Raw genomic sequence first — 72,089 nt, forward strand, 5'->3', positions numbered from 1 at the left:
TAAACTCCACGGACGAAGCAGAGTTTACAGCCGAGGCGTAGTAGAATACAAAGTATAGTAATTTAACTTTTGTAGTACCTTAGTAAATATATTTAATACTCATAAACTTTTTAGAAAACACTGACAATCACTGGATCATGTCATTAGTGATGTCATTTTAGATGTCATCAGTGATGTCATGAGTGATTTCACTGACCATGATTGATGTAATATGTGAAGTCATAAGCAGTGCATTGTAAGGGTAAGTTACAGTTAGCTCAGGTAACTATAACTCCTGAATTTCACTGGTTTTGTATGAGTGAAATCTGAGCATAACTATACTGTCCCTGTTACCTTTGTTTTTTCCAGTGACTTTCTAAGGTTTTTTACATTCTATTTCCTAATGAAAATGTCCTTGAGTCCTTTGTTTATTTCAGTTAATTTCTAAAGTTTTTTAACGTTAAGTAAGCTGCACATCGCAATGCACAGTGAGGGGTTCTACTGAGCTTCCACTACCCCTCCCACTTGCCTAGCATGGTCAGATGGGTGTCGTATGCGTCCCTGCAACATCTACACTGCCTGTCCAAGTTCCATGACTCTATCCCCTCCTTCTTGTCCTGCATGGTCCATTTTTCTGCTGCTTCCTCCTGTTCTCCATGCTCTGTTGTGCTGCAACTGCTCCTCCTGCCTGTCCTACATGCTCTGTTGTGAAGCCATTTCTCTGCCCTATCTTGTCTGTGCTCAGCCCCTATCCCTCTTCTGTCCTCCATGGTCCTTTGTTCATGCCCCTCCCTCCTTCTTCTTGCCCACCATGGCCTTTGTGCTGCCACTAACCCCACCCCGCTTGCCATGCATGGCCTTCTGTGCTCCCACTGCTGCTTTCTCCTACCCTATGTAGACAGCTTGTTGCCCTGACCCCCCTTCTCTACCCTTCATTGTCCATGTCTATGCCATAATGGTCTCATTGTTGCCCTCCGTGGTGTGTTGTACTTCCAGTGTCCATCCTGCCTGCCCTCAATGGTCAGCTAGCTGCTACTACCCTGCCAACTTGCCCCCTGACCTCACTTTTCATTGTGCATGTCCCCTATCCTTTTCCTCCTGCCTTGTCAGGTTCATTGTTGTGCCCCTGCCCCGCCCTCCTTTCCATCATGGTCTGTTATGCTGCAACTGTCCCTCCTGTCTGTCTGGTATGGTCAGCTTGCTGCCCTTGCCTCTTTCCCTTCTGCTCTTGGTTGTTCATGTGCATGTCCCTGTCCCCTGCCTATTGCTTTCCATGGTCTGTTGTTCTGCACTGCCTTCCCGCTTGCCCTGTGTGGTGTATAGTGCTGCTACAGCCCCTGACACCTTTCCTGTAAGATCAGCTTGTTGTCCCTGAACATCGCCCTTTTGCCCTCTGTTATCCGAGTCCATGTCCCTACCCCATTCCTTCGCCCCTCCATGATCCAATGTACCTTATAGATCAACATTTTGAACTTGGTAAGAGGGAGATTTCGATTTTTCCCATTGACATACATTGAAAAAGAAGAGATTGTTGGCAGGAGACCGATAAAATAAAGTCCTGTTGGAATCTGGTCTGTTGGCATTTATGGTTTGTACTGCCACTGCCTCTTTCTTCTGCCCATAATGGATTTTTACATTGCCACAGCCTCTTTTACTTATCCTGCATGGTTGATGTGTTGCCCCTGCCCTCCTTCACCCCGCCCTCCATGGTCCATTATGCTGTCATTGCCCCTCCCACCTGCCCAGCATGGTCAACTTGTTGCCTCTGCACCCTCCTCCATGAAAGGTGCTTATTCCCATAGAAATTATAGTTAGTGGTCTAAAAAACTAAAATGAGGATATATTTTCTGAGTTCTCAAATAGGGACAAAGCACTTTTAAATAATTTGATATCTTTATGTTTTTTTTCCAGTTGATCATTTGGTTATATGTAAGGGAGAGGATGTGGCATTACAGCCAGAGCTGCAGACTTTGCAACTAGGGAACCAGATTTGAGTTATGGCATTAGCTTGACATCCTGTGATTCTGGGCAAATCACTTAGGGCCTGATTATGATGCCAGTTGGACTGACCGTCCGACCGCCATCTTTGCATGCCCTTTCTGACCACTGAGGCCAGGAAGTTTCCCCCGCCGTATTATGATGCAACCGCTTGTACTGCAGCGGTCGCATCTACAGTGGAGCACATTTCCCCGAGTACGGTGTATCCTTTACTGGCTCAGTGCCAAAAAGTAGTACGTAGTTGAAATGCATTTTTTAAACAAAACACTAATATAAGCAAGCATTGGCAAACACAATGATGGCTTGTTTTAAAATACGCTTCAGCCGCCATGCCGCATCTCTGTGCCCCCAAAGCAGAGCATGATGGGAGCATGTCTGCCCCTACAGTTTAACAAACAAGCCCAATCCCCCTTAAAAGGTAGCCCGAAACCTAAATTCCTACCACAAGAAGCCCAACTGACGGACGACATTACCATTTTGCAAAAAGATTATATAATAAGAATTGAAGGTACAGAGCAGAGGCGCAGGAGGCAGCACTAATACAACTGTGGTATTCAAAGGAGGTGGGACGGAGCAATGCAAATGTAAGCAGCTATGGCACTGGAGCTGAACACATGCAAAGAGTAAAAGAGCAGCTGACCAAGAAAAAAATATTCCCCCAAAGAACAGGTAAAGAACCATAGTGTAATGTGACAGTACTTAGTCCCAGCTTTGTGGAAGGAACGAAAGAGAAAAAGGAGGGACAAAGAGGCAGGACTGACCACTAACAAGCAAGGAATTTCAAAAGGACACTGACATTGGCAAGTGACAAACAAAGGCAAGTAATGGGCGGAGTTGGAACTCCAGAAAGCATCTACACAGGTTACTCAGCGACAGTAATTACGGATGCTATGTTTTTTTCCCTAGCCTTTTATGATGTATTCCTACAGTTGCTGAAAAGAGTTTGTTTGGGTAGGTAAACATTCTTATTACTAAAGGTAATCCCAACCAGTGCTTTAAACTAGTAGCGGCTGGCATTGCTCGTGGCTGTGGCGGCGGGTGTGAGGGGTTGCGGGAATGGCATTTGCGGGAGGGGGATCGTGGGGGATGTCGCAGGGAAAAATAAAAGAAACAAAATTAAACTAACCTTTCCACTGGGTCATGCGTCTTCTCTACTCCTGCTCTCCTGCTCTCCTGCTCCGACAGGAACAAGAAGCCAGCATTGTGATTGGTCAGGACGGTGCCCAGCCAGAGGCTAGTGGGGTGGGCATGTTCTCTATGCATAGAGAAGGGCAGAGTGCGCATGACTGGTTTGGGTGGCCCGTGAGAGCTGACCAAATAGTCTTTGCGCACTCAGAAGTGGGCTAACCACTCCTCCCCTGCTCAAAGAGTGGAGCAGCACCACCCACCCGCCCAGGGGCGTAGCTAGAGCTTGTGGCGCCCGGGGCTATCCCTCAGAGTTCCACCCCTGAGGGGGGGGGAAGGGGGTGGTGGGTAGTACCGCCGCTAATAGTTACCTCGATCATTCAAGTTACATGCACACATACATGACACAGTCCAGGGCTACACAGTTGTGAATACACCGGTGACCGGCAGTACAAAGGAGAACAGGGAATTTTATGGTAATGTTGATGAAGGCTGGCATACACCCAAACAAAAAAAGTTTTGCAAAAACCATGACAAAACAAGAATTACCATAAGGCTGGTGTTTAACGCCTGACCTATTGGCTTTGCAAATGCTTGTTTTTGTGTGATCCTTCAACAAGAGTGCATGTGTTTTCCAGCTTTCTCCCTTGTGTACTTGTCCCACGTCGGTGATCCTCTTTTTGGCTCTCCATCAGTTGCCGTTCTTGCTACGTTCCAAACCACCTTCACTTGCTGTTCTTGCTTCCCCACCACCCCTTGTGTATTTGATGCCCCAGCCCCACCCGTCCAACCTCAATTGTGTGTTTGGTTTCCTAGTAGCACTGCTGTACAGTATGACTAAATATCATTGCCACAGCTCTCATAGGTGAGACCTAGTGGCTTTGCCAATGCTTTTTTTAAATTCTTATTATTGCCAATGGCCCAGCAGATAATAGGGGAACCCTTTGTGCCATTTCGCTGGACAGAAAGATTTCGCTACCAGAGGTCAAAGTGCACTGAACTGGAACTGTCACAGGCAAGGTGGCAAGTAAGATAGGGTGGGTGGGTCTTTTTGGGAGGCTGAGGCATTTTGTCACCTCTCAGCTAATCCGTTGCACAACCAGTGGTCAAAGTGTATTAAAAAAAGTACGGAAAATGTGATGCTCTGCGCAATCAGAGGCGGGGTGAGTAAGCATGGGGGCGTGACCAAAGGCGTGGCTACAAAAACTATATATTCTGTAACATTTTTCGATCTTTCACCTTCAGGTCTCTACATATAAAATAGGGCACAGCTTAAATGAAAATTAAATGCAAGTTATGTTAATCAATGGATAATGCACTATTGGTACATTAGGAAACCTCTATTAGTTAATGCACTGCACCAGCGAGCCACCTAAACGAATCCTGGTTAGTGTAGTGGAGAATAGTGACTTGTGTATCTTTAGTGCTACAAGGTCCTTATCTGTGACAGAAAAGCACTGTGAACACATAAGTCATTATTTTAAACTTGCATTACCCACATTATAAGATAGGCTGCCGTAAAATTTGCAAAAAGTATTAAGATACAAAAGTGCTTCCAAAATATTGATTTTAGTAATACCCAGACAGTACAAAGTGCATCTTTTTTTTAATAATGGTCTGTTAAAAAAGCACACACTTGGCAGCTTAGCTGGGAACTCCCTTGCAATAACTCTCAAAAAGAATACATCTTTGTCATCGGAAACTTAAACTGATTCCATCAATTAAAGTCCAATACCAGCTTCCATACACCCTTTACATTTTCAGATTGGTCAGTTGCGCACATTTACAATTCTTTCAGGGAAGCAGGCACCCTGGCAGGAAGGCTTGTTTAGCTGTCTGTCCCTCCCTTAGTTTCACAGCACAGAAGTCTCCCTCCCTTACACTTCAGTTGAAGAAATTTCAACCGTAGGAATTGTCGTCTCCAGACGGCTGTCTTTTCACACAGACCTGTTTTTCTAAGAAGAAAAAAAGAAGTTTGGGCAAGTCGATCCTCCCCTCCCCTCCAAAAAAACAAACCACCCCGAGCTTCGACCACTGTGCACAACCATCGCGGTCACTGCCTCACCACCTCTCACCTTGACCACCTTGTAGACAGTGTCACGGGGATGATCACACCCGTGATTGAGTTTAAATTACCGTGCGGCGGTTCAAGCAGTGCCACGGCATTGCCGCAGCCTCTACCAAAATGTACGTCACATCCGGGGGCCCCAGTCTTCTCCACATGAGGGGGGAGTGTCCTCTTAGCAGGCGTCCCCACCACTCCTGATCTCCTGCTTTCGGTAACTGCAGCAGCAGGCAGGCACAGTGCAATGTGCATGCCGCCTGCAGTTACAGCTTTGCACAGAGCACCCTGACTGCACTTTTACGGTCTGGGCGGCGGCCGCGGCACTGGAGGCCCGTTGCGGCCGCGGCCACCTTCATAATTTATTTGGGGCACTGTGTTCAACCACAGACTTCCCCAAATAAATTATAAATGCCACCGCGGCCGCAATGTCCAGTGCCGCGCGGCCGCCTCAAAAATGGTGCCGCCTGGGGCGGACCGCCCCCCTCGCCCCCCCTAGCTACGCGGCTGCACCCGCTCACCCGCAATGTGCAAAGCAAACATCAAATGGTAATAACTAAATGTTATTACCACTTTATGTTTTGACTTTCTCGCACTGCAATAAAGCAGTGGACGACGCTCCTCCACCCTAGTGGATGACCCGCCCCTGTAATTAAATGCATGCAAGAGCGGGGCTATGGAGAGATGAGGGGTACTGTTGGAGGGTGGGAGTGAGGGAACCCATGGAGGAGATGGTCATTAGGGGGTGCCAAAAATGACTGTTGCACTAGGCGCCGCCAGTGCTAAAACTGGCCCTGATGGTTCATCAAATGGTGCCAGAATTATTAGTGAAACAAAAAAAAACTCCTCCTGTGGAAATTCTGATCTATGTCCACACAGTGGTGACCACCACTCAGACAAATATAGGTAATACATATTAATTTAACCAGAATTAACAATTTTTGAAAACATAAGGACTGCATTGAAATAAGGTTTGGACAGAGTTAGGAGATCTGTCTCAACCACTACAATTAAATATAAACCTTTATTAGCTTTGATGACAGATGCAATGACTTTGAGAAACTCTAACACAAATAATACTTCAGTCAGGACACGTGCAGGATTTATGGAAGAGGCCAGTGATCAGAGTTCAATTAAGAGATTAACATCAGCTGGCGTTTAAGCAGCAAATACGTTGAAAAGCATTTGCTTATGGTTCATAAACATGCAAAATGCATCTTGAACTTGTCAGAAAATCTTTGCCCAGGCTTCAACCTGTTTCTGTTCTATGCATTTTGAAGTCAGTAGCGGTATAGCGATCTTGCTAATATCAGAAAAGGGGAAAAAAGAGTGGGTGTGAACAGACTTCCTGCTGTGTTATCAACATTCAGGCTTAAAAATTGTATTATTGTAATTTGAAAAAAATACATTTTTCTCCTTTCGTTTGTTGTAAGTAAAACATGGATACAGACCATTTACAAGGTCGAGGCAACGTACCCTCGCAGCTATATGGACCAAAGTGTACATTATGTGAGGACATGGGTGAATTAATTGGAAATGGTCTCTTGAAAGTAGAATCGATGGACACGTAAAACATACAGGTATTTCTCCTACAAACAAACACCACTACACCAGAAAGTAGCACCAGAACATACATTCACACATGAAATAAAACCGATGCCTCAAATATAAGAAACTTCATGTCAACAAAGCAGATAAGGGAATATGCATCCAGCATTAAAAGTGTTAAAGCTGGAACTCTAAAATGGCTTCTTTGCAGTCATATTGTGCATGTACTCTAAGGACATTAAGTGCTAATTCAGCTTCTAAAGTAGCATTCATTTTTTCCATTCCAAAATGGAACATGTTACAAAGTTGCCATGGTTACCTACGCAATAGACTGTTGGGAGGCTTTATGTGCCCAAGTGTTTGAACAGGAAGAGCAGCCTCAAGCTGGTATGAGTACATTTCAACTAAACAAATAGCTTGCAGCTGAAATCTTCGTTTGGGACTTTGGATCATATTAAATGATCTTTCAAACAGTACTGCAAGCTGTGATTTATATAAAATGTAATATGTATATCACAATTCTGCTTTGCAACCACATTGGGATTTTGTCTCCCTGACCTACAGTAGGATCCACTGACATTAGGGTGCAGAGGGACTCAGTACAATCTGAGGTGAAACGACATAGCAAGGGTTGAATGACTATCACACTGTCTCTGTGGTAAACAAGCAGACTCTCAGTAAGACGTATACATTGTTCAACTATTTTTCTTTGTGTTACTAGGTTTAGGGACTACACGTTTTTGACGATGCACAATTTCAAACATCATATTCCATGACAAATTTGCTGATTAAAGACATGAAAAGCTGAAAGTGCACATTGCACACGTTAGACACAATGACACATGAGACTAAGGGCCAGATGTACGACCATTTTTGTAGTCGCAAAAGGGAAATCGGCACGTTTGCAACTGGAAAATTGGCCTGCCCCATGTAAAAACCCTATTTTGCGAGTGAGTAACCTATTACTGACTTGCAAAATAGTGTGTGAGATTCGCTATTAGAAAGGGTTGTGCCAAGGGCATCCCTTCCTAATAGTGAGTCGCACTTCAATGTACAACTCGCTGTTTAAAACCTACTTCAAGTAGGTGGTAAACCACTCCCAAATAAGAAGGGGTCCCCAGGGGACTCCTTCCCCTTTGTGAATGGATGCGAAAATATTTTTTAAGAGCAGGCAGTGGTCCCACTGACCAATGCCTACTCCTAAAAAATGAAACCGAAACGTTTCATTTTTCTTTTTTAAATTCATCCCGTTTTCATTTAAGGAAAACGGGCTGCATTTAAAAAGAAAACCTGCTTTATTTAAAAAGCAGTCACAGACATGGTGGTCTGCTGACCCCAGCCGGTCACTATCCCTGGGTGTGCTAGCCATTGCCAATGGGGTCGCAAATTGCACATGCCTCATGAATATTAATGAGGCATGCAATTTGCGACCCCATTAGGAATCGCTAACAGTGTCTGAGACACTGTTGGAAATTACAAATTGCGAGTCACAAATTGCAAGTCGCAAAATGACGCAAATTGTAAGGGTCATACATCTGGCCCTAAGGGCCATATAATGAATTTGGCTGTGGGGGCACTCCTGCACTGCCAAACACATTTTTGAACCGCCTGCCAGTGTATCTCCTGCCTGGTCGGCTGTTTTTTGGCGTTCCTATTGCAATGCCTATGGAATAGGCGCTGCAATGTGAACATCAAAATTAGTACCTGCACGCCATCAACTGCTGCATTCCATGCTGTACATGTACTGGTGTGCATGCACTCAGGGGGGCACATGTTGTGCCCTCCTGTGTGCATCCACATCAGGTGTGGCACCAGGGGGTCCTGCAGGACCCCCTTTGTTTCTTCACTGCCACAATTTTCATGGCGGTCACACCACGATGAAAAGTGTGGTGGTGAGAAAGCTTGCAGTATTGTCACCAAGCATATTGCGGCATCAAGACCTCCACACCACCAACAGGGATCTCTGACCCCTGGTGGTTGCGGTGGTCCCAAGGTGGACCGAACGCCCTTGTCATAATAGGGCAGTTGTAAGACTGCCACTGCCGCACCCCTGTGGGTCTGTTAGTCCATGAATGGGTAGACTCGTAATAAGGCCTTAAGGCAAGTGATGTAGAACCACTGTAAAAGAGTGCTTTAAAATACAAGATGAAGAACACATATACACAAAGTAATAGTGATACATATAATTGAGTTGCACTAATGAATTTCTTATGAATATGCTGTATATTAATGTTTACAGATGAAGCTTTGCTATTATAAAGCGACCTGATGTTTCTTTAGACTTTCGAGTTAAATATACCATTTAGGAAAGGCAGTGCAAAATTGTGTGGAGAATAGATAAAAGCTTGAGACAGGAGATTCTATCATTTTTAAAAATATGAAAAAAAATTCTGTAGTATGAATTTAGAAAAACATATACTTATACGAATATTGTGAACAAATTGTGGTAGTAGGGTATTCCTAACATTAGCTATTTTCATGTAATAATGGCTAGTGTAAGTTCTACATAATCTGTATGAATTGGTTTCATGTGCACTATATGTGCTATTGATTTAGAGTTTATATTTATTTAAACGTGCAATACTAAATTAAACGCTTTTCAAAAATACTTTATCGCTAATGCTTACCTTTCCCATGATTTAATACAATGGTACAATAACTGCTAGAGAAATATTGCTTATTTTTCCTGTACATGTGCAATTTCTGACATTATTAAATGTTTCTTTGATGTTCATAGTGAGATATTCCTGTGGGGACAGGATTTCAGCTGTCGTTATAAATTGTAACTTTGTATTTCTTTTCCACCAATGTTAGACTCATGTGGACTTTAGAATCTCTCATGTCTCATGACTAGCACAAGAAAGTATCTCAAATGTTTATGAATCTAAGGTGACATGACATTATTTTGACCATACAATGGTCTTTCGATGGTGGTGTGATGCTACATCACCAAGACTGTGATAGAGGCTTTATAAAAGAAGAAACCCCAGAGGAAGGGCAACGATCGCCATTCTGATTTTCCAACTGAGACCTGGATGCTATGCTGATCGATATTTTATACTTTTGGACTGTTTTGTTGATACTACAGTTTGCAGCTTATGAACTGAGATTTCTTTTCCAAAATATTTTTTTTTTCATTTTCTTATTTTATTTTTTATTTCCTTATTTCTTTGGCTCTGTGCTAATGGACTCACCCATTGCATTCTCTGCAATGTCAATCAGAGAGGAGGAGGTTCTGATGTGTTGTGAGAGGTTGTTCTAAGCTTCTGGAGTCAGGTATGAGAAGGCAAACCCTCTGCTCTACTTTTGTGTATGCATGTGGTGTATGCTAGTGAGATATTGGCAGAGCGGAGGTGTCTGGAAATTTGGTGGAAATGAATGCAACTGTTCAGATAAGCAGGGACTGTGTTATGGAGTGCTTTGTAGGTGTGAGTGAGGAGTTCTTAGTGTGTATGCGTGTGTATCAGGAGCCAGTGGAGTTCCCTAAGGTGTGATATGGGCTCAGCATGGAGGTCATGGACTAGTCTGGCTGCTGCATTTTGTGTGTTCTGCAGTCTTCTTGCGAGCTCATTGGTTATCCCTGTGTACAGGTTGTTCCTATAGTCTAGTCTGCTGGTGACGAGGGCTTGGGTGATTGTTTTTAATAAAAGGATGATACTGCCAAAGGTAGTGCTGCAATTTAACTGTTTATTTGCATTCACAGGAGGACACGGGGTAGCGACCTCCAGCATTCAGGGTCTCTTGTTCTTTGTATCCCCAGCGTTCCCAGTGATGGACCTAATATTCTCTTATGTGCATCACAGTTAAAGGGACAATACAAATCTTCCCTTCACAAAATAACCAGAAAAGATAGAAGGAAAAGAGAGCAGGAGGAGAAGGCAAGAAAGAACAGACAGAAAAATTAGTGGAACAATAGTTCATAAAAGGAACAACATAACTAGGAACATCCTACTACAGCAACAGATAATACGTAGGACAAAACACTATGCTAGGATAAGGTCAACAAATTGCAAAACATAAAGTTAAATAACATAATTGTGATACAATGGAGATTTCCTCCTCCTTTTTCCACAGGCTGATGCTCAATCACTGTGCTAGAATAAGATCAACAAATTGCAAAACATTAAGTTAAAATAAAGTCATTGAGATACAGTGGACATTTCCTCCATTTTCCCACAGGTAGACATTCGAAATCAGTCCCAACATGGATTGTGTCATGAATCACTAATTCCTTCTCTGGAACAAAAGGGTCACAAAACAAAACATCTTCACTAGAACCTCCCACCACACCATTGCATTTAGAAAGTCGAGACATACTCCAAACATCATCATCATCCAGCATTACCACATTCTTCTTGATTTTGATGATGCGTTTGGACCAAAACATTTTAAGTGCCCTTTAGGAGACCAAACTGCTTCCTTCACAAACACATGTCACCCACATTCCAAGGATTTTTCTTTGTCCCATTTTTAGCATCATACCTTTGCTTGTACAAGTTTTGATAGCACTTCACTCTCAGATTAGACTCATTGGAAGGCAAGTCCTTTTTTCCACGTAGTCATAAAGGTGTGAGCTGGGATCCTTCTAGTCAACCTCTGAGCTTTTTAAAAGAAGACCCACCAGAAATGCTGTTTGTCGTATTCCTGTTTGCCCACAATTTTCCCCTTAAACTGGAATTCAATGGCACATTTGTTTTCACAGCAGGATGAGCACAAGCTCTTACAAGTCTGTTCATGCTCTCAACAAGCCCATTTGCTTGCATAAAGAGCAGTGCAGTGATGAGTGATTGATAGGTATTTAAGAAATTCTTCCAACTCCAAAGAAGTAAACTGTACACCATTATCAGTAACTATTGCATCAGGAATGCCTTCACAAACAAAAACATCCGTAAGGAATTCAATAATATTCTTGGTAATCGCTGCATGCAACAGCAAACACCCACTTGGATGTGTAATCTACAAGAACAACCACACACCTTAAATTAGACACTAAAATATCAAAAGGAACTGCAATGCCCATAGCTATTTTAGTACAAGCCTGTTCAGGTAATTCAACAGGAGAAAGAGGAGTTGCTCTGATTTTCTTAGACTTGTCATTATTGGCACAAGAAATGCAATCTCTAACAACATCCTCCACTTGTTGGTCAAGTTCAGGCCACCAATTAGACTCTCGGACCCTGAATTTAGTTAAACTATGTCCAAGATGGCCTTCATGTGCATGATTGATTATTTTCTGACATAAACTGGTTGGAGGAACTATCCTCTTGCCTCTGTAAGGATTCTCTGGAACTATGCACAACTCATTCTGAACACTCCAGAAACCTTTTGCACATAGGGGAGCATTGGGGAAAGAGGCCAACCATTGACTACAAAGTCCATCACCACTTTTCTAGACTCATCATTAGAAACACCCAAATCCCACTCAGATTTGTTGAGGGCCAGTTCCTTGACCGATAAAACAGAATTCTCGTTGTTATCAGAGTTTAAATTGTCTAAAGGCATCCTGGAAAGAAAATATGCAGGAACATTCCTCAAACCAGGTAAATATAATGGAATGAAATTGCATTCCCACAAACCTTCAATCCACCTCTTTATCCTAGGTGTGGTGTTTTCTGTCTTCCTGCAGGCAAACATGCGGACCAAGGGTTTATGAACTCTCTAGGAAAGGCAAGTCCCAAAGGTAAAATCTGAAATGGTTAATGCCCCATCTGCATTCCAAGGCTTCACGTTCAATGACGGAGAAGCGCTCTTCAGCCCCCTTGAGTGAGCGTGAAGCGAAACCAATCACCTTCTCACTACCATCACTTATTTGAGGGAGTACAGCACCTAAACCATGTACATTTGTATCAGTGGTTAAGATCTTTTTAATGGTGACATCAAAATGTTCTAATGTTGGCATGCAGGGAATTTACTCTTTAACTTGTTTAGAAGCTGCCACACACTCATCAGACTGGAAAAAATCAGCACCCTTTTTAAGTAATAACCTCAATGGTTGTACAACACTTGCAAAGTTTCTAACACATTTCGAAGAGTATTCGGAAAGACCAAGGGATGATTTAACCTGGTCATTGTTCAAAGGTGTCGGAATCAGTGAGATTGCTTCTGCTAAATTAAATTTAGGACTGGTGCCCTTCACTGGAAATGGTATGACCAAGATATGATACAGAACTCACACTGAATTTGCAGTTTTCCTTTTTTTAAGGTTCAACCAAGCTCTTGAAGTCTTGACAGAACCTTGTCTAATATCATGTCATGACTAAGCTTGTCCTTTCCAAAGACAATAATATCATCTTGAAAAAACAAGGCTGAATCGATACCCGCTAAAACCTCCTTCATCACCCTCTGTAAGCAAGCAGCAGCCGAAGCTAACCCAAAGGGCATCCTAATGAATCTGGAAGCTCCTAGAGGAGTGACAAATGAGGTCAAAGCCCTCGATTCCTCATGTAACAGGACCTGGTGATAGGCTGACAATAGGTCCATCACACTAAAAACACAAACATTGTTCAGTTTGGCCAAAGCTTCATTGATATTAAGTAATGGTTGTCTATCAACCCATATGCAATTGAAAAGACTTCTTAAGTCAACACACATCATCATTTTCTTTCCATTGTCCTTGGGCACTAAAACGATTGGAGCCAACCATTCGGATGACTCTACCTCTTCAATGACCCCAGATTTATGTAATCTGTTGAGCTTCTCTTGCAACTTCTCTAACATTCAGTTGGGCACCTTTCTCACTTCATGGACTACTGGTTGTGCTTTTGATTTCAAAATTATTTTGTGTTTAAAACCTCTTATCAGACCCAAATTGTCACTAAAAACTGATGGGAATTTCTCAAACATGTTTATGTCTTCGCCTTGCTGCAAAACTAACATAACTTGCTCACGAGCATTAGGATTTAAGTTAATAACAAGGTCCCTTTGGTGGCACCATCCCAGCAGATTGTCACCTCTTTTAGCAAAGTAGACATTCCCTACAGTAGCTCTACCCTTAAAAGTGATGGTTTGGGTAAAAGAACCAACCAGATCAATGTTCTGGCCCCCGTAACCCACAGGGTTGATGTCTGGGGGCAGAAGAGTGAGACTGTCCTTGCCAAAAGTGCAATCCCAAATTTTATCATTGATTAGGGTGTATGGAGAACCTGAATCAGCTAAAATAGAGAAGGATTTGGCACCAATGAATATATCACACTTTCGCATAATCACTACATCAAGTCAATTCCTTTCACATCCTGGATGGCAAAACTGTGAGTTTCGGAAATATGATGAATGATTTGTTGAGGAAATGGTGTCTCATCACCAATAACATTTACCTTGGTATTTCTACACATGTTTGCATAATGCCCCCTCTTACCACAATTCCTGCAAATTACTCTTCTAGTAAAGCAGTTGGGGAAATTAGGACCATGACTCTGGCTTCCACACTTGGACCATATCAGTTTAGGATCTCTACTGGGATAAGCATTCCATTTAGATTTCTAATTTTTTCCTGAGGTTTTATCTTGTTTGCCAGTAGTCTTCTGGACTACAGCTACTTGCGAATTTGGAACTTAGCTTCCACAGTCACTGAGAAGCACTTAAGCTACAGAGTCATTGGATGTGATTGCATTACACATTTCTTTCACCCAGCACAAAGTGTTTTCAATGCTCTCCACGATGCTGATAGCCTCCTTAAGGTCTGGATTTTTTACAAGAAGCTTTTTTTGAATTCTAGTGTTATTTGTGCAACAGACCAGTAAATCTTGTATTAGAGTCAGCCAGTTGCTTAAATTCACAAGTGTGAGCCAACTATTTGAGTGCTGCCACATACTTCCCAATTCTCTCTCCTTTTTTTCTCTCATAAAGAATTTGTGTCTTTCCATTGCAACATTAATTCTATAACAAAGTGTATTTGAAATAACAAACAGACATCTTGTATACATATACAGGTTCATACAAGAGGAACAGTTCTCCCAGTATACTTTCAGGTCCAGAGGGGGGAGAAGAGAATAAACTCAAACAAAGGGATTACCTCTGACTAAACCTATATTACTTTATCACAGAAATTTATCATAAACATTATAGAAGAGGATGCTCTAAGGAGAACGAAAGCCTGTAGTTTCTTCAAAACATTATGTTATTATTTTTCTTTTCCATTTTTTGTTTTTCAATTTAACTGTTTATACATAAATATAAATTCATTTTGTGACACGAAAGAAATCTTAAATAACAAACTATCTGAACGAGTTATACATTTCATAAGGTTCAATTGAAGCAAAAAAACCCTAACAATTCATCTTATCCTATTGTCATTCACTCTAACATGCATACATCTACATACACTGCCATTCTAAAAAGACATTTATAAACATGATAACAAAACCTCACATAGAACTAACACAAAATGTACTGGATAGGCCTCTGTAGGTGTAAAGGAGAGAGGTCCTAGTGCTTGGTCATTTTCCGATCTATACATTATCAAAATTATGATACATGTCCAAGTCTTTGATGTGTACGGCCTACGTACGTTTCGGTGACAGTTGATAATTAGATCACCTTCATCAGGGCCATATCATAAAGAGAACAGTTAAGACAAAACATAAATACATCAAGTAAAACGGGGGGTTCTTCAATTTCTGAAAAATAAGAAGAAGCATTTATAAAAACTTGTATCATTGCTTATTATAATCAAAGAGTGTTACAGGGCAACTTTATAGTAGTGCATCCTTCTATCAAGATCGTCTAACTAGATCAATCTATGTATCTTGTAGGGTTATTATTGCATGCTATAGTGTGAGGTCTCATTTAAGACAGGTTCTGCAAAGTAGAAAATGGCAGAGAGGAAAGACTCCAAGAGTTAAGCATAAGGGACACCCAATGTGAAGTACTTGAAGTTAAGCTCAGTATGTGTGCTAAGTAAGAAATTTAGTGAAGTTATTCACCAGAAAGAGGTTTTAGATAGAAGCAGATAGTTGTAATCGCAGCTTAGGGCATGCAAGCATTATAGTGCAAGAATAGGATATTACCTATTTATATTAGCGGCAAAAGTCTGTGGTCTTCTGAAGGTGGACTATAAAAATATTATCAGCGTTATTAGATATCTCTTTTAAATTTAGCAGAAAGATACACTTACAGTCAAAATTCCAGGGGGATTACCTGGTAAGTGATGTCATATGATTTTATCTTAAATGCCAGGAATTAACGGTGAGCCAAGTCGTGCGCAGATTTTGTAACAAGGTATTTTTCAGGGGAAAATTCTTCAGCTGTTTCTGCATAAAAGGTTTATGATAACCAATATTAGAGGGCTCATCTATGCATGTAGGTAATCATTCTAAATAGATGTATGATGGTTTTTATATTTACCTGGTCGTAGTTATAATCCTGTTAAAGGTAGCAGGTTTAGGACGTATTGCCAGTCCCAGTTTGGGAGACCAGTTGAAAACAATATGTCATCTTATCATCTGGAAAGTATAAAAGAGTCACTAAGTTATCTATTCTTCATAAAAAATGTGATTGCAATGATATTGTATGAGTTCTAGCTTTACGCTGATGGCACCCTTATTTTATATGTTATAGTGACTGGTATGGCTCATTATGGCTTGCTGTTGTTTTAAGCTGTTGCTACTGGTTGAAGACGTACCCTACGTGTATGCGATGTATGTGCAGTATGTTGATACTGCTGATCCTATTGATAGGAACACCGAGTATCTAAAATCACTGAAATGAGGTTTACGAAGTATAATAATGTGTCAACTGGACACCGCTGAGAAGCAATATTGCTGTGCGGCCTGTCTAATCCTTTATGTTCGTGCAGATATGAGCGAGTGGTGAGATTCCTCCGCTCACAGCCGTTAATGGTTGTGACTAGCAGCAGAGAAACATTCATTAGTTGCGCGTATGAATGCTTTATTAGGTCAAGAAAACCTATTGAGGAAGATGTGTCTAGTTTCTGATATTTACGCAGTCATCATGGTTATAGTTAAACTGGCAAAATTACAGTGGTTATACCGCGTTTCGGAGTTTATAAAACGCGCGTTGTACATCGCTGGCGAGCTAAATATGGTGACAGCGCTGTGCTCTGAGATATCTTCTTACCGTTTTGTTCAGGGTGTATTCCGCTACTTGGGGTTCCTTGGTGTGGGCGCAGTTGCAGAGATGCTGACGTGAAGGCTCCTATTTATGTTCGAATTTTCCCGCGATATTCGTGCTGATGGGAGTCAGCTGAAGCTAGTTGATTCTGACTTGGTCAGAGAGAGAGGTAGGACTGCTGTTGTGCCGAGGCGCAGGAGAGATAGGTGTAGGACTATTAGGGATCATGTTCCTATCACCGTGACGGTTTTTGTAATGGGGAGAAAAACACTGATAGATCAGTGGGTTTCTTTATTGGAATTTTATTGCAGGGACGTGATTACTTAGTTGGATGGGATGTCTTGCATTTTTGCTTGGTAGAGGGTCAGAATTGTTAGGCAAAATTGCCCAACGTTGGAAAATCTGCAGTATAGGTAATGAGCATTTAATTGTGTATATAGTTCTGTCGAAGTTCTTATGGTGAGGTTTAAAGTTGATCACAAGATTATAACCTGAGTATGCAGAGAAATCATATTGTCTCTATCCATGATAGCTCTTCGTTGTGGCCATGCCGTACAGAGTCCAAGTGGTAAATCCAATAGGTTTCACGTTGTTTCCTGATGTTGGTTGTCTCTTTTCCTGGACTGGCATGGATACGTTCCAAAATCTGCCATCGCATATCTTTTTCAGTATGGCCATACTGTAAGAAATGTGGTACCATAGGGGCATTTGTTTTTCCTGTTCTCACCGCCGATTTGTGTTCTGAGAATCTCGTCCGAAATTCTCTTGATGTTTCTCCTATGTAGCCAATGTTGCAAGGGCACATGATCAGGTAGATTATATTGGACGTCTTGCAATTGGTCATTTCTTTCAGTTTTCCTGATTTCTGTCCATATGTCCATGTATCTCCTGGAATTATTTGATCACAAGCATGGCAGTTGCCACGCTTGTGATTTCCTTTCGGGAGTGGTTTCCCATCAATGGTGAGCTGCCGCATTGGGTCTTTATTTTTCCAACTGCTATGGACCAATTTATCTTTCAGGTTTTGGTTGCGTCTGAAAGCTAGTATTGGTCTGCTTAGTTCCCCTCCTTGTTCATTAATGTTTAGGATTGTCCAGTTCTTATTTATCACTTTTCTGATCTTGTTGTTCAGAGTTGAGTGATTTAGGATACACACTAGTTTCTGGTCCGTAGATTTTTCTGTAGGGTGGAGTAGGGCATCTCTGTTGTAGTATTTTGCCCTCTTCATGGAGTTACGAACCAGTCTTTTGGGGTACCCTCGTAGTAATAGGCGCTCTGTTAGATTACTGGCATGCGTCATAAAATCCTTCATGTTGGTACAGTTCCTTTTTATTCTTAGGAACTCCCCAAAGGGGATGGAGTCTTTTTGACTAGCTGGGTGAAAGCTTCCATGTTCAAGGATAGTGTTTTTGGCCGTAGGTTTTCTATATAGGTTGACGGTGAGTTCTCCCTCAGTGTGTTGTATCCAAATATCTAGGAACTCTACCTTGTCAGGTGAGAAGTTGCATGTAAACTTGAGATTTTTATCGGCCAAGTTTAGCCATTCAATGAATTCTTTCAGCATGTCTTCTGATCCTGTCCAGATGAAAAAGACATCATCTATAAATCTGTGCCATCTTGTTATATTTTCGAAGAAAGGGGCAAGTTCATTAAAGATGTTCTTTAGTTCAAATTCTCCCATATAGATGTTTGCGATGCTGGGGGCACAAGATGCCCCCATGCTTACTTCTTTGATCTGATGGTATAGATCTTCTTTGAATTCAAAGTAGTTGTTATGGAGAACTATTCTTAAGCATTCCAGTATGAACATGTCAGGCCTTTGTCCCGGTGTCCTCGCCAGGAGCGCTGCCACCGACTCCATGGCTTGGTCCTGGGGTATGTTTGTATACAATGATTCAATGTCACACGTGACAAGTAACTGTGTGACATTGTTGAAAGGTGTATGTTCTAAAACACCAATCATATGTCCTGTATCTTTGATGTAAGATTCATAGGTGGTAGTTAGCGGACATAGAAAAGTGTCAAGGTATTTAGACAGAGGTTCCGTATTAGAATTAATAGATGCCACTATGGGTCTTAGAGGAGGGTCAGTGGCGTTTTTGTGTGTCTTGGGGACACCATAGAGAGCAGGGACTACTGGGTTGGATTTTATGAGGTAGTCCATCTCTTTCTGACAGATATATCCTTCTCTAAAGGCATTGGTTACTGTTTCCTTTATTTCTTCTTTCAAGGCAGTGAGTGCATGTCTGTTGGTCTTTTATAGTGCTCTTCTATCTTTAGCATTTGATCAATTTTGTGTGAGTAGTGAGTGGTGTCCATAACTACGATCCCTCCTGCTTTGTCGCAGGGTTTTATCGTAATATCTGTGTTTTCTTGTAGTAGTTTGAGCGCCTGCCTTTCTTTTATTGCCAAATTAGTGTGGGGTTTCGGAATGTATTTTAGAATTCTGTCTAGTTCTTTCAGAACACTTTTTTCAAAAATGCTTACTTCAGGGCCTACCATATCCAAAGAGGGTGTAAATGTAGATGGTGGTTTACATCCTGACAAATTTTCTTCTTCTTCACGGTTTTCAATATTGTCAAAATACTTTTTCAGTCTGATTTTTCTGAAAAAGGAAAAGATGTCCTGATTTATTTTGAATTTATTGGCTCCAGTGCTTGGAACAAATGATAGCCCTTTGCTAAGGACTCAAATTTCTTCTGATGACAGAGTATGCTTGGACAGATTGAAGATAGGTATAGGGGTGTTGCCTTGCAGATTCACTGTTTCCAGTATTGTTGTCTTCTGGTTTGTACATAAGGCTGAGGATGTGGAGGGTTCGGTTGTTGATATTGATTCGGGTTCGCTCCTGGGTATCGGGGTCTCCCCCGTCCTCTGCCTCTCGATAAAAAAGACTGCCTGGGGCCTTTGTTTGATCTTCCAAAAAAATGGCCTCTCTGGTTGCTGTTTTGGTAACCATAGTCAAATTCATCTTCGCCTATGTGTCCATCTTGATCAGATTCAGAGGAGTTTGTTTCTGGAAAGTTTTGAATCCTGACTCTTTTATTATATCTTTGGTTATGTTGAGTCTGGTTATATGAGCTAGCTCCTGCAGTCATGTCCTCATTTTGTTGTGTTTGATAAAAATCTGATCTTAGATATGGGTAGATTTTCTCTTGCGAGAACCATCGGACGTCTTTTTTCAGTTTATCCATTTTCTTTTTTATGAGATAAGTATCGAATTCATCGATTTCTTCGTTGATCTCTTGGAGCGTTTTTTTTGCTTCCTCTACTGCCGAACTTGCTTTCAATTTTTCTTCTAATGCTAGGATTTCTGTATGTAGTGCAGTTACCATTTCTCGTACAGTGTTTATTATTAGAAGCATCCAACCCTTCGAGCAACGGTTTGCTATGAGGGACCATCGCTCGAGAAAATTGCGTACCTCTATAAATAATGCCGGCATGTTTCTTACTCTTAGACCTATGGGGATTGCTCCTGCTTTTAGATATTCTCCCATAAAAAATGCATGAGATTCCATGCGTTTGGCTTTCTTTTTGAGATTTAGTAATTTCAGCCAATCGCTGTTTGTATTAGGCGTGGAGTTGGTACTAGTTTTATTACTACCAGTGATCTGGTCCATCATATTTAAAAAATCTTCATCTGAAAAACCAAATGTCTTCAGGTTATCCATGATGGTCAGAGAGTAGTTGGTCAATAGGTAAAGATATTTATTAGATACCAAGATGCAAGGAGATAGTTGAGTCCAAGAGTGACGAGAGAGTTAAATCCAAAAATAGGTGGGTGTCCTATAGTGCTCACCACAAGATATTTTGCAGAAAGTCTGAGAAAGATGTATATCTATAGCAGCTGAAACAGAAAAGAGTACTCTACAGTAAAGACTGTTGAGAAATACAAGAGGAAGAGTTCTCACAGTATATTTTCAGGTCCAGAGGGGAGAGAAGAGAATAAACTCAAACAAAGGGATTACCTCTGACTAAACCTATATTACTTTATCACAGAAATGTATCATAAACATTATAGAAGAGGATGCTCTAAGGAGAACGAAAGCCTGTAGTTTCTTCAAAACATTATTTTACATATACAGATTCCCCAGCTCTTCTACCAATAGTTACAGGGTCTTAGCTGTCATAAATGTTCCTCCCTTCAATACCAAGGTTATGAAGTAACACAGCTTGCTTCCTAAGAGCTGAAAACTTCCCCCCCCCTATGGCAATTAAGTAGGAGTCAAATAGGGGTTTCCATTTCTTCCACGGTAGAGTTGGTTCACCACGTTTCAACAAAAATTGTGGTGGCTGGCTCATGCCACTTAAGGCCATGCTGCAAGCAAGTTAAATTAACAAGCTAACAAAATAAACTAATATAACAGAGTAATACAAAAACACCTAAACTAACAATCTAACACAACAAAGTAAAATATATATATATTTTTAAATGTGGTCATAGGGATGTAATTTATAATGAATAAGGATAAGCATAAATAATCTCTTCAGATCATTGCATAAATAATCTCTTCAGATCATCCTGTAGTAGATAAGCATAGAATGTGCTGTCTTTCTATACAAGTAAAGGAAATTGTGAAAATATTCTAAAACTAACTGAAAAATAATAATGTCCTAAAGGCCACAGTAAAAACTCACTAAAGAGGAGACTCTTGATTTCAGTGTGATGAATTCACACACACCGCAGACTCTTGAATTCAGCACGATGAAATCACACACACCGCAAGTCAGGGCATTCTAATCAATTAGAGCGTACACACTGCTGTGCCCTCTAGTTTATCTTTAGAAGATCTTTGCATCACAAGGGAGGTTCACAACAAAATGCGTGCACTGGCTAAGACGTGTCCTCTTTCGTCAGTAGAAACATACACTCCACAACGTGCATTCCAAACAACGCTGTTGCAGCTCGCTGTGAGTCTCTGCTGTTTTCTAATGAAAGTAGACTCATGTACATATTAGAAAACTTATGCGATCTTTGCAAACAATTACTTAGTGAATGTCTCACCAATAATCCCCCCAAAAACGAGGGTCATACCTTCCGAATTTTGCTATCCCATGTCATATTGTTTAAAAAAAACAAAAAAAAAGAACTGACCTTTTCCACTGAATAGCACACTGGAGTAAGATTTGCCCACTCGGGCTGAAAATCACACTGCGTTCTTAGGTGGATGCACTCTGTTCTCTGCTCTCCGCCAATAATAAAAGGATGATACCGCCAAAGATAGTGCTGAAATTCAACTGTTTATTTGCATTGACCGGAGGACACGGGGTAGCGGCCAGCAGCATTCAGAGTCTCTTCTTCTTTGTGTCCTCAGCATTCCCAGTGAAGCACCTAACAATCTCTTAGCTGCATCACAGTTAAAGGGACAAGATACAACAGTTTTCCTGGTTTGTCTCGGAGCCACTTGAATATTTCTTTCAGTAATAAAGCCACGAAAATTTACTCCAACTGACCAGACAATGGTCCATCAAATTGCACTTAAATGGGCGGACATGAAGAATGAAGTGTAAGGGAAAATGTGTAACTTCACCAACAGGTGAGCAAGGAAGCAGTTCCGTCAACTGACTACAAACATGGTGGAACAACTAGGAATTGGCCACTCAGATGGCATGGCATCAGCTATACTAGCCGGGCCATCCCTTTTATCTGTCACCAACATCAGCCAAAATCTTACCCAAGCCAAAAACTGGGACAAACTAAAGGAACTAAACAATGTCAAATGAAAATTCTGTTACATGGGGCCATTATGAGGGAGTATCGCCGTGGTAACGCAGCACCCACAGATTGTTGGTGACCAACGCACCTAGAATCTTCTGAGATGATCCCCAATTCAAAAAAGAGTGGTCACTAATCGCGTGGTGCTGTTCACGCGATTGGTTAATTTTGATCATCAACACAGCCAAACGTCTTGCTGACGCTCTATTGGTCAAAATCAAAATCAACGAGGATTCGCTGGTAACAGAGATCAAGCTGATTCTATACAAAAAGAAGCTTGAAGAGGTGAACAAGGAGATAGGAGAACATAAGGATTACCTCATGCAAAATAAAATCAGTAAACTGCAGAAAGATTTGAACAAATTCAGTCATGAGAAGATGTATCCTTATATCAAAGATGATTACAAAGGCCAAGAAAACTCAGACTCAGGATCATCTCGCAGTGGACAATCAGTACCATCCGAATCGGAATATGATGATTGGTCAAGTGACGGGTCCAATAAAAGCTGGCATGGAAGAGCAAGAAGACCACGTAGAGGTGACTACAACCAGAGGTACGAACACCAACAGATGTATCCATGGCCGGGCCCGTACGGCCCAATACCATTCCAAGGTCCTCCCCAATTTCCTACTGGTCCATACTACCAACCTGACTACAACCAGCAATTTTTAGGACAGGGCAGAAGACGAGGAAAACGTGGAAGACGTGGGAACAAGAGAATACAATTGGAATAAGACAGGAATCCGACGAACACACAGAGCAACACCAGATACCAGCAACAACCAGCCACAAGCAACATGAGGGACTAGTGGTGAACCTGACTGACATCACACTCACTATAGATGAGCTTACCGTTCTGGAGAAAGGACTGGGCTGTGTCCCCACCACCTACCTAGACAAATTCCCTCCATTTTGCGAATTGGGGGAGTTCTTCAGGAAAATTCGCTTGAAGACTTTTTTCAGGGAGAAAGAGAGACCCATGGATGATGGAACCCATACAAACCTAAGACCCAAATCTATGTTTTTTCCCCTTCTAATATGATGCCCCCAGAAGTCCTGTCCTTTGAGGAAGCAGTGATCAAAGAAGTTGACGAGTTACAACCTAAAAAAGAAGTGTTCAACAGCCTGAGTACCAAAGAACACACAGCCCTTGAATCTCTGAATCTCTTAAGTCTAGAAAGGATATAGCAATAAAGTCGGCGGACAAAGGAGGGGCCACAGTGATTCAGAGTAGGAACACATACAGGACTGCGTGTTTGAATCTTCTTGCAGATACACAGTATTACAAGAAGGTCAACAGAGACCCGACACAACGTATAAAGACAACCATCTGTGCACTCACGGCAAACTCCCTAGAGAGAGAATGGATCACAAAAAAGAAACACAATTTCTTGAACCAAGAAGGTCCCAGAACCCCACTGTTCTATACAATCCCCAAGATTCATAAAGGCAAAACTTTGCCTCCAGGTAGGTCCATCATCTCTGGCATTGGATCATTCCTGGAGCCAATGTCTAAGTATGCAGACTGGTTCTTACGCCCCCTGGTGACACGAATTAAGTTGTATGTACAAGGCACCAAACACCTCTTTAACCTTTTAACGGATGTAGAATACAACCCTGAAGAGAACATCCTGGTGTGTCTTGACGTGGAGGCACTGTACACTAATATACCGCAAGAAGAAAGCATCAGAGAAGTGGAAGAAATTTTGAAACTAGACGAGTGGATGTGGGCAGCTCCAATAGAGTGGATCATCACTCTCATACACCTGGCACTCACAGAAAAAAATTTAAGTTTGAAAATCAACTGTACCTCCAAGTGCATGGAACTTCAATGGGCAGCACATTCACCCCAAGCTTAGCCTGTATGTATGTGAGCTACATTGAAGACCAGTACATCTGGACTCATAACACATACACAACGAAGATCTGCAAATGGTATAGGTACATTGACGATATCCTTATGATATGGAAAGGAGGTATGGAGAGTCTTAATGAGTTTAAGAACTGGGTTGATAATCTGAATCCCCACCTTCATTTCACCATGTCCACACACAAAAAGCAAATCTCATTCCTTCTCATTCCTAGAGGTCACTTTCCCAGCTGCAGAGGGTACACTAGTCAGCTCTCTTTACAAGAAACCTACCGATAAAAACTGTTTGTTAAGGTTCGACAGTGCACACCCATGCTCCCTCAGAGAAAATCTGCCAGTAGGCCAGCTTTTAAGAGTGCACAGGAATTGCTCTGATCTTCAAATCTACAATAAGGAGGCAGCGACCCTCATAACTAAATTACAACATAAGAAATATCCTAATAAGATCATAGAGAAAGCAAACAAAAGAGCACGCAATACACCGAGAGAGGCCCTTTTGGAGACAAATGTGAAAACACAGCCAGACCAACTAATATGTGTGACCACATACAACTCATCGTCTAATGAGGTGAAAAAAATAATCAACATAAAATGGCCCATCCTGACGTCAAACAAACTTACTTATGAGAAACCTATGTTCTCATTTAAGAGAAACACAAGCTTGAGGGACTCATTGGTGCATACTGATACACTAACACCATTAACCATGAGTCAATTAACACTTTGGAACACTCCATCAGTGAAGGGGCATTACCCCTGTGGGACCTGTGTTGCATGCCCATTTACAGAGCACACAAAAAACCTGATCTAGGGTTAAACTCACCCTGGGAACAGAGATCACATACCAACTGCAATTCTGAGGCAGTGGTACACCTAATTAAGTGTCCGTGTGATCTGGCATATGTCGGAATGACCAGCCGCAAAATAAAGATTTGCATTAGCGAACACAAAAGCACAATACGTTGTGCTATATCAGTGACTACACTCACTGCACATTACAAGGAAAAGGGGCACAAGGACACAGCGATCAAATGGACCATCATAGAGAAGGTCAAAGGCACTGGAAATTTGCAGCGCAGACTCATTGAGCGAGAACAACGGTGGGTGTACCGTTTGAAGACCCATGAAGTGGGTCTCAATGATTGTATTTCTTGGAGTCAATTAAATACATGAACATTCTCTACCAACCAGTGAGAATTCTTTCCAGTTGAGACATATACTGACCATCACATAAACACGGTATTCCCCCAAGGGTCTAGTACTTACGCCCTAAGAACACCCCAAGACAGGGGTTTAATAGCCATAAACACCTATGCATACACAAACCATCAACAAATAATTACACCTCCTGTTTTGCGAAAGGGAGCATATTTAAGGCTGTTCCACCAATGCAGTGGGGTTTAATACCACAACTCTCCACATACACATCGGAAGCAGCCCCATACCATTTTCTAAGCACCAGTATGAAATACGTAGGCACATGTGTGGATTGAGTCCTAGATCCTTCTCTTTAAGTATGAAGATAAAACGTGTGTCTGTGCCATGGTGTTTTCTAACACTGTGCTCTACTATACGGACTGCAGTTGCAAGGCCCGTCTTTCTACTTCATTTCCCAAAATCCTTGAGTCAATGTACGCAAAGTCACGCACACACAATGACGTCACCCGGTGGGCAGAATCGTCAATCAACGCCGTTTCCAGCGCTACATGGACATACAAATATGCCGGTCCCCGATACCAACTCGCACAAGCCAGGGACCGGAGCCAAGCAGGTTAGAAGGCAGGGCAGGACTCTTGATGAAGTAAGTGATCGTGAATGCGGAGGGAAGCGGGATCACAATGGTCCCCTCTCTCCTTGCACTGCAGAGTGAGATTCCCCGCTCTGAGCGTTTTTCTGTTACGTTAGACCCTGACACTGCCAATTTTCTCCCACTTGGGGCACACCATAGGGTTTGACTAAAGAGCCACCCCTAGAAGGCCATACAGTCCCATGAGAAACGGAGACTCTCCAACATTTGGGTAAGACTGTTTGCATGCTTGTGTGTATATATTTCTGTGAAGATGACCAGTATGGCTATTACAACATTACAAAATATTTTTAACTAAGAACACAGCACAAGTGATGAGTGAGACTTGAACATTGTGATTGATACCTTGATAACATGCACACTCTGGCATGCAGGTAATGTCAGTATGCGAGCAACTTCACCCCCGCACTATATTCTGTCACATAGCAATGTCATGTACAGATTTTGATGTGAGTGGCATAAATTTGGAAGAGAATGAACACCACTAAGTTGCACAGCCATTGGGCACTGGTAGGCTTGTTCTCTTTCAATTAGCACAGATTTTGGAAACGCGAACGTGGAAATACCACTCATACAATGCTGTATGTTTTCTTCCCTTCTCTTTGTTTGATTTCTTACAGATGGAGAACCACATGTGAAAGATAACTTGTTTGTCACACACACAAGGAGCAGCTACTCTGCCCTTGATTCACTGACAGGATGGGGACCCCCCCTTTTCTGTACCCCAGGATGGCCGACTATTGCCCTGAAGAAAGTCCTGGACCTTCATGGCCACATATGGACTGAAATATGTTCGCATTAGGGTCTTAGGACCATAACACTCCTACTCTGACCCGTTTTTAAGAGTTTTTTAATAACCCTGACAGACCCAAGAATAAAGGGAAACCAGAGATCTGTCGGAGGTTTTTTATCTTTATAGTCCCCCTGGTCTTCTATAACTCCAAAGATCTCCCAACACTGTGGTTGAGCCCACCCCGACTTATAGGCGTCGGGGTGAATCAATGATGAAGCATGACACCACTAGGGTGTGTGAGGGTAACTAAACAAAAAGGAATTGTTCCTTAATCACCTGTTGGTGAAGTTACACATTTTCCCTTACACTTCATTCTTCACGTCCGCCAGTGCAATTTTATTGACCATCGTCTGGTCAGTTGATGTACATTTTCGTGGCTTTATGATTTTACGTGGAAGGAGTTACTCCGACCCAGTATCCTCTCTACCCTCCAGTCATTGAAAAAGTTTTTCATGAGCCTTCTTTGTGTATACATTTCTTTCAGTAACCATAGGGTGTTGAAGCAAGAAGAGACCACTGTGTTGTAATGTTCAGTTTTTTGTCTATGATGAGTCTGAGGTTTTCTAATTGTGAGCAAGATGTGGAAGTAGGTCTAAAGTCTGTGAGCCACCTGGCTGAGTCTCATGGGGAGGGATATTTCCTAAAGACCACCACTTTGATCTTGCCTGAGTTCAGTTTGAGGCAGTTGGATTTCATCCAGAAGTGAAAGAAAAGGGAGGCCCCTTACTTATCCAATATGGGACAAGGGGAGTCAATGTTCAAAAAACGAAATTCCCAATTGGTCAAAGGACCACAATGCATAACCAACCGACCTTTATGGCTATGAATGCACAATATCTTATGAGAGAAGTACGCTATACATTACTACAAGGTAAACACAATGTCTATGAATCTATTAACGGCACCACCAAACAAGACTGTCAGGCTGTCACAGGTTATTCCAAGAAAAATGCATACATATTTATTCAGTACACTGTTATTCATAAGCATTTTATATACAAACCAGTCATATCAATATAAAATCTCAGTAGAATTAAAAACCAGTAACACAGTACTTGATCATGAGCTAAAACAGAAGTAGTTGTCGACGCAGCGTTTCGGTTTTTTCAAAGTTAAAAACACCTTCTTCAGGACAGTTTCTTATATTTAGTACGTATAGAGATTTATTCACTCTCTAAATTAGGTGTGTTTCATCACCAGCCCAAATTGTGGATATATGGGTCACCGTTTGGCACTCTTTGCAATCTAGTTGCCTATATGTTCGGTCGAGGGTAAGGTCCAATAAAGACAGCGGAAGTTAAAAAAATGAAGCGGGACGCCGAAAAACAGTTCGAAGACAGTGCAATTTTATTGACCATCGTCTGGTCAGTTGATGTACATTTTCGTGGCTTTATGATTTTACGTGGAAGGTGTTACTCCGACCCAGTATCCTCTCTACCCTCCAGGCATTGAAAAAGTTTTTCATGAGCCTTCTTTGTGTATACATTTCTTTCAGTAACCATAGGGTGTTGAAGCAAGAAGAGACCACTGTGTTGTAATGTTCAGTTTTTTGTCTATCATGAGTCTGAGGTTTTCTAATTGTGAGCAAGATGTGGAAGTAGGTCTAAAGTCTGTGAGCCACCTGGCTGAGTCTCATGGGGAGGGATATTTCCTAAAGACCACCACTTTGATCTTGCCTGAGTTCAGTTTGAGGCAGTTGGATTTCATCCAGAAGTGAAAGAAAAGGGAGGCCCCTTACTTATCCAATATGGGACAAGGGGGAGTCAATGTTCAAAAAACGAAATTCCCAATTGGTCAAAGGACCACAATGCATAACCAACCGACCTTTATGGCTATGAATGCACAATATCTTATGAGAGAAGTACGCTATACATTACTACAAGGTAAACACAATGTCTATGAATCTATTAACGGCACCACCAAACAAGACTGTCAGGCTGTCACAGGTTATTCCAAGAAAAATTCATACATATTTATTCAGTACACTGTTATTCATAAGCATTTTATATACAAACCAGTCATATCAATATAAAATCTCAGTAGAATTAAAAACCAGTAACACAGTACTTGATCATGAGCTAAAACAGAAGTAGTTGTCGACGCAGCGTTTCGGTTTTTTCAAAGTTAAAAACACCTTCTTCAGGACAGTTTCTTATATTTAGTACGTATAGAGATTTATTCACTCTCTAAATTAGGTGTGTTTCATCACCAGCCCAAATTGTGGATATATGGGTCACCGTTTGGCACTCTTTGCAATCTAGTTGCCTATATGTTCGGTCGAGGGTAAGGTCCAATAAAGACAGCGGAAGTTAAAAAAATGAAGCGGGACGCCGAAAAACAGTTCGAAGACAGACGGAGCAGGGAGGCCGTACTATTTCCACCCGATTGTTCTAATTGATAAAAGGACTAACCGGGAAATCTCTACAAGTGATAGATACGCAATCAGAACTGAGACCGGGATTAAGGACGGTTAAATTGACCGACTCCACATTTTATTATAGTCTCAGGACACATGATTGGGATTGACTAAACGGTGGCTCCGCTGTCTTTATTGGACCTTACCCTCGACCGAACATATAGGCAACTAGATTGCAAAGAGTGCCAAACGGTGACCCATATATCGACAATTTGGGCTGGTGAGGAAACACACCTAATTTAGAGAGTGAATAAATCTCTATACGTGCTAAATATAAGAAACTGTCCTGAAGAAGGTGTTTTTAACTTCGAAAAAACCAAAACGCTGCGTCGACAACTACTTCTGTTTTAGCTCATGATCCAGTACTGTGTTACTGGTTTTTAATTCTACTGTGATTTTATATTGATATGACTGTTTTGTATATAAAATGCTTATGAATAACAGTGTACTGAATAAATATGTATGAATTTTTCTCGGAATAACCTTTGACAGTCTTGTTTGGTGGTGCCATTAATAGCTTCATAGCCATTGTGTTTACCTTGTAGTAATGTATAGCGTACTTCTCTCATAAGATATTGTGCATTCATAACCATAAAGGTGGGTTGGTTATGCATTGTGGTCCTTTGACCAATTGGGAATTTCATTTTTTGACCATTTCATCCAGGAGGCCACTTCGATCATGCATGTGGTGAACCTGTTTCTCATGTTGGGTTTTTGTTCAAAAGTGACAGTATCAGTTGCTTGTCATCGGCATATGTGAGGATGTTTATGTTCTGAGCCCGCATAGCGTTGGTCAGTAGAGTCATGTACATGTTAAAGTGCAGGGCTGTGCAAGGGGCCCTGTGGGATGCTACAGATTCGTTTTTGTGTTGCAGAGGAGTAGGGGGCATGTTGAGGGTTTGAGATCTTCTAGTGACAAAGGAGCAGATCTATTCAAGGGCCTATCCCTGATACCTGCTCTGTGGAGTCATATCATTAGCATAGGGAGGGAATCAGTGTTGAAGGATGCTGATAGGTCTAGAAGGATTGGGGCTGCAGTTTCCTGTTTTGAGGATCATCCAAATGTTACCCTTTGCCGCCATGATGGTGTTTTTTGTGCTGTGGTTGGGTCTAAATCCTGATTGTGTGGCATCGAGAAGTAGGTGTTAGGCAAGTTGGCCAGAAAGGCATTTATTGATTGCTTTTTCCAAGACGTTGGCTTGGTAGGAAGGGAGGGATACTGGTCGGTAGTTTATGAGTTTGGTTGGGTGGCCTGAGGGTTTCTTCAGAAGGCGGTTGACGGCTGCATGTTTCCATGGTTCCTGAAAGGTGGCTGTACTGATGGGGGTGTTGAGGATAGGGGTGAAGGTCTTGCTGATAGGTGTTGCTCCTTTGTTGAAAGCTCAATGGGGGCATGGCTCCACAAGGACCCCAGGGTGCATGGTCTTCATGATTGATGTGGTTTTCTCTGTGCTAATGGTATCCCACGTGGTGACTGTGTTTTCTCCTTTCATTTCTGGGAGACTTCTAGCGAGGGGGAGGAGGTCAATTTGTGGGGCAAAGTTGATGTATATGGTTATGATGCTGCTGCCCAAGAAGTTTGAGATGTCATTACACAGATCTTGGGCTGGACTAATGTTGCAAGTGGCAACTGTGGATGTGATGGAGTCCTTGATGATTGCTAAGATTTCTTTGCTGTTGTTGGAGCTGGTATATTTTTATTTGACTAGGGCCCTCCTCTTAGTTGATTGGATTAGCTAGTGGTACCTTTTTTTGGATGGCTTTGAAAGTGTCCCTATGCCTAGTCCCCTTGCAGGTTTCCCATTTCCTTTCCAGTTGGTTGCAGTGTTGCTTGGTCATTTTGAGGTCTTCCGTGTACCAGATGGCTTGGGTTCTAGTTTTTGCCAGAGTGTCAGCATAGTTGGTGATCCACTTGTTGAGGTTTTAGATGTTGCAGGCCAGGAGGCCTGTGGGTTCTGCTTTGTTTGCTTGGAGGGTGGTCATCCAATCCACCTTCGTGAAGTTGTTCTAGTGTCAGCATGCTAGGCACGCTGTGGGGGTTCGCCTGTGTTGATAGATGTTGATTTTGAAACTGACTATGGCGTAGCCCATCCAAGTGATGTGTCTTTGTGTGTTGATCACCCTGTTGTTGAAGGATGTGAAGATGGGACCTATAATTTGTCCGTAGGTGTGGGTCGGATTCGTGACATCCCAGGTTTCTGAGGCTGCCAAAAAGGGCTGCTGAGTTGGGCCCGGTTAAATTTTCTAGATGGAAATTGAGGTCTCCTAGGAAGATGAATGTATTGGAGTCAAGGGCTAGGAGAGCAATGAAGTTTTTTATGTTGCTAGCGAAGATGTCTCTGGAGCCTGGGTAGAGGTATACTAAGGTTGCATGGTGGAGTTTTGCTGTGATTTGTAATTTAAAGCTGAGATTTTCCTTGTAGTGTGTTCCGGCCGCAGAGGAGGCAATGCAGTTTAAGGTGTCCTTGTAGACAATGTCGAGTCCTCCTTTGGGCCTGGGTAGACGGTAGTGCCTTGTGATCTTGTATCCAGCAGGGATTGGGGTAGCGATGCCTGGCATTGAAGCTGTGGTTAGTCATGTTTCCATGAGGCAGAGGTGGTCCGAGTGGTGGCATCCAGCAAGTCCCAGATCTCTGTTGTATGCTTGCTGAGCAAACAGGTGTTAAGGAGCATGCATGACATTGGAGTGTGAGGGATGCAAGTGTGTTTTCTGGTAGGTGTTTGAGTGCATGTAGGGCTTGGTATTGCAGGTATGTTCTTAGGTGAAGTAGCTGCAACGGTGGTGCAGGTGAAGTGGCAGAGGGAGCAGGTGATTTGTTCCTTCTGTGATCTGTGATGTGGAGCCCCAGCTGGGTGTTGTGTGATAGCGGGGTTGAAGGCACTATGGAGAGCAGCAGAGTAGCATGTACATGTCCCAGTTTTCCTGCTATCCAGCTTACTGCCAGGGGATAGGCTCAGCCTAAAGTAAAATAATTATATCTACTTAGTATGTATTAAAAATGTCAAAATATTGTGTATTAAATGTATTTAAACGTTCTTTAATAAAGTAAATTACTTTATTTTAAAATAAATAAAGATTACCAAAACAGTTTAACACTAAATACAAGTATATATTTTTAAAAAGCCAAATAAATTAACTAATTTTAACATTATTTGCTGTAAGGTTCTATTTTAGGTCCCTGCCTCTATTATTTTTTTAAGGGGATGGTATTGCAGTACCAGTGGTTGGCCATATATGGTGGTAGACTTGCACGAGGTCTGAGCTTGAGGTTTTTGGGCCGTAGCAACTTTAGAAGTGCATGTTGTGGATAGCAAAGTGCATTTTCATTTGTGAGTGCTTGTCTATGCCTTGCTAAGCCCCTAATTAGCCCTCCCTAAACCCCTCCTTGCTCCTCCCTTAGTCCCTTCATTTTAGGAATATTTCAATTTTTTCTGCCTCTCCCCCACTCTCCTCATTTACTACGAAGGGGCCGAATCTGCATCAGAATTGCCCGTATGGATTCCTTTCCAACTGACGCATTTTGATGGGGTCGGTCGGAAAGGAATCCGAACTGGATTTCCGAATGGCTCTGACGGACTCGGAAGAAGATTCCCACAAACTTTCTGTGCCAGCCTTTCCGACACAGAAAGGCTATGGGGATCCTACTTTGGGGGCCCCCAGCAGGACCCCCATCATGCAAGGCCTCTGAATGGTGTTAACAGAAGGCATTTTGTAGTAGTAAAGTTAGGGTTGTGTCTTAAGTCTTAAGTTTGACTTAAGACAAATTTAGGACAGACTTAAGACAGACTTAAGAAAGACTTAAGACAGACTTAAGACAGACATAAGATAAAATCCTAACTTTACCTCTACTAAATGCCTTCTGTGAATACCAAAAGTAGTAAATTTAGGATTTTGTATCAGATTACTTCTGTGAATCGGGCCCAGAGTTTTTATCCCCACATTAACAAATAGCATACGGGGAGCTTCAGGCCAAGAGAGCCCCTTGCTACCCCAACTCTCCCAATTTTATGTAAATCTCGTCCTCAGAACCCAGATTGTCTAATTCCACACAAATAAGACAAAATACAAAAATACCTGTAGGTTGCAGCAAAAAAAGAACCAAATTGACAAATATATGAAATGGCATAAAAGCAGGTGAATCTTGGATGAGTCCAAAACTCAGTGGTTTGAATACTATAATCTTAGTTCTTAGGAGATTCTCCTCCTTAGGAGAATTAACTCCATCTTCCCTTTCCAACTTTCTTCAGAGATATTGTGCCAATAAAAACAAGATCAGAAATGTGTCACTTTCTTGGATACTGACCTTAGCCTATTCTCCCACACAGGAACAGTGGCCATATCCTCATCCAACGGCATTAAAATTATCGCCGCTTTTGCGGCAGGAAACTACAGCTAAAGCGGCGATAAGGGGCTTGATAATATGCCCTTGTGAATTCCCATAGAAGCCCAGGTTCACACCAGAACCTGGGCTTCTATGGGAATTCAAAATTGGGTATTATCAAGCCCATTATCGCCGCTTTCGCTGCAGTTTCCTGCCACTAAATCGATGATAATGTTATCGCCGTTCTTGATAAGTGGTCATAAAACTCTAACACTAGTTAACTCCCTCTTAGCTAACAGTAATCTCCTGTAGAGCGGCTTGTCTTTCTATGAAATGTACTGACTCCTAAAAATCCGAAAGTCCCCAATGCCTCACCTATGGAGTGAGCAATACCCAAAACATTCCTCTGCAACACATAAAGGCAGAGTCACCAATGACATACTCCATTTCACCTTTACATGCTTGGGAGGCTCAGCACCAGTATACCTACAGAATAAAACTAACCCTGGGCAAAGCATTACGCTACGCTCGCATAGTTTGCGAAGTTTGTGCCACTTCGCACTACGTAAACTGCACGTAGCACAGTGTAAACACGCGTAGCGTAGTGCAGCGGTCATTTTTTGTTTGCTCGCGGTCCTCAACGCCAAGTTGGCGAATGCAAGCAAGCAAAATGACATCCCGGCGAGACATTTTACTCGTTCACGATCAGCAACATCAAGTTGCCGATGGTGAGTGTGGAAAATAAACCTCCCGGCGAGATTCTCAACGCGGGGAGGTCAGGTTTCTCATTGCGAGTGGTCGCGTATGCTCGCGACCGCTCGCACTGAGAAACTACCAGTCCGCGTTGAGAAAGCTGCTGCACGAATAAAAATCTACTCGAGCGGCAGAAAACTACAGCTTGCACTGTGCAAGATGCCGTTTTCAATGATTGCACAGTGCCAGATGCTCGTCCGCACTGTGCAATCATTGAAAACGGCATCTTGCGCAGTGCAAACAGGGTAACTACGCAGTTCGCGTAGTGCTGCGAGTAGCTCGAGTAGTGCAAAGTGCACTCCGCGTAGCTACTCGTAGCGCTACTTTGCAAACTACTCCCAGCCCTAAAAACCAAAGGTACATTCCCTGACCTCTCCACTCAAACTGCTGTAATCTCCTCATGGTCCTTATAATGCTATGCAATACTGAAAGACATCGCATTTTTCAGTAGCTGATTCTCTCTCTACATATACACAAACTTAACAACCTCCTTGCTTTCAGCGAAAATTTAAAACCAATTTTTTCTAAACATTGGGGACCATGCTGAATTGTTCCTCTTTCTAATTCTCTTTTTGCAAGCGCCTAGCGCAATTCACTAGTGCAGGCAGTGTTGCTCAGAAATACGTATATAAATAAATAAATAATCCTGAAACCTTGCACCTATGAAATCCATCAATAGATACTGTGTTCGGGATTATAAATTCTCTTCAGATTTCTTCGTTGAGAGGCTCTGCTGAGGTTAATCAGGCTGTGGTATCCTTGTCAAATATGCCTTCAGCCTCACACTGCTGGTCTAAAATTTAAATGCATTTGAAACCGTAAAGGTCCCTAACAGGATTATTTTGTCTGCCATGCTATCATTCTGGTAGATATTAGATGATGTACTTCTGGATTTGGAAATTTTTCCACAAATGAAAAGACTTACCATCCAACTCTAAATTAGGCTTTTCGTATGAAATAAAAATCTCCGATCATTTCATTTCCCCAGCTCTGATAACAATGTATACTCATAAGTCACTCTAAACTGGTGAACCAACATTACTATTATAGTCTATTGTATCGTTTTTCTGGGATTTTTCCCTTTGGCATTGCTTTTCATATTTATATTTGTTTCGATTGTTTTATATGAAAATGGCTGCACATATATTGTGTATTTTTTATTATCCGAGTTTTTAAGCTTTTCTGATTTTCTTGTTAATAACTTTTTCCTTTCTGATAAAATCATCTGCTTTAGGGCACGATGTTCTCTCTCTGCAGTTGTAACCAGAAACCTATTTTGTGAACTGATCAATGTACTATTAGGTCAGGTTGCAAAATGTGGAATCGGAGCGGGTCACAGTCTGAATTACCTATTTGCTAGGAAAGTCACAAATTGCGACTAACTCCGATTGGATTTAATCCATAGCTGTGATTGCTTTCAATAAATAAAGCATTCTTTTACGCAGCCTGATTTCTTTTAAAATAAAACGGGGCTGTTTTCAAAAGAGTGTTTTTTCTTTTTTTAAAGTTTAGGTGAGACTTCGCAGAGGGTTTCTAAAGCACCGTCTACACAGTCTGAAACTTTCATCCCAATTCCAAAGTGGTCCCTTCACCTTCTGTGAATCAATTACCACCCCACCTTGGTGGTTATTAACTTTTCAATGGTATGCAACGCTTGTGCAGTTATAAACTAACCTTGGATATGGATAGAAATTGCAGTTTGTAAGGGATGCCTATAACATTCTCTTCCAAATTGCGATTACTATTCAAATGATAAATTGTATTTTACAAAGCGAAACAAAAGGAGGGATGATGGACGGAGCGTTTGAGGAAATCAAACACTCACCTCCAGTCAACTGATCTGGGTTTAATCCATCACCAGCCCACTCAGCCACCCCAGTTCAGACATGGCTATATGCAAATCAGTCTGACCCTGTCCTCATGGGAACAGTCCAGCCCGAACTGCCAAGCCATGTCTTCCCTGGACCGGAAACAAGCATCCTGGGACCGGTTTCGGATTCATAATCCTCATCAGCCAGGCTATCTTGAATCCAGTGGCCAAGTGAGCAAGGGACTCACGTCTGAGCATACCCTGCCAACTTAGGGCGAACAAAGCGAAACAAAAGGAGGGATGATGGACGGAGCGTTTAAGTAAATCAAACACTCACCCCCAGTCAACTGATCTGGGTTTAATCCATCACCATTCTTTAGCCCACTCAGCCACCCCAGTTCAGACATGGCTATATGCAAATCAGTCTGACCCTGTGCCTCATGGGAACAGTCCAGCCCGAATTGTATTTTACAACATCGAGGCACTCAGGCCTTCATTATGAGTGGTCTTGGTGTTTCCTGCGTTATTTATAATACTTGTTAAATAATGATAGCACTGGGTACATTATTTTATGAGGGTGATAAATAGCATCTATAACAATTTTGTTTCCTAAAATGTAGCATAAATGGGGTTTTGTTTCGAACTGGGCCAACATCTGCATGTCCCGGTACTTTTCAGACCTCTAAGGCCCTTTAAATTGCGACTGGTGTAACATGCCGAAATGTAAAGAGGATTCAGTTCCTATTGTAGCCAGTATATACCAGGTGACATTAAAAGATGTAATCTACTGAACATCTCACAGAGGCTGGGTCATTTAAAAAAAATGGTCGATCCCCATTTGGGTTATGAATCAGTGATACGAATGCATGTAGTGCTGTCCTCACCTAAGCACATTTTACCACATTTCCAGGATGCTATGGTCCTGAGGGAACTTAGGGCCAGATAGACAACCTTTTTCAGCTGTCACAAATGGAAAAATTGGGCCGTTTGCTACTGCTAAAAAGGGTTGTGGTACGTACAAACCCTTTTTTGTGAAATAAGGTTTGCGAGTTGCTATAATGAGGGACTGTGCCAAGTGCATCCCTTCTTAACCCCTTCCATGCTCATGACGGAACGGTTCCGTCATGAGCGTCGGTTGAGCTGTGCTCATGACAGAACCGTTCCGTCATGGTTCCATAAGCTCAATGGAACGTTCAGCACAGCGCAGGAATCTGCGCCGCGCTGAAGCGGTTAATACCGAGATACACTGGTGTGTACAATTGTTTTGCAACCGCAAATGAAGTCGCAAATCAATTGCAGTTACAACCTACTTCAAGTAGGCGGTAAGCCAGTTGAAAGCAAGAAGGGGTCCCCAGGGAACCCCTTCCCCTTTGTGAATGTATGCTAAAGATTTTTTAGGACCAATCTGCCCTTAAAAAATGAAGAGAAGACTTAATATTTTTTTATCTCTAAGGAAAACGTGCTGCATATTGGGAAAAAATAGTAACTTTATTTAAAAAGCAAAATCATACATGGTGGTCTGCTGTCCCCAGTAGGACATCATCCCTGTGTTCTTGCCCATTCCTAATGGATCAAAAATTGCGACCTGCCTCATGAATATTCATGAGGCAGGTCATTTGGAACCCATTCTGAATCGCTAAATGTGTCTAAGACACATTAGTACATTCTGTTTTACGGGTCACACATATAGTGAGTTGCAAAAAATCGCAATTTGCGACTCCCAAAACTGAATGGTCGTACAACTGGCCCCATATCTTACATGACATTTGCACTTAAGGGTCCAATTATATATGACTGCCTAATTATGACTTGCATTTTGCATATGAGCAGCTTGATTATGAGTGGGTCTGTTAATTCTGACCCGCAGGGCCGGACTGGCTACCGGGCAGTTTGGAATGCTACTGAGCTGGGGGCTGATTTCATTCTTGGAGACCTGCGTGTGCTAAAGGAAATTCGTTTTGCTTTATTTATTTCGAAGCACACACAGGTCTCCATGAACAAAACCAGCCCCCACCGCAGTGGAATCAACCCCCAGCTCAGCAGCATTCCAAACTGCCCGGTAGTCAGTCCAGCCCTGCTGACCCACGTGTAGACTCCCGTTTACTCATTGGGTCGCAATTACGAGTTGGAAGTTAATTAATGCATTTGATAGTTATCGGACTCATTAAATACTTTGGCATTCATTACATTTCCAGAGGTCAAACCTGCAGCAATTTAACATGGAAAAGCATACAGTATTTACCTTATCAAGTGGATTTTGGTGTGTTAAACGTATTATTCCCCACAAACTTGTAATAGGTGATTTTTATTGCGCCCGATAAATAACGTACCCCATGGTATTTTGTATTTATCAGGTGCGCTGAATAGCATCAACACTCATAATCGGGGCCATAGTGTAGCTTTAGTGAAAGTTACTCATATTACCTGTCAAAAAAACGTAATGTCACCATCCAGCTGAATGGCAATTGCTAGCACTTGTTATTATTTGCCAATAGCTTTCCATGCAAAGCCAGGTTCTACTTTGTATGACCTGCTTTCTGTGCAATCCTAGGTGTGTTTGCACTGTTCCTGCCTTACTATGCCACATTGCATAACTTATGAAGGGTTTGACACTACGCAACACAATCACAGAAAACTACAAGAAAACTTTTAACTGGAATATTGATTGGCAGAACCATTTGAAACACCACGTGTAACGTGAGTGCCCTCGCTACACCATCGAAAATCCAGTCCTTGGTTTCTGTAAATTGGGGACAGAAGTGCGATTTAATATGTTGTGCAATAATCTGCGTTTTTGGGCACTGATGATTTTAAAAGTGTAGGAGTTTGATGCACTTATTGTTAAAGAAAAAACCTCAAAGTAATGAATAATAAAATATTTAATGTTTTAATGAACAAGGTCAAAACCTTTTGTTTGCCTGCTTTGGAAAAACTACTTCAGGCCACGCTTCTGCTCGAAGACACAAAATTTGGAGGAGGCACAATTTGTTACGTGATGAAAATTACCATAGGAGGTCAGAGAGAGGACTCTCATTAAAACAATGATAAATGGATATAATAAAAACACTACTGTCTTCCTCTGCTATGCAGTTGTTGCCACTTACCTAACTTAATTAATTTTCTTCTATGTGGCCCATTTTTCCTCGAATCAAAGCTCTGTGGACAAGTTATTTGTGCATTTGAAGAGCGAAGTACATCTAAGGGGCTTATTGATGAGAGCCCTCCTTCCCTTTTGCACCACTTAAAGTGGTAAGTGCGCAACGCTGGGCTATCATAAACATTTATGAAGCTACGCAAAGTCACCCTGCAACACCCATAGAATTTTACGCAGCCACAAATTTACAAAGTGATGTAAACCTGGAGAAGTGTCAAATCTGTACACCTCCGGGATGAGGCGTAACGAGGAGAAATATGTTAATTTCTCCTCGTTTTTTCCTCTTTCGATGTGTGCTGCATTCTGCTGTTCACATAAAAAAGGAAAATGCCTAGTAGGATTGTTTTGCCGCAAGAACGTGCCCCTTACTGCGCAAAAACAATCTTGCCTGCAACTGAGGCATGCACCATGGTGCAAGTGTGCCTACGTTGGCACTAGGCTTTCAAAAGAACAGCACCAGTGTAGGCAGAAAGGACAGTAATGCACCCTATTGATTAAATACGGTGCATTTCTGCCCTTTCCCTTTGGCGTAGGGGAGGGCAGGAAGGTGCCTTGCTGCCCTGCCTACTCCAAAATACCATTAACAAGGCCTACGTTTTTGAGCCAAGTTGGGCAAACAATATCATAAGTGAAAGACAACAAGCTAGAAATTAACTCCAAAACAGTCTGTTAGAAATGATCCCACTTTACACCCCATCTGAAACCCAGCCCAGGCAGACTCATTTATGCAAGTCCAATCTCAAATATTTTTTAGGTCGAGCCTAGTGGCAGCGCGCATGCGCTGCACGCTCTGCGAGGCATGCTGAAGTACAGTATGTTGTAGAAGCCTCGCCCAACGGTCAATTAGCAGATCATACCAATGTGTGCATAATTGAGGAACCCTGATGAGAGCCACTGGAGGTCCTGTGGGGTTTGAAACACTTCAGCAATAATAGACATTAAGACCACGATAGAATGTTTGTTAGATACTGAGGAACGCTGAATATAATTGGTGTTTCCAGTTTCAAGAACTGATTTGTATTTACCAGCTATAATGAATTAAGTTGTATGGATCAGTATAAAATGAGTCATTGGTTTATGAACTATATTGATGTTATTGTTATTTGTTTTCGTCAAATGTATGCACTATGTATTGTGGCAAATGTTGCAAAACTATGTGAATAGGTGTAAATAGTGGAATTAATGTGATATGTTTTGGACCAGAAGGATTAGAACTCTTTTTGCACCTACGTTCTTCTGAATGTATATAATTTTGAAAAGATAAAAAGCTACTAAAAAGAAAAGAGTTTTAATAAATAACCTAATCATATGAAATTATTTAATGTGATTATTGCAATAAGGAAATTGCATGAGTCAATCAGAATACCGGGTTCCCCTTCATTGTACTTATCTAGTGAGTGAGCACTATTTTTTTTATTGGCTCAGTTTATTTAAACTTTATTTTTAATTTAATACCGACCGCGATGCCCACTTCAGGGACACTGTGCTTGGTTTATTTTAATATTTTTTTAATGTGATACCGAGCGCGTGCGTGCTTCAGGGACACCGCACTCGGCTTCACTTATTTTTGTATTAACTTTAGTCATGTTTGCGGTGCCCTCTTCAGGGACACCACGCTCTTTCTTTCTCTTTTTTCTTTTTTTACTTTAATGAGCGCAGTGCCCGATTCACAGACGCCACGCTCTGAAATGCAATCGGTGTTGCTTGTGGTATTGTAAATGACAATACCTTTCTAATTTTTCATAAAAGGCATTGCCATTTACAATGTCAATAGCTCCAAAACTCGCAGTTGCTAGACCTATTGCATTGTAAATGCTTGTATTGTGCTGGTCAGCGTGGCATCTGTTGGCATCTGCTGACGGGAGCCAGTCATGCAGCCACTTAAAGTGTCCGAAGTCAGGTGGGCAGAGCAGGGCAACCAGAGGCTCCCTGCTCCAGGACAGGGCATGATCGCTGGGTGTAGGAGACCATGCTCTGTGGTGCACGCAGCTGCAGGCCCGGGGGCGATCAGCGAACAGGCGTGCAAAATGCCAGATGTGTAGCACACAGTGGCTGCACCGCAAAACGGGCAGTAAGCCGATGGCCTCCTGCTGGCTGCCGGTCGGCTCTAAGGGGCACATGCATCAATATTGCTTTTTGCGATTCCTTAATTGCGAAAAATAAGGAATCACAATAAAGGAATTGCAAACTGCAATGCATCAAGAGATCGCTAAAAGAATAGCGATTTCTTAAAATTCCTTAATTGCGATTCTCTAATTGAGAATCGCAATTAAGGAATACCTCCCCATCCATTCCTATGGGCCTAGAGGCCCATAGGAATGAATGAGAAGACATTCTTAATTTGCGATTCTCCATTAGAGAATCAAAAATTGAGAATGCAATTTCAAGGGTGCAGGGGTGTCCAAAGGACACCCTGTTGCACCCCTGAAATCTGCCCATAAGTACATCTTGCACACACACATGCCCCAAGGGCATGTGTGTGTGTGTAAAATGGAACTTTGAAAATTGCACTTCAGTGCATTTTTCAAAGTTTTCGCAAATTACCATGAAGGTCAACTTCATGGTAATTTGCTCCCCTTATTTGCGAATTTGCACATTTTTTAAGTTTGATGCATTGCATTTAAGGAATCTCAATTTGATATTCCTTAAATGCAATCGCAATTTAAGAAATCGCAATTTTGCAATTTCTTAAATTGCAAAAAGTACAAAAATGGAGATGCATCCCAAAAATTGAAATTGCATTCGCAAATGGCCGAATTTTGCGATTTGCACCATTTGGAATATTCACAGAGTAAGGCCACTAATGAGCATACCTAATGACATGCAGGTGAGCCATACAGTGCTCTAAATCTCAGCAGTCATGCTAGAGCCTTGCATGGGTGCAGTGTCTTGGGAAGTGGTGTGAATATGGAATCTATGCTAAGTAACATCATGGATTTTGGGTTAGTGAGTCAGATTTACTGTGCCTGATGCTCACACTTAAAAATCAATTAATTCACGTAACCCAGGTGCCCAAATTTAGCCAATTGCTAAGATAATGCCCAGCGCGAGAGGCTAAACGGTAAACAACCTTTGCAACGCAACTTTTACCACGCAGTGCCTTTACAACGCAACTTTTACAAAGCAAACCATTACAACGCATTGTGCTGGGGGGCGCTCTAGGATAGGGAATAGGTTTAATGTACTATCCAACACCTTCCCTACTATCCACGGGGACTGGAGTTGGAATAGTAAATTAAACAATTCACTATTCAGCGCCTAAAAGTACCATGCGTTGTAAAGGTATTCGTTGTAAATACCGCGTTGTAAAGGCATGCGATGTAAAAGCATGCGTTGTAATGTCATACATCCAGCTAAACTATCTCAAACTACCAATCTGTCAGAGATATACAACCTCCTTTGCCAGCGTTGATATCTTTCATGTATTTACTTGAAACATTTCATCCTCCCAGATTAACCACAACATGTATTGAACAGTTGTGCTTTACAATCTCACTACGGCCCTGGTGGTGAAGTCTAATCTGTAAACCGAATTAGCCACAATAGAGGCATTTAAATGTGGTGTGTAGCTACTTTACCTATTGAGCATTGCTTAATATCTCTAAGGTGTGGAACGGATTACACAGATCGATTGGGGATAATTAAAAGTACGAAAATCTGTGATATTTACCAGCTGGAGCACGTTACATGTATGCATTTTTTCATGTAAATACAATTGGGAAACAATATTGACACTTTAAAGTTTATTTCAATATAACAAGTTATTAAGTGATGTCTGGCTAATGAGAATGCAAGTACTACCAAACTGACTTTCATGCTAATGGCAACTGTACCTTGACACAGTTTCCTCTTACATATTTTAGTAGTGTATGTAGTGACCTTTTCATGTTATATACGGATTCATTCAAAACAAATAGGTTTCACTGTTTGTTGTTTCTCAATAGATGAGCTTTGATTGAAACCTTCTCCACAACAATGGAGACAATGGATACCCCAATGGAACATCAGCAGCCCTGCGTGAAACGGGGATTATTAAAAAAACTCCTAGTATCATATGGTTTATTCGGATCTCAGAGCGTCAAGCTAGACTTTTTTTCACTGTTTACAGTACAATGGTAACCTGCAAGAGCTCAAAGTAGGAGGTGAGGAACAATGTCTGGTTCAGAATCATGTCTTCTAATACTATTCCCAAAACAATGCCCTGGCCTCCGTTTGTATGTACAAATTCTTGTTTAGCATTTAATACTGTGACAACTGCAGCATTGTAGCGGCTGTCTTTGAAACGTTGGCACTTGTGCGTGTGTCAAGTAACTTGTCTCACGTGAATTCTGGTGTGATTTTTTTCTTTTAATTTCCTTTTAACCTTTTCAGCGCGACCGCGTTTCCCCCTCCGGTGCTGGGCCCTAATGAAAACGGGCGTGGTCATGACGGAACGGTTCCGTCATGAGCACAGCTCAACCGTAGCTCATGACGGAACCGTTCCGTCATGAGCATCGAAGGGGTTAATGGCTGCATTCTTATCAACCAAAGTAATCGCAAATCGGAGAGAAATAAGAACAGAAGATAGAACACACTATTTTAGAGCACTGCCCGCGCCCTGTTCTTGCTGAAAGCTTACATGCACACAGATCTAAGCCCTTTGTGTGTTGTGACTTTTACGTCTGTCATTAAAATGGGAAAAGTTAGTCCCAGAAAGCATATTTATGTTGGCTACAAAGTAGAACTGCCTCTAAGTCGCACATAACCAATTGACTTGCCCAGTGTGCATTTGAACCCAAAATGCTGTCTTAAATGAGACCAGCACCCACAGATTCTGTAGGTGCACCATTGTCAGGTGCCAGACTTGCTCCAGAAACGTAATTAATTTTTAGGTCAAGCCTGGGAAGCACATGCGCTGCCCTGCGAGGCATTCTGTATTAGAGTATGCACTTGATGCTCCACCTCCTCTCTGCCCATATTTTTCATTGGCTTGTGTCTTTGTCCTTTGTAAATGCTGGCTTCTTGGAAACAAAAGATATTTGCAATGCAATAGGCCTTGCATTCACGAGCCTTTGAGCTATTGGCACTGTAAATGTCAAGAGCTTAAATTCTCGCAAATGCAAGACATATGAATTGCAAATATTGTTTGTTTCCAAGTGCCCCATGTCCCGCTTGCACTTAATAGAGGCCATGCCCCTTTTAGACAAGCCACGTCTAAATAAAGGGGCATGGCCTCTATTAAGTGCAAGCGCAGCATGGGGTGCTTGATAACATCCCTCCCAAAAAATATTTGTAAGTTAATAGGTGTCACATTTGCGAGAGTTTAAGCTATTGTCATTTATAATGCCATTAGCTCAAACTATACTAAATGGGAGACCTATGGCATTCCAAAGAAGCGGCCGCCATTGTCGGGCTGCCTAAAAAGTGAAAGCACGCATGGCGCACTGAATGTTGCTGCAAAGTACTTTGTACCAGCAGTAAGACAAAATTCACTAAATCGTGCTTACAGACAGGAGCAGCCCATGGAGGGAGTTCCGTGGGGTGGAAAGGCGGGGCGGGGGAGGGGAAGGATTGGGGGGTAGTAAACACTGGAATATGGATGATTGGAGGTAAGTAAACAATGAAATAAATAAAGCGATGCAGGGCGCGCAACGAAATTCATTTTATTTATTTCTTTACTTACCTCCAATAATTCATATTCCGGTGTTTACTACCCCCCACCCTGCCCCACCCCCGCCCCGCCTTTCCACACCACGGAACTCCCTCCATGGGCCGCTCCTGCTTACAGACTAAATCGCATATCTATTTTAAATTCATATGTATATACTTGTACGCCACTTTGTTCTTGCAAAGGCCTCTACGGTTGAATACAGAAATAAAAACTGCAAATAGATGGTGCAAAAGAACCGAAATTAAAATAAATCACAACACTTACGTGGTCAATCCCAGGAAAATCTATTTGACCTTCTCTCTACTTTTCCAGCTCTAATCAACGACTGAAAGAAATGTTTTCGCCAAATATGGATTGCGCAAGGTTGTCGTACAATTCAAGCAGCAGTTGATTTCCTGCTCAATGATGCTCATCCACAAGATATTTATAGTTTTATTAAATTCCTACATAAAACAGATAAATTGTTAAGAGCTGCTATCTTGCCGGACACTGGTGGAATATAATTGGTACCCCGCATCCACTTTCCCATATATGTGTTGGTACATAAAGGTTTTATCGTATGGACTCTAGTCTATTACCTATTATTCATACTTTAATAAATGCATGAATCACTGAACCATGGGTAATCAAAAAAAAGTACAATCACCCGATGACTTGCCGATTATCAAACAATCTTCTTACACAGAATTTTTAACCAAACATGTATTATTACTAGTTCATTTATAAGATATTGATAGCTTTGTAATTCATTTTATAACTGGTTCCAAGCCTTTTAGTTTTTTGCGACATATTTTTTTATCGTATGCAAACATGATTTTTATATGGGCCATGAATTTAAAACAACAGTTTTTAAATTGCTTCGAATCATATTTTTATGAAATGTTTTATATTTACCCTCAATTTGTTTTGTTTATATGGTTTTATCAATTTAAAATGGTTTAAATTGTCTGAGCAAAAAACAAATAATAACTAAACTCAGTTTAAGCAAGCAAATGGGCGCCCAAGCCCTTGGCAGCTCGTAGTCTGTAGAAATAAATGCATCAGCAGACGGGGTCCTGATTTACCTTACTCTCAAAGACACGGCTAATTATTTTGAAAAGTTAGAGCAACGCATGCTTTCACATCAACCACCCATTTAGATAGAAAGATTTAAGGAGCCTTTTGCTCTCTCGCTATCTGAATACCTTAGATGCCATCCCAATTTAGAAACAAGGGGGAGGCATCTTAGGTGGTCCATGTACAAACCTGTTTACATGTCTAAATTAGTACAGATAACACAAATATTTCAGTAATAATTTACTATCGCTTAATGGTTTCTGGCAGCCAATTTATGGCACATTTCGCAAGAGCTGTAGTTGGAGGCACCAAACATTTTGTGCAAACATGCACAATCTTTGTTTATTGTGTATTTCTCATAAAACTCGATATGCAGTGAAAGTGTTTTCTCATTTAGAAAAGAACATATTCTCATAGGAAATTATCAATGCACCAAGACGAATTTTTCTCCATTAGGATGCTTCGTTTGTTTGATAAATGTATCTTCCGTGGTGCAAATTAGAACCCAGTGAATAATGGAGGTGTTTCTTTCGTAATAATATGGCTCTCGCAAGGAAAAAACATTTAAGGCATACAATGAATGCTTTTATAGTACTTTTATGGATTATTTACATGCTTTGAAATAGGAAGGAACTGCAACCGTCTGAAAATATAAACCTGTGACACCACCTCGATGTTTTAAGTACAAATCATCACGAATGCTGCACGGACATTTTGACAAGGAAATTGATTATTTTTAAATCCCTGCAGCTTTCAGAGCAAGGCGCACTACTTTTTTGAGTGAGTGGCTACAGCTGGAGCCTACAATCAGTCATTTTTGGGGACTAAAACTCATTTTTATAAGACTTTGACCCAGACAGACCATGAGACAAAAAGGTAGTACATTTGGAATGGGCCACTGGTGATCAGGCAGCCTGTACGGCGTTTTCCCGGGCTGCTTCAGCCGATGGGACAATCCAGGACTGCGTGTCCTGCGTTGGCCAGCAGATGGCGTGGGCGTGGACATCGTGGCAGTTGTGACAGTTTGAGGTGTCAGAGGTGTGCTGTGGCCCCATTAGGCAGGCGAAGTGTTTGTGAAGGGAGTGTCGTGGTGGGCCTCAGGCCCACATCACGCAAATGACGGACACCCACGCTGGAAGATGTGTGGTAGTAACTGCCTCGAGCACGTGCACCCGGGCCTCTTTATTAGCCGGCTCACGTCACCCGTGACGCCGGTGGTGGGTGGGTGTGGGGTGCCGTGTGTCCACTCCCATAGGGGAGTGGCTAGTAGACCAGTGCCTGTCGAGACACTAGAACGTGTCTCGCAGGACACTACATTCCTTTCCACCTTTTTTAAAGAACAAACAAAATGCTAGTCCAACCTGTGGGGACAAAACAAATTAAACAAAACACCACAGGGTCCATCAGTTTCTTGAGCCCGGCATCAGGAGGACAGTCGACAAAGGCTGGTGAGTCCGACTGTGGCAGGATGCTCTCAACAGATGTTCATCATTTAACCCGATCAGTTCAGGACACAAACTCTTGCTTGAAGATGTCATCTGCGCACTAGGAACGTGCCAGTGTAATCATTTCCTTTAGTCGCTCGTGACTTCAGTCCGCCGACCTGAATGACGGTATGTGGTGTGTAACAGTAGTTTATTTACTGGGTGCGTCAGAGATCATGGGCCTCATTTATGAAAGCCTTGCGCCACCGGTGCGTCACTTTTTCCCATGTTAAAAGTGACGCACCGGCGGCGCACGGCCTTCATAAATAAGGCCCCATGATGGGAGTTGACTGGATTGTTCAAGTCTCTCTTAGGCTGTATTGCTGCATTAGGTGGACTGTCGGTGGGGCAATGTCTCCTTCTGCTCTCCTGCCTGGGGAGGCCCTTCTTTGGGCTAGCCACGGGACTGCTGGTAGGCTGCGATTGGGGCTGCGTATGTGCCGGATGGGGGCAGCTGCAAACCGCAGATGAGCCAGTAGCCAGTCTCTCGCACAAACCTCAAAGGTGTAAGGGTCTGGGTCAGGACACGCTCTCTCTGCCGCAGTTTGGTTTAGCAGTTAAACTCTGAGTTTTCTTGGCGGCTGGTTTGGCACTAGTGAAGGACTCCACTCCATGTGTCTTCGAGACGGTGTCAGTAGACGCACTTGATGAGGGCTGGCATGGTATCATTGCCAGCAGTGTGGTGAATCAGGACAATGGCGGGTGACGACTTGCCTTGGTGGGCGTAGGCGTCTAGTCTGGAGTTGATCGTCTGAGGCAGGGATTGGCGAGATACCTCCGTGTTCTCTGGTGAGGTACTTGCATTCGTATACATGGACTTCGTGGGCTGTTGGGACTTTGATGATGGAGGAGTGATGAACGCGCTGAGGAACGTACGACTTGAGACTCGGTTCGCGCAGGTTGTGCGGCTTACACTCGGACTCCCGCTGTGCGGTTGCCAGTTCCTTCTCTTCCCTTGCTGTCGCTGTGTCAGGACACACTCCTATTGTAGCTTGGGTTTTCTTCATCGTCCAGCCCTGCCACTCACAACTTCCTCTTCTGACCTCAGCTGGTTGTCCGATCCTTAATATACACCCTCCGACCACCCTTCTACGTTTCTTGCCGAGTGCGGTGTCCTGGACTTGGCACTGATGATCTAGCTGCCATTGAACCTGGACAATAGGTGGCGATGGTCAACTAGGAGAGGAGGTTTCTGGATGAACGTCGTAGTCACTTGACTACCTCGTCGGAATCTTCTCTTGTACCTCTGGCATCTGCGATCCGGGGCAGGGATGCCGTCCGACTCCAAGTGCCGACACTCAGGCTGGACGGTCTCACTGTGAAGCGATGGGAGCAACGCGGTTTGCGCTTGCTTCGGCTTACATGTGGTACTCCCTTGGTGCTGTCGCCAGGGCCGTCGTTCCACCTCGGTGGCTGTCTGGTGTCTTTGGAGGTGTCCTTGGGTTGTGGTGCTACGAGTCCTTGTGATTCTCCTCTTGTTGTCTTTGACGCACCTTTCCAGTTCTTCTGTGTGGCTCGGTTTTTCACTCTTCTTCTTCTTGGGCAATGACATGCCACATGTTCGAACAAGGCCAGCGGGCCTATTAACTCCAATGGTCTGGAGACCATTCAGGCGAATATTCAGGCACTCTTCTCGGCTGCAAGGCATGCAGCCACTCACATTAGGTGCTCTTTCTTCAGGCAGCTTCTTGACGCTCCTGCTCCGTGTGTTCCCTCTCCAGGGAATGACTTCCACGGGCAGTGGTGAGCTGTGGTGGCGGCTGGCCACTTGTGGTGTACGACTCCCCTCTCCTCTGTCTTTGATCGCTGACGACTCCTGTTCGAGGTAGTGTGTGGGAGAATACTCTGCTGTGTTTTGGCCCCGTTCAGGGCTCCGTTGCTGCTGTGGAGGTGTGGAGAGTGTCCTTGCTGTTTCCAGCAGTGATTTTTCCCTTTGGAGAGATCTCTCTTAATCCTCGGCGTTCACCTGTGCTGGCGCTCTTGTTTTTTTTTGTGTATGCGGCGCACTCTTCGGACTGCGCACTCTTCCTGGTTTCTCGGGCGCCCTCTTCTGGCACAGGGCGTGCCAGCTCTTCCTCCTTGTGGTGGTGGTCGTTCACCACCAGGGGCATGTGGCGCTCTTTTTTTTTGCTTGCGATGGAGTCACCCAGCTACTTGGGTTTGTGCGCTCTGCAAACGTTTCCCTTGCGCCTCCATGGGCCAAAACTGCCTCTCGGTCCTATCACCTTCCGTGGACCTTACTTGGTCTTTTGACGCTTCTCCGGGTTTCTTGGCAGTGTTCTTTGTAGCTGAGGCAGTTTTGGACTACTTGCAAGCTTTCAGCTGTTATTTCCTTTCTTGCACTTTTGGCGGGGGTGGTCTACCTCGAGCTGTTGCTTGATCCGTGATCTCCTTGCCGTGACTGATTGTTGTTGGCGTGGCTGCTACGGACTTGTAGCCTCTCTTGTTTGAGTGGACATTACGTGGCAGTGCCTGGGCGGGCTTTCTGTAGGGTAAACCAGTGTTTCTATGTCCAACTGACACGCAGCCCATCGGGCAAGTGGCACTGTCCTGGTCCGTCTATTGCTGTGACGACTTGACCATTTCTCAGTGTGTTCCACTCTGTCCTCTCCTTGTGTTGGGGTTGCGCAGTGATCAGTACAGTGGGTGTGGGTGCTTGCCGTTTTAGGTGCGACGTCATGTAGGCCCTCGGTAGAGTGAGCAGTCTCTCCCTGTGAATCTGACAGACATCAGCTGGGGCCTGTAGCACTGTCCTGACCTGTCTCTTTCTCTGATATTTGGCAGCGCCCAGTGTCTCCCACTCTTTCCTCTTCTTGAGATGGAGTTGTGCTGTGACCTGTGCAGTCGGTGGCACCTGCTCTCCCTTTCTTTAGACAAGTGCTGTACGCCGTGGTGCGTCACTTTGAGTGCTACTTTGTTGGAGCTGCCCGCCTCTGGCTTGTGACTGTACTCCTTACCAGCCTGACGCTGGTCTGTGCCGATGCCGCTTAGGGCTCTTGTGGTGCTTCCTCTGTTGGGCTGGCACTATCCTCTATGCTGCTGTGTGCCCTCCTGCTGTTTCTTTCCTTTTCCTCCCCCCCCACGTGGGGTTATGGCCTTTTAGCTCTACACCGGCATGGTGCAGGGGCTGAACCTGGACAGAGGACGCTAGAGGGCTAACCAGAGCTGACTCCGTAATGCCGTCCTTCCTGCTCACTTTGCCGCGGTGCCCTCATTTCTTTGCTGGGCTGCTTCTCGAAGGTCACTGCTGCTTTCATCTGCGGCCGCTAGGTGGTGCTACATGCTCCTCTCTCGCCGCAGCCGTCAGGTCTCTGCTCGAGGCTGCACTGTCGGGATTAGGCGGGCCTCTTCCTGCACGGGCTCCGTCTGGGTGCCTGAGGCGTCAGCACCTTCTGTGCTGTTTCTCGCAGGTCAGTGGCAGCTTGGGGTTAGATCTGGAAGGGCAGCGCTTCCTCTACGGCACTTGTGTGGCAGGCTCGTCTTGCTGCGGGTGCGCTCCGCTTTACGTTCTTTAGCCTGGGGCAGTGTTCGGTGTCGGCCATATGAGCGGGGTGGACTCCCGCTGGCCCGATTACCTGTGGTCGCTGCTCTAGCCTTGACTCACCTCCGGTCAGGCTGGCGTTGTGGCTGTCGCGGTTGGGCTCCGCTGTATCACAACATCCCGCTGCTGCTTTGCAGATCGTGGCGTGGCCGGCGGATCTGCATTCGGGCCCCGCTTATTCTTTCCTTGCGCTGCAGGCGTTATCTCGCCATTTTCTCGGCCGGTGCGGGTGGGCTCCGCACAGCTCTCTTCACCCCCGCAGGGGCCTTACGCTGGGCACGGTGGTGTGGGGTATGCTCCCGGTCACCTCCTTCTTTGTCTTCTCGGTCCGGGGCGTAGCATACGCCTCACAGGCCTCCGCTGACTGTTGCTTGCATCAGGGGCGGAGGGTGCCCATGACGCGGGCAGCACTCTCTCTTCCTTTTCCCCCTAACGATCAGGCTGGTGCACGCATGGGCACCGGCTCCGCCTCTTAGCCAATGTCGTGGTGGGCCTCAGGCCCACATCACGCAAATGACGGACACCCACGCTGGAAGATGTGTGGTAGTAACTGCCTCGAGCACGTGCACCCGGGCCTCTTTATTAGCCGGTTCACGTCACCCGTGACTCCGGTGGTGGGTGGGTGTGGGGTGCCGTGTGTCCACTCCCATAGGGGAGTGGCTACTAGACCAGTGCCTGTCGAGACACTAGAACGTGTCTCGCAGGACACTACAGGGAGGTGAGTTTTTTTTTATAAGTAACAAACTCTTTTTTAGGTATTGTTGATTAGGTTAACAAGTTTGTTTAGCTAGCAACCATTTTGTAGAGATAGAGCATGATATCTTAATCAGCTTACTCTGTGAGGGAAGCTTTCCGTACCTTTTGTGAGGCAGGCAGAGACGATCGTTTAAAGCCTGGGATATTATAACAGGCTTGGGTGGTCTGGAGAGGCCTTGCAGGTAAGGGGGTAGCAGCCGCGTTACTGGCTTGCTCACCGCCACGAGGCAAATGTAAAACTAAGAGGAGGAACGTTACGGGTAACACGTTTTAACCTCTGGCTTCAGAGAAGGGTGGCAGAGGCTTATAGTGTGTGGTGGGAATGGAGGCTGCTCAGCAGCAGTCGGTGAGGTCAGGGGCCGAAGCGTCCTGTGTGGTGCTCCCGTCGAGAACAGGAGGCCCGGCAGGCCAGTGTAAGAGGAGCAGCGTGGCGGGATGGAGCATCACCTGGAAGGCACAGAGCTGACTCGGCTTCCCCACTGCAGGGTAACAGTTGACCACTAGAGGGCTCATGATACACAAAGGGCTGCTAGCGAGATGGCGAATGGTTCAGATGGCCTGTTTCTTATGAGGCCTTTTAAGAAGGATTTCATTACGGTGAATCATTCAATACAGGAGCAGGATTACAAATCATTACCTGCCATGAAAACTGCTATAAAAAGACGAAATGTCCACTGGGCCCATCATGTTGATGAGCAAGGTGTAGGCAGGAAGTCAAGTAGACCTCAGTTCAATACAAGCAGACAAGTGCACTATGTTTCATGTCAAATTGCCAGCGAGGGAACACTAATCAGGAAACTGAGGTCAATGGGTGTAGGTACCAGGAGGTGGTCAGAAGACTACATTAGATACAGCAAGCATGAGGATCACAGCAATTCCAGTTTTGAGTGGCTTTTGATCCACCACAAGGATGATGCCAGCACCACAGACCTGTATATGTGACCAGAGACCATTCAGGGCCAGCATCCCTGGCGACACCGGGTTGAAGAACCAGAGAGGTGTCATGCGCCCTTTCTGCCGTCGGGAGACTGACCTCAGGATGGAAGTATCAGCTTGCCAAACAAACTGTCGAGTGGAGGACGTTTGGTGGGGGTGTTGGAGATGGCTAATGCCTGGCAGTGAGTGTAGTTACTGGTAAAATATTTGGCATGGGTGAGAAGGAGCACACAAAGCCCTGCACGATCAAGGCCCGAGCTACCTCAACAACCGCATCAACTTCTACACTCCCAAGCGCCACCTCCGATCAGCCAGTCACGCCCTCGCCGCCGTCCCCCGCATCCGAAGAACGACAACAGGAGGAAGGTCCTTCTCCTACCTGGCCGCCCAGACCTGGAACTCCCTCCCGACCGACCTGCGCCTGACCCAAGACCACCTCTCCTTCAGGAAGAAGCTCAAGACCTGGCTGTTCGAGCAGTAGCAGCACCCCCCCCCCCTCCCAAGCGCCTTGAGACCCTCCGGGTGAGTAGTGCGCTCTACAAATGCCCTTGATTGATTGATTGATTGACTATGAAAGTGAGGGGAAAGAGTTGGAAGAGGGTGACATTCTTCTTTTGGAGGCATCCAAGACACCGGCCCCAAAGGGTGGTGATGAATTAAAGAAAGGGCGGGTGCTAATTCTCCAGTGCTTTTATTTGTCTTTCAGGTGAGAGCTAGGCCATAAAGCAGTGATAACTACAAAAACAGAAAAAGAACACCAGAATTTGAGGCCGGAAAGGACCAGCAATGCCGGAGTAATGTTGTTTTTACCAAGTGAGTATGATTAGTAGACACGTTGGGATATGAGTAAAAGTACCAGTAGGCATCAGAGTACAAAACAGACTGTGAGAGCACATTCTGAAGACAAAGCGGTGGGTATGTCAAGTGACTGTCAAAAACCAAACCAAAACACGGTATGGTCAGCCAAAGAAGCGTGTACGAAGGCAATTCATGTTATTTGGGATGAACTACCAAAAGGGGACAAGGAAGGAGTAGATCGTAAGGAAAGGGGTGCTACTTCAAAGGATGGAGGTGAACTTAATACCGTTATAAAAGAAGGAGGACCCCACACAGGATTATTAGGGACTGGCGGGAAAACTTACAAATCAAGAAGGAATGTCCCACGAAAGATGGACAATAAAAAAGTGTCCACATTCAATGTGAATTTCCTTGAAAAAGCCTATTGTTTTAACGGACTGCACGCCAACAATTGGGCGGGAAAGGCAAAGGTACAAGGTTAAGGCGGTATGTTTCTCAAATTCACATTTAAGCTGCAAGGTGTTCTCACTAGTACTTATACTTAAGGGAGACCAAAGTGCAAACATCAATCATAGTACACAATCGATGAAAAAGATAGATGATTCCCACACTTTACGTTTCTTAAAACTCTGTTACAATTTATTACGATACAAAAACAATTTCACATCATTACAATATTTAAAAACATGTCATACAATTTATAAAAAAGATTTTCATGTCACATTAAAAACACAAAAGAATCAAAAAAAGTCGACGCGGCGTTTCGGTATTCTGGTAGTAGACCTTCTTCAGGACTGATTCTAAACAAATTTGAAAACATAGAGTTACCATTCTTTTTTAGTCACAGAATCATCAAGCATCTCCCTGTCTATTGGAATCAACTCTCTATCCCATTATTAATAAACAACTTATATCACATAGGCAGTACTGTTTTCTATACTGGTTCCTTGCCACACAAAGTGATACTAAACATTATGTTGATCTTATTTCACAAACATATTGTAAGTCTGAAAAACATCTCCACATAGCTACACTATTAACAAAACTAATATTGTTTGCCTTTCCCTTAGACATATTGTCCAGTGCTTTTTGTCCCTTAGTTAAAGAATATTGTGTTCGTATTTACAAAGGTCTTTTCATCATGCATACCTTATACCAGTAGGATTTCTTATGACTACTGGGCACTGCTTTATGCTTTGCAAAAGGAATCCTGAAGGTTTCGGAATGATAGACCTGCCCCTGGATTCTGTACACACTTCTTAGTTTCTGGTGTCACTAGGTGGAATGAACAATTTTTCTTTATTTTACGTTTTGTCCATTCTTGGTTATATAATGATGATTATTGTGTTAATTTATACGTTTCCATCACTGGCTGGGTGCTTTGCATACCTTATTTGAAGACGAAATATTCGTAACCTTTTTTAATTGTTGTTTATATCAATCCATCTTCTGCTGAGCAATTATCTCTCTGCCCTATGGATAAAGAGAGGAGAAAAACCACTAATATCTATCTGTATCTACTATTTCTCTAGTTTATGTTATGTTAACCAAGCCAGTTAGTCTTTCTTATACCTGTCTTTAGTTGTACATCTTGCAGGGTATTAGACCACCAGGAGGAGCCACCGTTCTATTTGTCGTGGTTGCCGGGATGTTGGCTAATCAATTTGGGAGACAGGTTACCTCTTCCCTAATATCATTGATTCACGGTCGGTCCGTTTTCAATTAGGTCCGTACTATATAATGGTCAAAACAAAGAGAGACACAGGAATTATTTATCAAAATGTTAGATGCCTCACTCCCTACTCTTTGGTTTTCACAGAAGGTTTCTTTGGGGGATTTTTATGTACCCTTTATTACCCATCGTTTTGATAGTTATGGGCGGGAGTTGGAAAACCGTCCACCTCGTTTCTGGGCTTAAATGCTTGCTACCGCTACCTCTAAGGTTTCTGACTCACCCGCGTTCATCAAGTCGGCCTCCCCGCTCCTGAGTTCCTGGCGGTCCGTACTTATTCCTTGCAGTCGGAATCTTCCGATACGTAAAAGGAAACACTGTTTGTTTTTGCGGCTTATATGTCTGCTGTTTGCTCATTGGCCATTGAATACCCGTTACCCATTGGTTGTATTTACACCAATTGTACGTCCGTTACCATGGTGACGAGACGCAGTTCTTGATGTCTAAGCGACGTTTCCTATTGGCTACCGTCCCACCAATCCAAACATGTTGCCATGGTAAATGGACGCAGTTCGAGCGGGCTCTACGGCGTATGATGTTTACTGATTGTGTTTTATTATGTTGCCCTTTTAAGGAACAATCATGCACGAAGAAAGGGCAACATAATAAAACACAATCAGTAAACATCATACGCCGTAGAGCCCGCTCGAACTGCGTCCATTTACCATGGCAACATGTTTGGATTGGTGGGACGGTAGCCAATAGGAAACGTCGCTTAGACATCAAGAACTGCGTCTCGTCACCATGGTAACGGACGTACAATTGGTGTAAATACAACCAATGGGTAACGGGTATTCAATGGCCAATGAGCAAACAGCAGACATATAAGCCGCAAAAACAAACAGTGTTTCCTTTTACGTATCGGAAGATTCCGACTGCAAGGAATAAGTACGGACCGCCAGGAACTCAGGAGCGGGGAGGCCGACTTGATGAACGCGGGTGAGTCAGAAACCTTAGAGGTAGCGGTAGCAAGCATTTAAGCCCAGAAACGAGGTGGACGGTTTTCCAACTCCCGCCCATAACTATCAAAACGATGGGTAATAAAGGGTACATAAAAATCCCCCAAAGAAACCTTCTGTGAAAACCAAAGAGTAGGGAGTGAGGCATCTAACATTTTGATAAATAATTCCTGTGTCTCTCTTTATTTTGACCATTATATAGTACGGACCTAATTGAAAACGGACCGACCGTGAATCAATGATATTAGGGAAGAGGTAACCTGTCTCCCAAATTGATTAGCCAACATCCCGGCAACCACGACAAATAGAACGGTGGCTCCTCCTGGTGGTCTAATACCCTGCAAGATGTACAACTAAAGACAGGTATAAGAAAGACTAACTGGCTTGGTTAACATAACATAAACTAGAGAAATAGTAGATACAGATAGATATTAGTGGTTTTTCTCCTCTCTTTATCCATAGGGCAGAGAGATAATTGCTCAGCAGAAGATGGATTGATATAAACAACAATTAAAAAAGGTTACGAATATTTCGTCTTCAAATAAGGTATGCAAAGCACCCAGCCAGTGATGGAAACGTATAAATTAACACAATAATCATCATTATATAACCAAGAATGGACAAAACGTAAAATAAAGAAAAATTGTTCATTCCACCTAGTGACACCAGAAACTAAGAAGTGTGTACAGAATCCAGGGGCAGGTCTATCATTCCGAAACCTTCAGGATTCCTTTTGCAAAGCATAAAGCAGTGCCCAGTAGTCATAAGAAATCCTACTGGTATAAGGTATGCATGATGAAAAGACCTTTGTAAATACGAACACAATATTCTTTAACTAAGGGACAAAAAGCACTGGACAATATGTCTAAGGGAAAGGCAAACAATATTAGTTTTGTTAATAGTGTAGCTATGTGGAGATGTTTTTCAGACTTACAATATGTTTGTGAAATAAGATCAACACAATGTTTAGTATCACTTTGTGTGGCAAGGAACCAGTATAGAAAACAGTACTGCCTATGTGATATAAGGTGTTTATTAATAATGGGATAGAGAGTTGATTCCAATAGACAGGGAGATGCTTGATGATTCTGTGACTAAAAAAGAATGGTAACTCTATGTTTTCAAATTTGTTTAGAATCAGTCCTGAAGAAGGTCTACTACCAGAATACCGAAACGCCGCATCGACTTTTTTTGATTCTTTTGTGTTTTTAATGTGACATGAAAATCTTTTTTATAAATTGTATGACATGTTTTTAAATATTGTAATGATGTGAAATTGTTTTTGTATCGTAATAAATTGTAACAGAGTTTTAAGAAACGTAAAGTGTGGGAATCATCTATCTTTTTTATCGATTGTGTACTATGATTGATGTTTGCACTTTGGTCTCCCTTAAGTATAAGTACTAGTGAGAACACCTTGCAGCTTAAATGTGAATTTGAGAAACATACCGCCTTAACCTTGTACCTTTGCCTTTCCCGCCCAATTGTTGGCGTGCAGTCCGTTAAAACAATAGGCTTTTTCAAGGAAATTCACATTGAATGTGGACACTTTTTTATTGTCCATCTTTCGTGGGACATTCCTTCTTGATTTGGTGAACTTAATACCGCCTGCCATCTATGAGGGTCTCCATTCATTTGAGGGCTCGTTTATCCACAGCAATAATAGGGTGTATAAATAAAATGCAAATTTTTTGATTTTAATATTCGCAGAGAAAATTAACTAAATGTAGAGAAAATTAACATGTGAGAATAAATAGAAGAAAATGCTTCAAATGATGAACATTTACTCAGCTGTCACAATTACACATGTAGGTCTCAAACTGTTCTATTGCAATCTTAAAAGTAATTCATTTAGAAATGCTAAGACATATTTTCTTTTGTGAAAAAATTAGATAATTTACAATGAAGATACAATGAAAATGGGTACTTTTGACCTTCGCTCAAAGATTCCATTTCATAAAAAGATGAACATTTTATAAGATGATTAACATATTTTGTAGAAATGTTGCTGTTTTGCTAGAAGCTCATTGTTAAAATTAATTAGGATTTAGTTTTAAAAGGGAAACTGTGCAACCTTATGTGAGGAATCAGTACAATCCTGAATGTTGACCCATTGAACAAATGCGTATTTCCTTTTCAGGTTATGTCATTTGTACAATGTTTATGTTTTCCTAGAAGATGTTTCAACTTCTACATAACTTTCTTAAGTTTGAAGGATAGTCTAGTATAAGTATTTTTGGGAAAGCTCAGCTGTAAGTGGAGCTAAACCCTGTTCGATATTAGTTGCAGCAAATTTAGCTAACATAGTTGATAGTTCATTGTCTTGTCGAAGATATGATGAGGATTAATCGAGTTGCCATGAAAATCTCAGATGGTGATTGGATGGAAGCAGACGGAAGATGCAACAGTTGTTGATACCAACAAAATGTGTTATCTATCAAGTGTGTGGTGCTAGATTAGAAGGCCAATACACTACCCTCTACCTACCCAACTTCTCTCCTATGCAAACCTCTCATGATGGCTCACATTCGCAAACTTTGGCCCGCAGAGCCTCAATTGAGAGCCTTTCCATTTGCCCAGACCCGATGTTGTATTGTGCTGAGACTCTACTGAGTTTCTTTAACCTCTCTTTATGGGATGTTCTGCTGTGATTATTTCTCATGTTGTTGAATTGAATCTACAAAGCTTTATGCTTGCTTTCACTCTCTCGATGGAGAGCTCTTTAAGAGTTCTAGCTGACTCCTTTCACTTATTACTTAGAATAGGGATTCTTTACTTTATGGAACACACCTATTAATGATTTCTGATTTGTATGTATACTAACCTGAATTGAGTTATTGATTGATGAATACACAGATCTAATAAAAGTGAGCTACTAAAAGATTTGAAATTATAAAACCCTTAAGAACTTAGTTTTCTCTTTTCACTTCAAGGACCAAGGTCCATCAGCCTGTCTGATCGAGGGTTAACCTGAATGATTTTTTTTATAAACCATTCTACTTCATTTTACCTAACTATTGCTCCAGCAGCAACAAAAGAAGACAATTTGGAAAGGCACATTTGTAGAGGTAAACAAGGTATTGCACAGGGAAATTCAGGCAAAGGGAAGGTTCAAATAAGAAGAATAGGAGTTGGTGAAAGGGCCGAGGATACCCACTAATATTGAGATGTGGACATCAGCATTTTTAATTTATGCAAGTGTTTACTGTGAAAAATACCTGGACTGGGCAGTGTCAATTTTTAAATATATGAACATGATTAGAAAGGCCCATATGGATTTTGAAGTTATAGTTTCACTATTATGAGGAGTTCGGACATGATTGGGTTTAAAGCCGGATAAGTCTTGGGGTTAAGCGGATAATGAGTTATGACTGCAATGGATGTATCTAACTAGACCTCACCCGGCCTTGCACACGGCTAGTTGATTACCTGTACAACACCTGCCCTTTCTGTGTAAACCCACCCTTAGGAGAGTGGGTTCACAGGGCAGAGGTCAAGTCCTTAATCCCTTGGCATACTGGGGTTTCAATCGAGTTTACTGTAACAAACCCCGATGTAATTACTAACACAAATGTGCAAAATGTGGTTTAAGCTATTGGCATCATAAAGAACAATGCCTTTTATTTATGTGTTGTTTTTAAAACAAAAAAAGGCATTGTCATTTACAATGCCAATAGCGTAAACTCTTGCGAATGTGAGACCTATTGCATTGAAAATGCCAGTGCCCATGCTGTAAAAAAGATTTTAAAAAGTGTTAGGAGAGAGCATCTTGCCTGCAACCGCAGAAAGGAGAAAGCAATTTGAGAAAATAGTGCTCGGAGGCTGTAATTAAATACTACCAGCACCAACACACATAACATGGGTTGTCGCCATGAGAGGTTATGAAATGAGACGAACAGACACAGTTTACAGTGGCAATGACACTATTCAATGAAAAATATAGCCGGAGAGTGGACGGAGCTTCAAGTCCCTACCTGAATACAGCATGTCTCGCAAAGCAGCGCATGCGCTGCTCAGGATCGACCTGAAAACAAAATGTAAAGGCATCTTTACTGCCCATTCACCTTCTGAGCTCCAGAATGGATATTTTGGGGTGCTGCAGAACCACCCCAGCACCATTACTTCCAGTGCTTATGGATCTGACAATGCACCTGAGTGCAACCGTGCACAGAGTTCTGCTAATCATGGAACCCAGAATGTCCAAGATTATAGTGTTTTAGCAGCTTATTGTGATCCTAAGAAGAAACATCACTTCATGTATATTTTATATTTGACTGGAAATACAAGTCTAGTAATTTGAATAAAGTCATAACACTCCATGGACAATATATTAACAATGCTCCCATTGTGTGTTACCTGTCCCTAAGCGCTTTGTCCCACACCCTCGACTAAGTGTAAAGCGTGGCTGCTCACCATTGCTACCCTTGACTATTCAAAGCCTACATTAGAGTTTTTTGATATTTAGAGAACTCAAAGTAGTATCTGGTTCTGAGGCTCCTGGGATGTTACGAAGATTTCCCAGTTACCGTAAACTATCGAGTCCCTGGAAACCTGCCCTGACTCAATGGCAGACACCACCTCAGCTAACCTGCTCATCGTTAGCATTGTTCATGAACTGCAATCTACGTGTAATCATAAAGAGACGCCCCTGGCTGCTAGTTGTCATAGAACAATAGGGAACCCTCTCACAGGCTGACGGCATGCATGACCCTATGGTTTACTATATAATTAATTTCGGCATTCAATCATTCAGGAAATCCTGACTCTGCTGCATAACCAGGCTACGAACAGCATACAGAACTGGAGTACTGATCTAGAAGGTACACACGCTCTTGCAGTACTGCGGGGCCATACTCATGGAACTACAGACTCAAACGCTTTTCTATAACATAAAATAGATTTATAATTTATTGACATGTTTTCTAGAATTCCAAAATGAAGCGTGTTGGCTGCTTCAGGGAGCTTTTAGATGTACACATTCTTCGAGGAGAGAAAAGACTCAAATAATTTCCTGCTTAAGACAAAGTTGAACCAAATGAAATATCATCTTACATTTGTTATTTACCACCCTCTTCTCCATCTTGAAAAGTCTCAATTCGTGCATTGAGTGAGTATTTTTAATCAAAGGAAATATTAAACGGATATCAGAAATTTGGGATTGACATTTGATGACAGTAAACATAAATGACCTTTCGCTCCTGGATTTTGCAATTAGATATTTTTCTAGCAGTCTAACTGAAAACGTTAGCCTGGGCACACGCTAAGCTGGCTGTTTGAGGAAGGAATACGAGAAAATACGCCATCCTCAGTACTGGGTTCATCACCTTTTCTCTTTCCACAAGTGACAAGACAACTGATTGGATTCCTACAACATTCCATTTGAAGTGGAGAGAAATGCTGCCCTACCGTGCAGCGCTGCCTTTCAGAGGTCTGTGATAAGGTCTTGCTCTTTCCCAGAATCCTCATTTGGATCCCTCATGTCAGAATCCAGTCGGACCCAACGTCCAGATGCTAAAAATGCGATTTTGCCTCTAAATTAAGCTCAAATAGCAAATGGCACCTCATACATATGAGGCAAGAAAGAAAACCGATTTAAGATTAATACCTCATTTAAAAATAGCAAATGGTAAAAAAATGCTTGTAGGTGTATTGTCCAAGGATTTCATTTATCTTTACTGCTTTAGCAGTAGGGTTAATTTTATTATCCGTAATGGATTACACAGGTGAGGCGCTTAATTGGTATCATCTCAGCCCCAAATAACCCCTTTACAAAATGTGATCAACTGAAATTACGACTTTCCCAGGGCACGATAACTGCTTCCCAGACTCTAGTCCTGCTCATTTCTCTCTACTTTTGAAGGACGGAATGAAGTAAATGCTCTGTGAGGTGTGAAACAAGTTCACTAAATTGGAAAAGCAAATCCACTGCCCAGTCATTACCGTGTTTCAAAAGGCCCTCGTCCCAACAGCCTTAAGCCTCACTGGACCACAATGCAGTGTGATTTTCACAGTGTCGGCAACCATAACCTTTCATGTGAACTGCTGGTGGGCAGCGTCCCTGTTTCTATTCTTTATTTACCATCTGATTAATAATACCTCTTTTTGCCTAATGACGCTGCACTCACCAGAGAAGGCTGTGGTTCTGGCAGTCAGACGACCTACATTCGGTGGCAGTCTGTGGGCTACACTAACAAAGCTGACATTCACCCGCCTTCCAAGCACAATATACATTTAGAAAACACACCAAGGGTGACCCCTTTTAAGTGCCCAAGGGTGAGGCGAACAAATCCTGTTACTTATTAATGGCATCTTACTGTGTAAACCCTTGTGCACCAGCCAATTTACATTTAGGTGCCTCAATCCCTAAGCTGCCAGAAAAGTGGCCTAAAAAGCAAAGAAGCCAGAAAAAATATTTGCAATGCCATAGATATCGCATTTAAATGCGAAACCTATGGCACTGCAAAGAAACGGCAGCATTGTCCCGGGGGCTTTCAAAGTGAAAGCCCTCATGGCGTTCTCAATGTAAGCGAAACACGTGCTTAAAGTAGGAGAAACTTCAATCAAGAAAATATTACCCATACTGTGTAACAGCCAAGCAAAGGGGCCAGTAGCCATAGGAGGATACAAATGACGGTATGGCCGTACTAAGGAGGTACTAACAAGCCTATTTAGCAATCAGAAGGCCGCATTTACGAATAATAAAGACACAAGCCAATGAAAAATATTGGCGCAGGAGTGGGCGGGGCTTCTCTGCCATGCTGAACTACAACAGATCATTGTGAGAGCATCGCTTGCCCACTGACTCTAGGCTCGTCCTAAAAAGGACGATGCATTGTTGTTACTTCGGGGATTTCGAGATGGTTTCATGTTAGATTACCAAGGTCCTAGACTTAGGTGTTTTGCCAACACTTTAAAATCAGCAAAGTAGATGCCTCACCTTGTATATCAGAAGCTGTGCAAAGAAGTAGCTGAAAGTCGGCTGGCAGGCCCCTTTGACTATTGGCCTATTGCTAACCTCATTATATAACTAGCTTGGGTAGTCCTCACAAAGACAGAAGGGGATTTCAACAGGATTCACCATATCTCATGGCCATGATGGACCTTCAAACGATTTCATAGCCAAAGAGAACACAGCAGTACAATTGGTTACATTTGATGTTGCTTTTAAGTTGATTAGAGCTTGTGGTGTAGTGGCTCAGTTTGCACAATGCGACAAAGTCTGCTTACCTTATTGCTCCTGGTACATCCTATAGATTTTGCATTGTTGGGAAAATACTTTGAAGGTTCAATATTTATGGATAAATATTTGCCAGAGGATTGTGCAATGTCTTGCAAACTGTTTGAAACATTAAGCAAGTTTTTACAGTGGTGTTGTACTGCCAGGTTTGGTCATAAATTGATCACTTAGTGTCTAGATGATTTCTTTTTTCTAGGGGAAAAAAACTCAGGTGCTTGTGGAAATGCTTTGCACATTTTGAATGTCTGGCTGATAAATTGGGAGTGTCGCTTGCTTCTGAGAAGACTGAAGTCTCGAGTTCACAGTTGGTCTTTCTGAGAATTGAGTTGGACACAGAGGAAGAATTCATCGTAGTAAGGCTGAACAATTGATCAAATTGCTGGAAGAGACGTTGACATATAAAAAGATTCAGTTGATAAAAGTTCAGCATTTGTTGGGTCATTTGAACTTCACCTGCAAAATTGTACGGGCAGGAAGAGCCTTTTGCAGGTGCTTAGGTTTTGCAACTGCAGGAGCCAAATTGCCACTACAGAGGATAGGGATTTCAAGTGAGATGCAAGCTGCTTTGGAGGAGTGGTTACTGTTTCTCAGACAGTTTCTCAGATAGTTTAGTGGCATAATGGTATGATCCTTAGATGAGGATTTTAATTGGACCATTCAAATATTTTAAAGTGCTGCATCTACAGATGGTTTTAGGCAGTTTTTGGAGGCAAATGGTGCTCCGGGCACTGGCTGAATGTCTGGCTGGAAGAAGGTAGAAGTATTGCATTCCTCAAGTTTTTTTTCCTCTGTTGATGGCCTTGTCTTTATGGGGGCAATAACTAGCTATCGGGACTGTCTCTATTAATGTGAACAATGTAATTGCAATTGCTTTAGTGAATGATGAAAGAGTAAAATACAAAAAAACTGTTGAAACTGTTACAATGATTCATTTTGGGTTGTCGGAAGTTTAATATTGTATTCAGAGCATGACACATCCTCGATTTGAACAATAACATAGCAGATGCTTTGTCTTCTTCCAGTGGCAATGATTCTGTGGTTTGGCGCCCAGAGACGATTTGCAGAAAATGGAGATGCCAGAGGCAGACTAGGATCTAGGCTTCTAAGGATGGCTGAATTGGTGGAGCATTCATTAGCTGACAGTACTAAAACAGCATGATTTCATACATTTAATTCTACAAAATGTTGATAAAGATATTGCTGCTTCTACAACAGCTGGTAAATTGTCTGGTATTACCTTTTATGGAAAAAAATTGTGAGCACTATCCTTCAGCAGGTGGATTTGGTAGGAGACTTTTCCAAGGTTTGGATAGAGAAAAAGGGAGGAAGAATAAGGTAAGAGATTCCTTGTTGTCACATATGGTACTAATCCTGAAGAAATTACAGGAGGTAAGTTGGTCTTCATTTGAAGACCTGATGTTTCAGCTTTGTATTTTGTAGATTTTCTTTAGCACGTTTTGAATTTCTGAATTATTGGGGACAAATACAATAGTTGGCATTCAGTCAAGGGAGGTTCATTATGAAAGTGATTGGGTGGGGCTGTGCAGATGCTGATCGAAGACAGATCAAGCAGGGAAAGGTACAAGAGTGGTGTTGAGGTATATAGGTGGGTTGTTGTTCCCAGTGGATGCTTGGAGTAAATTTAGGCAGGCACGAGGAGGTTAAGGTGAGTTGTTTTTTGTTATAACAATGGGGGGCACTGATAATGTTCAATTTCTAGCAGTCTTAAGGAAGGTGTTAATAAGTATTGGTTTGAATGGTGAGCATTTTGGGATGCATTCATTTAGAATAGGTGGCAACAGGAGCAAACAGACTGGGGTTTTTCGTAACCAACATAATGAAGTTAGGACTGTGTTCTTCAGAGTGCTCTGTACGCTTATATAAAGCAATTTCAGTTATTTCGCTATAGTAGTTCTTAATCCACTTTTTTGTCCTTCTATTCAGGATATGTGGCAGGTCTGACAATGGTGATCTTATCCATTAGGATAATCGGCCACCCTTTCATAAAATGGGCAGATAAGAGACCGTTTTGGAAGAATTTGGATTTTCATTCAACTGAAATTTAAATGATTGGTGGGGAAAGGAGGGAATGGAATGGGGACAAATTTTACCTTGGTTAAATTATCTGGTTTGGGAAAGGACGTGTCCAGATGTCTGGTTATACATCTTCAAGAGAATGACTTGATACAAATGTCTGGTTTGGGTTTGATTAAAGACATGATGAATGATTTACCGATGATAAGTGGTCTGTGAGCTGAAACACATATTCATAGGACTGAGTTAGTTCCACGTGGAGTTTGGGGAACAGCAGTCAAGCATAGAGCTGATGAAAGGGTCAGGTGCAAAGTTACCAGAGGCATGCATTGTTTTTACCTTGAAGGAGACTTGGGGCTAATTCAACACCCAAGCATAGTTTATTTAGACAGGATGTGTCCATCTATCCTTTTTAGAAAATGAATACTATCTCTTGGAGCTACGAGAATGTTGGGCTAAATATTTGAGGGTGAGGTTAAGGTGTTAGTATTGACTGACTTTATGAGTGGCAAGCCCAAGAAAAATACAATGTTGTCAGATACTGTGTACTTTGTTGTGCTGTATTGGGACAACAGCTCATTGAATGGCTCCATTAAGTGGACAGGGGGCAGGAAAACACCTTTAACAAGATGTTCCTAGGATGTACGCAGGCACAAGACTCAGGCCCTAAAGGTTTGGGGTCTTACTGGGGGCTACCTTGGCACAAGGAGTGGAAGGAAGCAGCTTGGACCGGGTGTTGATGGATGATGAGTGAGAAGAAAGGGCTCCTACTGAATGGGGAATTGTTGCAGTTGGGTGGTTGCCACATGTTGGGGGAGGCTAAACTGTGGAAGGGGATAGTTTATTCCATTTAATAATGAAGTAGAGATTATTCAATCTTGAAGCAATATTTAAAGCAGTTCAACTGCTTGCGTGTCTTAATAAAGCAGCCTTTCACTCTGGTGGAGTGTCCTGTTATTGCCCATATTGGCTGATGGGGCACAAAGTCGGGCAGCCTGTAAGCCACTTTCCCCCTGGGTTCTTTTCGCTGATGAAACAATCCAAGACTCAGTGGGTCCTGGATTGGCCAGCTGGTATTGTGGGCATGACAAAGTGGCTGTTGGGAGAGTTTGAGGCGACACTTAAAAGAGTGTTGCGGTCTCATTAGGCAGGTGAAGTGTTTGTGCCCCTCTCTCCCTTCCACTTTTTTGCAAGACTTAGGGTCTGATTTAGATTTTGTCAGACAGGATACTCCACCACAACAGTTACGGATATCCCGTCCACCAAAATATAAATCCATAGGGTAATATAGGATTTAAAATCTAAATTAGGCCCTTGGTATGTAAGGTGGTGTATATGGTTATTCTTGTCATTTGCTGTCATCATTCTATTTATGGCCACTCTTCTATGCTTCCTGTTTGCAAAGAATTATGGGCACTTGGTTGGATTTCTTTGTTGCTTCTTAGGACAGGTGGCAGACAGGCACAACGCTCAAGCACTGAGCCCAAAAGGGGTTGTGGCCTGGTTGGGGAGGACCTTGGCACAGGCATGTGTTGAACGATGATAAGTGAGAAGAAAGGGGTGCTGCTGAATGGCAATTTGTCGCAGTTGCTTCATGTTAGGCGAAGGCTTAAGAGTGGTGGGAGATAGTTTATTTGATGTATAAGTGAAGCAGGGATTATTTAATTTTGATGCAATGTTTAAAGAAGTTTAATTGCTTGCCTGTTCGAATAAAGTTGCCCTTTACTCCGCAGACAACATACATTTAAAGAATCTTTTTTAATTGTCAGATACTGCAGTTTTTATTACACCAATAGTGAATAATATGCAATTATTTACTGTTAGCGTAATTTAAAAATTAGCTGAATAAGAAGAGGGCAATGTATGAACATGTCCCAAAATGATATCTCCTAGAAAAAAAAGTGGTATGGCAATTTATACTCTTCTGCTACTCTGTACTCTTTTGTACTGTTCTCAAATGATCCCCCCTCTCTGGAATATTGTGACACTATGTGGGTCCCTTTTATATGCATGACTTTCACTAGGAATCTGCATAGGATGTGATTGAGAAAGGCTGCCTTGTGTTCTCTAGACACCAGGGGCCAGGTTTATTAAGGCCATGCATTGGCCTTGCATCACTCAAGGCAGCGCAAGGCAATGCAAGGGTTCAAATGAGATTTATTAAGCCACACACCGCCCCCTAGCATATGGCTCTTTATGGCTTAGTAATCCAGGTTAACACAAGGCAGCAGAACTTGCTTCCTTCATTTACTCTGAGTTGAAAAGGTGTACCATGTGTGGAGCTTCGGCGTTCCTATGCATCTACCCATGGATTTTGGCACAATCCCATATTCACAAACACTTGTAAACCTAGGAATGCATCAAAATGCATTCTGCAGCACACGTAGAAAGAGGGAAATGCCACAATGATTTGTTTATGTGCAGAAAGGTGTACCTTTCTGCACCAAAACAATCCTGCCCGTAACACAGGCACCATTACACCTGGGTGCAAGGGTACCTGCATTGGCGCTAGACAGCAGCTAGTGAGCCAGCGCAGGGAAAGAGAAGGACTGTCACCCAGCGTAGTGTAGCAAGTTGTCTTGCTGCGTTGCATGTCATGGCATTTTGATAAATATGGCACAAGTAAGTATCAATTGTTCATCGACTTTGGTGGCAGTATAGACACTTAAAAGCTCAACCAAAGCTAACTGATATGACGACTTTCTGCTGTGCTCTCAATTTCAATAACAATATTCGCACTTCTTCACTAATGAAAACCTAACGGTCCATGTCTAGAGCTATCATGTGGCTGAAGATATATTTCACTGTGCAAAAAGCTGTCAGCCCTCAATAATCATATTGAAGATGGTAATAAAGTGCAGTGTGCAGACACTTCCTTTGTTTGAGAAAGCCTAAGATAGAAACCCTTTGTAAGGATTTGTGGCTGCAAGAAATGTAATTGTATCTCAGTTGCTGATTGAACAATTGTTTTTTCCCATTTGCCTGCTTTGTGGAATAAACCATATCCTCTATTGTTGAGTTTATCTTCTTCTTTGAGAGCAAGTTCTATATTCTTCAGAGTATCGGCTGAAGTAGGAACAGGATCCTATTCGAGTAGCGGCCGGCATTGCTTGCGGGTGGGGGGCGGGCGCGAGGTGTTGCAGGGAGTATTCGTGGGGGGAATGGAAAGGCAGAGTGTGCATGACTGGTTTGGGTGGCCCAAGAGGGCCAACTAAATAGTCTTTGCACACTCCGGAGTGGGCAAACCACGCCTCCCCTGCCCTGCTCAAAGAGCAGAGCAGCCCATGGCATTATGAACAGTTTTGGATCACCATCTTTTCTTTTTCGGTTGCTTCTTTTAAATTTTTTAACTGCTCTGTTCCTACCGCCTGTAAAAAAGATGTATTGTTAGTTTAAAAAAAAGCATGCATATAAACAAAGAGAACGAGCATAGAGCTACGCTCTAGAAAACCCAAATTCAAGGTTTTGTTGAATTATTCCATTTAACATTCTTTAATTTTTGCCTCCTTGACAGGGAAACCATTTGGTTTTTTAGAAGAACCCTCACGCATCAACCTAGTTGGTGGCATGCTTCATCATTGGGTTCCCACCCAGAAGGCCGAGTGCCTCCCAGGTGTGATTTGATGCCTGATTACAGCGAAGCTGTTTTTATTGGTTTTCTCTGGAAAGTGGTACTGTGATAGTGAAAGGTTAAAACTACCTACAGGATACCTGATCCTTTATTATATAGTTCCTGGGGTAGGATTAAAAATTACACATGTATCAAATCGAATGGCTTTCTTCAGGACCCGTGGCTCAGAGCAAACCTTGAGCTCACATTGAACTATGCACACACGCTAAGGTGTGCATAGGATTGTAACCTACTTACTTCTATTAGAACCTATTCGTTCCCCTCTCAGGATCCTGGTGAGGCCGAGTGGTGGCTAAGCAGCATCTTAAGAAGTGTCTCAGGTAACAGTTACAATTTACGAATGCCTTTGCGTTTTCTAGTATTGCATGTCTGAAAAATCGCCCACTTTACGCACGGACGGTCTCGTCAGTAGTCAATCTTGCACCACCTAATCACACATGCATGAATGCAGGGTCCACATTACAATGGACCAACTGTTGATTTTTAATCAAGCTGTGTTTCCTTGTCTTTTTTCTTTACAGGTACACAAACTTGGACAGTACATACCCGTAAGTTTCAAACATAATCACACCTTAGGGTGTGTGCATAGTTCACTGAACGTTCAGGGTTTACTCTGAGCCTCGGGTCCAGAAGAAAGCCATTCGATTTGATAAATGTGGCTGAAACATGTAGACCTCCTACAAAAAACTCACTTATGCACATTAATTGAGGAGACGTGCAAGACCAGTGTCTCACTCACGTCCATCTAAATTTGAATTTTTATTCCTACACCAGAAACCATATAATAAAGGATCGGGTTTCTTGTAGGTAATTTTAACCTTTCACTATCACAGTATCCACTTTCCACAGAAAACCCCAAAAAACTGCTCCGCTGTAATCAGGAGTCGAAGCACACCTGGGAGGCACCTGGGAGGCACCTAGCCTAATGGGTGTGTACCCGATGATGAAGCATGCCACCAACTAGGTTGGTGGGTGAGGGTTCTTCTAAAAACCAAATGGTTTCCCTGTCAAGGAGGCAAAAATGTAAAATGTAAAAATTGAATAATTTAACAAAACCTTGAATTTGTGTTTTCTACAATGGAACTCTGTGCTTGTTCTCTTTGTTTATATGTATTTATACCCAGGGGGACGAACAAGCTCTCTACTTTTCTCCTCTTTCTCTTTATTTGTTTTTAAAATAAAGCATAGCCTTGCATTCACCTGTATTGTGTGAAAGTATTTCATGAAACTGTTATTGAGATCATAGACCTACATACATATGGAAGTGTAAATTTGTCTGCATCAACCTATCACACAACTTACCTGTGCTAGAGTTCCCAGCCTCCAATGTTCATAGATAGCGTAGGTACTTATTAAAAGGACTTCTCATTAAGTATCCCTGGATCTCTAAGAAACTTACAGCTAGATTCATCAAGCGGAAAACGGCTCGCAAAGGGCCAGATTCTGAGAATCTGGCCCTTTGCGAGTGCAATTTTTGCATTTGGGATTCATCATCCCAAATGCAAAAATCGCTAATTGCAAAATCGCATATTTGCGAGGAATTGCATTTAAGGAATCTCTATTTGAGATTCCTTAAATGCAATTCATCAACCATTTTCAATTTGCGAATTTGCAATTTCTGGCCGCTATTTACCACGAAGTCAGACTTCGTGGTAAATAGCGAAAACTCAGAAAAATGCACTTTAGTGCATTTTTCTGAGTGGTATGTTACACACACACATGTCCTTTGGACACGTGTGTGCGTAACATCTGGCTACATTTGCTTTTCAGGGGTGCTACAGGGTGTCCTTTGGACACCCCTGGCATTCTTGAAATCGCATCCTTATTTGCGATTAGCAAATTGCTAATCGCAAATAAGGAATAACTCCCCAATCATTCCTATGGGTCTTTAGGCCCATAGGAATGAATGGGAGTTATTCCTTATTTGCGATTAGCAATTTGCTAATCGCAAATAAGGAAGATGTAGAAATCGCAATATTTTTTGCAATTCCTACATGAAGCCCGTTTTGCAAGTCCTTAATAGCGATTCCTTATGAATCGCTATTAAGGACTCGCAAAACTCGATAATGATGAATCTAGCTGATAGACACCAAAAAACAATCTGTGTTTATATAAATTGACTGCAGCATTCAACGGAAATCTAGTGTTACTGGTTTATGCTTTTTCTGGCCTCTAAAAGTGCAAATCTTAGGTTGTCCAGAAAGTATCCATTGTATGTGAGACAAAGAGATGGCCATAGCATTGTATTGCTATAGGTTTTTTTTTTATGGTCTGAGAATAGGGCTAGGGCTCCCTGCACTGAAGCTTGGGACATTGTTGGGTTATTTTCCAAAATTTTGCACTGTGTTTGTCTCATAAAAGTGACAAAAACCAGCAAAAGGTCGGTTTTTTTACTATTTATTTTCCAGCTGAAGACTTGCTTTGCGTTGGAAATTACCTAAAAGTAATGCAAAGTAGCGCGAAGTTCCGCTTTGCGTTACTTAGCGTCAAGGGGGCGTTTCATGGGCGTTCCCATGCAACCAGCAATGCTTTTTTGCGCAAAATACTACCAACCAAAATTCTGAGGGTTTTGCATAAAAAATTAAGCCATTTGAAAGCAGGCATCAAAAGAAGATTTTTTTTAATTTCTCCTTTCTTTTCTGACTTTGAATGTGTGCTACATAGTCGGAAAAGTTTGAATACTTGCCTAGGCATAGTATTTTGTTCTGGAAGGAAACCCTTCTAGTACAAAACGTATGTTAGACACACGCACACACCCATGCACTATGACTCAAAGGTGTGGCATACAGCAACACACTTCTTTGTTGGCGCTAGAGAGAGAAGGAGAGTGCCATATCTTTGTAGATATGTTGC

This window comes from Lissotriton helveticus, chromosome 4_1 (assembly GCF_964261635.1).
Source record: "Lissotriton helveticus chromosome 4_1, aLisHel1.1, whole genome shotgun sequence".
Classification (NCBI taxonomy): domain Eukaryota; kingdom Metazoa; phylum Chordata; class Amphibia; order Caudata; family Salamandridae; genus Lissotriton; species Lissotriton helveticus.